Source organism: Mauremys reevesii, linkage group 12 (genome assembly GCF_016161935.1).
Source record: "Mauremys reevesii isolate NIE-2019 linkage group 12, ASM1616193v1, whole genome shotgun sequence".
Classification (NCBI taxonomy): Eukaryota; Metazoa; Chordata; order Testudines; family Geoemydidae; genus Mauremys; species Mauremys reevesii.
This window is the reverse complement of record NC_052634.1, coordinates 42,997,864-43,068,441: the sequence shown is the minus strand read 5'-3', so window position 1 is coordinate 43,068,441 and position 70,578 is coordinate 42,997,864. Positions and strand designations below refer to the sequence as shown.

General features: G+C 52.5%; 8 non-coding genes across 8 annotated transcripts; 4 read left to right on the top strand and 4 right to left on the bottom strand.

The window, feature by feature from the left end:
* Positions 1-18,342: 18,342 nt before the first annotated feature.
* TRNAC-GCA lies at positions 18,343-18,414 on the bottom strand. The gene has a single exon. It is a non-coding gene; the product is annotated as a tRNA-Cys (tRNA).
* A 2,536-nt stretch (positions 18,415-20,950) lies between these two features.
* On the top strand, positions 20,951-21,022 carry TRNAE-UUC. The gene has a single exon. It is a non-coding gene; the product is annotated as a tRNA-Glu (tRNA).
* Positions 21,023-25,120: 4,098 nt separating this feature from the next.
* Positions 25,121-25,193, top strand: TRNAV-AAC. Its single transcript has one exon. It is a non-coding gene; the product is annotated as a tRNA-Val (tRNA).
* Positions 25,194-27,118: 1,925 nt separating this feature from the next.
* Positions 27,119-27,190, bottom strand: TRNAG-UCC. Its single transcript has one exon. It is a non-coding gene; the product is annotated as a tRNA-Gly (tRNA).
* Positions 27,191-40,615: 13,425 nt separating this feature from the next.
* On the bottom strand, positions 40,616-40,688 carry TRNAK-UUU. Its single transcript has one exon. It is a non-coding gene; the product is annotated as a tRNA-Lys (tRNA).
* A 5,852-nt stretch (positions 40,689-46,540) lies between these two features.
* Positions 46,541-46,613, bottom strand: TRNAK-CUU. Its single transcript has one exon. It is a non-coding gene; the product is annotated as a tRNA-Lys (tRNA).
* A 6,091-nt stretch (positions 46,614-52,704) lies between these two features.
* TRNAQ-UUG lies at positions 52,705-52,776 on the top strand. The gene has a single exon. It is a non-coding gene; the product is annotated as a tRNA-Gln (tRNA).
* Positions 52,777-53,940: 1,164 nt separating this feature from the next.
* Positions 53,941-54,034, top strand: TRNAI-UAU. The gene is made up of 2 exons: positions 53,941-53,978; positions 53,999-54,034. It is a non-coding gene; the product is annotated as a tRNA-Ile (tRNA).
* Positions 54,035-70,578: the final 16,544 nt, after the last annotated feature.

The window sequence follows — 70,578 nt, the reverse complement described above, 5'->3', positions numbered from 1 at the left end:
CTCAGTCCCTCCTATGCTCACTGCTCCTCACTCCCAACCAGAGCCTGCTCATCTTCACCCTTCTCCTCTGTCCCAACCCACAGCCCCCTCCTATTCCCGCTGCTCCTCAATCCCAACCCACAGCTCCCTACTTCCCTCCAGCAGCAGGTGCTTCAGACCCCCTCAGGAAGATTTTCTTGCAAGGTTTCGTGTATGAGTCTGCATCTGGATTTTACAGTATGTTGGAAATAGGTTGGGTTGCTGGCCGAAATGATCACTGGTGGCTGGTGTTGGATTCCCAGTCTCCATGTTACAGGGGCAGGAGAAATAAAGGGTTGTTATCCTTGTTGTGTGAACCAAGGGCAGCACAACTGTGCTTGGCAGACCCTGATTGAGGGACTCACCCTCAGTTCAATAGCACTTGCTAGGCAGGGGACATGGGTTCCAAAGCTAAGTGGGTTGGGGCTATGTCCACACTGTAATGAAACACTCATGGCTTTCCTGTGCCAGTGCAGGCTCCCAGGCTAGGGCTGTGGGGTGGTAAATTTGCACTGTAGACATCTCAGCTCAAGCTCAATATTGGGCTCTGGGAGCCCTCAAGGTTGGAAGGGAGTTTAGCAAGCAAAAAAGATAAACTGGCAGTGGAGTATTACCCTGGACTCGATGGCATTTCTCCATTGGTCTGTCTGCTTAGGGGCAGGGACAATAACACGTCCTGCTGCATCTGTTATTTCAAAGGGTGGTTTAGGATTTTCATTCTCACACATGGTGCATGAAGCAGGACTCAACCCTCAGTGCAAACTAAATGAGCTGCCCACAGGTTCTGGCAGCCACAATGAGCATTTAGTGTGAGAGCCCAGACCTGCCCCTGTCCCAGAGGGAGGGGAGTTATCTGTGACAGGCTGGAACACTGACCTATCAGCTCTTAACTCTCAGTAATTCCGTTATCAGTGCCTGTGAGTGTAATTGAAACAGCCCTACTGGGCTGGACCAAAGGCCCATTTAGTTCTCTGACAGCTGCCAATACCAGGTGCTCCAAGAGGTACTCAACAAGGCACCACTTGGAGTTGAACCCAGGATCTCTTGTTTACAAGACAGGTGCTTTAGCCAGCTAAGCCATGGTGCCTGCTTGTGGCTCAGGGACACTCTCTGCCCACACCTGACTCCCTGCCATCCCCACTGGGGCCTGACAAGCTTTGCTTGTGTTTGGATTCTGCAAAGCAGAGGAGCAGGTGAGGTTTTCCTTGCAAGCTGTGTGTGAGTGAATCTTTGGCCAGGTCTGCACTACAAAGTTATTTCAGCAGAATTATCTTGCTCAGGTGTGTGAAAAACACACAACGCTCCCTCGGTCGGCAGCTTTTGGCTGGTGCACACACTGCAATGCCACGTCTGGCGACAAAATAAAACCACCTCGACAAGAGGCCTAGAGCTTTGTGCCAAATTGTCAGTGTAAATGCTGCTGGTCATTATATCACCATAACTGGTCTCCACCAGTATCCCACCATGAACTCGCCTGCCCTGCATTCCTACTACAGAGGCCGGACCTCTCTCCTTTCATAGCTCCAGAAAGTTCTGACAGCTGAGCTGCTATCTGCACTGGGATTAGGTTGATAGAACTGCATTGCCAGCCTAAGTAATGTAATTACACCAACCTAATTTCATAGTGTAGACCTGTCCAAAGAATCGCACACACACCTTGGGAGCAAAACTTCACCTGCTCCTCTGCTTTACAGAAGCCAAACACGAGCAACACTTGTAAGGGCCCAGTGGGGATTGGCAGAGAGTCAGGTGTGAGCAAACAGGCTGCTTTAAGCACCAGTAGTTACCATGGCTTGGCTGGTTAAAGCACCTGTTTTGTAAACAAGAGATCCTGGGTTCAACTCCCGGTGCTACCTTAAAGACTGGCTTTTGGAGCACCTGGTATTGGCTACTGTCAGAAGACAAGATTCAGAGCTAGATGAACCTATGGTTTAAATTACACTCGCAGGCACTGATAATAGAGTTACTGAAAGTTTGGGTGTTAAGAGCTGATAGGTCAGTGGTCCAGTACCCTCAATGTGGTTTTAGCTGGTAACACACCTGGAGGACAAAGACTCAACTGAACTGATTCAGAAGAGAATAATAACAATAATACTTTCAAACCAAAGTCCCCAAACAGATTAGTATTGGTTTTTCAGTTTGGGGAATTTTTTTTTCCCAGTCAGACCTTGCCAAGGGAAGCAGGGAGAAAATGTTGGAGTTGCCTCCTTCAGAACAGCTTGGCCTAGACACTAGCTCTGGTTCACTGCTCTGGCCTTGCTCGGGTTGAGGGTATTTTAATAATTTGGGCAGGTCCCAGGGTGTTTGGAGGAGATGATGAGGATGTTACCTTTTGAGATATAAATTAAGAAATACAGGACTAGAGAATTTTTCTTTTTTTAAGAAATCTGGGATTTAGACATTTTATTTAAAGCAAGAGAGTTCTGAGTTTCTGAGAAGGTTTTTGTTTGCAAGAAGCAACATCATACCAAACGGGGACATGGTTGTCTACAAAGGAGGAGTAATGACTAAATGCATCCAATGAGGATGCAATTTGTACCCATGCATGCAGAGCACAATGGACTAGCAGTCCATCGCCTTAACCACTCAGCCACCTCATCAGAACTATCAAGGAAAAGACAGGAGGAGAAATCTAATGTCAGCAGAGATAGGGACAATAAGGAGTTTTTAAATACTAAGCGGAAGCAGGGGCTGAATGAGCTCCCCCCTCACATCTAGTGAGGAGCTGGGGGAAAGACTTTAGGAACAAACTGTGTTTGCACAGACACACCTACTCTGCCTAGCTATGCAGCATGATGGGGCCGCTTTCCCAAAATGACCAGTTTTGGCTGGTGGCAGGTTACAAATCACTTTAGGATTGAGTGGAATGAAATGTTATTATCCTTCCTGCATGAGTGAAGGGCAGCAGAACATACCTAGTCTGTCCTGATGGAGGGGTAGGTGGGTGAGGAATAGCTTTCATTGGACTTCATAGAAGTGATTGAGAACGTCATCCTAAAACAGTGGTCCCCAAACATTTCACACTGTGCCCTCTTATCCAGTTGGGGGAGGGCAAAACCAGAGCTTGAGGGATTCAGCCCTGGGTGGTGGAGCTCAGACTTTTGGCTTCAGCCCCAGGCACCAACAAGTCTAATGCCAGCCTTGGTGACCCCATTAAAACAGGGTTATGACCCACTTTGGGGTCCTGACTCACATTTTCAGAACCCCTGCTCTATGCTGATGGGAGAGAGTTTTCATGTGGGTGCAGTTAATCCACTTCCCCAAGAGGTGGCAGCGATGTCAGTGGGAGAAGCTATATCGGTGGGTGTGCAAGCTGTGGTGTTCGCCACATTTAAGAAGTTTAATCAAACCCCATTTTTAAAACCACTTCTGGTCTGGGAATGGCAAAGGATCTCGAGGAAGCAGGGTCTGTCCTTCAAAGTCTTGGAGATCATGAGTCCATGGTCATGGGGGTATAGCTTAGTGGTACAGTGCTTGATGGTAGATCAAGTGATCCTTGATTCAAGCCCCAGTGTTCTCTTATAACCTTCTTTCTTTTTTTTTAAAAAAGGAAAACATTTTCATTTCCATTCTTCATTATGTTCAGGAGCTCCACTATACAGGGGTGCTTGATATGAATGTAAACACTCAACATTTCACTGTCCAAATGCACAAAAACCTAGCAAAGCTGTCCATCACCTGAAATCAGTTCCAATCCTCTAACTGTCTAGTTTATGTTTTCATCAATTAAACAAAGGTATCATACGAATGTACATTTGAAGATCCCTCTTCTCCAGGAGCTATGTTGTGCAGAAGAACAAGAGCCATATCCAGCTACAGTTCAGGAGTCTGATGACCAAAGAGCCAATAAATGTTCTGAGGGATGGAGAAAAATGCCTTCTAGTGAGCTCAACCTGTTTCGCTTATCAAAAGAAGATTGAAAGGTGACTTCATTGAAGTGTTGAAGGGCCTTCATGGAGAGAATAGATTGGGTATTAAAGGGCTCTTGAATCTAGCAGAGAAAGGCTTAACAAGACCCAGTGGCTGGAAGGTGAAAAGAGACAAATTCATATTACAACTAAGGCACAAATATTCAACAGCGAAGATGATTCACCACAGGAACAATCTACCAAGGAAAGTGGTGGATTCACCATCTCCTGATGTCATTTCATGAAGACTAGATGCCTTTCTGGAATGTGTTTGCCCCAAAAGTAGCTCTGGTGTCATACAGGAGGCCTGTGATATGCAGGGGGTCAGATTAGATGCTCTAATGGTCTCTTCTGGCCATAAAGTCGACTAATTTCTGAAAAACTGAGGGTAGCATTGGGAGCAGCGTCTGATGTTTTCCTGTCTAGCCGGCTTGCTTCCTAGAACGAACGCTCCTTGAGTGGGGTGATCCACAGGGAGTAGCTCAAACCTCCAAAGTGCCTGGCCAGTGGCAGGACATTAGCCCAGCAAGGGAGGGGTGTGGCAGTGACATCACAAAGGCCTTTTGCAGGACCTCAGTTTATTGGTCAAAGGTGGTGGGGAGGTGGTGACCTCACAGAGAGATGCTGACATCAGCCAGGCAGGAGAGGGGCGAGGGGCCAGGGAAACCTCAGAGACCCCTGTGGCTTTGCTGCAGCAAGTCTCCTTCTCCAGGTCTCTCTTTGAGGACTGGGGGAGTATTCGGGTTCACGGACGTGAGTGCCAGGAGGAACCTCTTTCGAGTTTTCTCCTTCCCTTTTCCTGATTTTACTAGAAAACAGCCGTCCCTGTTTAGAAGGTAAGAGCCTCCTCGAGGTTTGAAACCTGTTCAGTCTGATCCATCTGGTGACAGTTGAATTCTAGGCATGGAAAACACGAGCTTAAGGAGGCAGAATTTTATTCCGTACCTGGGATTTTGTCCCTTAAAATCACTGGGGACATTAGGGTTTGTTCTTTTTGTTTCACCTTTTCCTCCATCCATCCCTCCCTCCTTTCTCTTCGTCTCTTGCTTCTTTTGTCCTTTCTGCTGTTCCTCCCAAAACCAGGAGCAGTGTCGGGTGTGTTTGGGGCGGGGGCAGAAGAGGGGATGGGCGGCACTGAGGAGGAGCTTGGGGGTGTTGGGGCGGGGCAGAAGAGGGGATGGGCGGCATCGGGGAGGGGAGCCTGGGGGTTGGGCACGGGGCAGAGAGGGGATGGGTGGCACTGTGGGAGGGGAGCTCGGGGGTGTTTGGGGCGGGACTAGAGAGGGGATGGGCGGCACCGGGAGGGGAGCCTGGGGTGTTGGAGCAGGGGCAGAAGAGGGGATGGGCGGTATTGGGGAGCTCGGGGGTGTTTGGGGGCAGGGGCAGAGGGGATGGGCGGCACTGGGGAGGGGAGCTCGGGGGTTGGGGGCGGGGCAGAGAGGGGATGCGTGGCACTGGGGAGGGGAGCCTGGGGATGATGGGGGCGGGGCAGAAGAGGGGATGGGCGGCACTGGGGAGGGGAGCTTGGGGGTGTTTGGGGACGGGGCAGAGAGGGGAAAGGGAGGTCAGGGGGTGTTGGGGCGGGGCAGAGAGGGGATGGGCGGCACTGGGGGAGGAGCTCGGGGGTGTTTGGGGGTGGGAGCAGAAGAGGGGATGGGCGGCACTGGGGAGGGGGAGCTCGGGGGTGTTTGGGGTGGGGTCAGAGAGGGGATGGGTGGCACTGGGGAGGGGAGCTCAGGGGTGCTTGGGGTAGGGGCAGAGAGGGGATGGGCGGCACTGGAGGAGGGGAGCTCGGGGGTGTTTGGGGTGGGGGCAGAAGAGGGGATGGGCGGCACTGGGGAGGGGAGCTCGGGGGTGTTTGAGTGCGGGCGCAGAAGAGGGGATGGGCCGCATCGAGGAGCTCGGGGGTGTTGGGGCGGGGCAGAGAGGGGATGGGCGGCACTGGGGATTGGGAGCTCAGGGGTGTTTGGGGTAGGGGCAGAGAGGGGATGGGCGGCACTGGAGGAGGGGAGCTCGGGGGTGTTTGGGGTGGGGCAGAAGAGGGGATGGGCGGCACTGGGGAAGGGAGCTCGGGGGTGTTGGGGCAGGGGCAGAAGAGGGGATGGGCGGCATCGGGGAGTTCTGGGGGTGTTTGGGGGCGGGGGCAGAGGGGATAGGCGGCACTGGGGAGGGGGAGCCTGGGGGTTGGGGGCGGGGCAGAGAGGGGATGGGCGGCACTGGGGAGGGGGAGCCTGGGGATGATGGGGCGGGGGCAGAAGAGGGGATGGGCGGCACTGGGGGAGGAGCCTGGGGGTGTTTGGGGACGGGGCAGGGAGGGAAAGGGAGGTCAGGGGTGTTGGGGGCGGGGCAGAGAGGGGATGGGCGGCACTGGGGAGGGGAGCTCAGGGGTGTTTGGGGGAAGAAGAGGGGATGGGCGGCACTGGGGAGGGGAGCTCGGGGGTGTTTGGGGGTGGGGGCAGAAGAGGGGATGGGCGGCACTGGGGAGGGGAGCTGGGGATGGGCGGCACTGGGGAGGGGAGCTCTGGGGGTGTTTGGGGCAGGGGCAGAGAGGGGATGGTCAGCGCTGGGGAGGGGACCACGGGGTGGGGTTGGGGTGGGGACAGAGAGGGGATGGGCGGCACTGGGGAGGGGAGCCTGGGGGTGTTTGGGGCGGGGCAGAGAGGGGATGGGTGGCACCGGGGAGGAGCTCGGCGGGGTGTTGGGGCGGGGCAGAGAGGGGAGGGGCGGCACTGGGGGTGGGGAGCTCGGGGTTGGGGCGGGGCAGAGAGGGGATGGGTGGCACTGGGGAGGGGAGCTCTGGGGGTTGGGGCGGGGCAGGAGGGGAGGGGCGGCAGTGGGGAGGGGGAGCTCGGGGGTTGGGGCAGGTCAGAGAGGGGATGGGCAGCAGTGGGGAGGGGAGCTCGGGAGGGGTTGGGGCGGGGTAGAGAGGGGAGGGGCGGCTCTGGGGTGGGGAGCCTGGGGGTTTGGGGCGGGGCAGGGAGGGGATGGGCGGCAGTGGGGAGGGAGCCTGGGGGTTGGGGGCGGGGCAGTGAGGGGAGGGGCGGCAGTGGGGAGGAGCTCAGGGGTTGGGGGCGGGGCAGGAGGGGAGGGGCGGCAGTGGGGAGGAGCTCGGGGGTTGGGCTGCTCAGGAGCCGCCTCGCGAACGCTTCAAGGCCACGTGACGCCCTCTCGGAAACTCCGCCTCCCGAGACAGCCAATAGGAAGAGGAGGCAGAGCCCTGACCAATGGGAGCGCGAGAAGAAACCTTCCCCGCCCAGTTCCAATGTGAGGTTGGGGCTGCAGTGACCAGAGCCCCCAGCAGGGTGCAGCGGGGGCTGCAGTGACCAGAGCCCCAGCAGGGTGCATCGGGGGGGGGGGGCTGCAGTGACCAGAGCCCCCAGCAGTGTGCAGCGGGGCTGCAGTGACCAGAGCCCCAGCAGGGTGCATCGGGGCTGCAGTGACCAGAGCCCCCAGCAGGGTGCAGCGGGGGCTGCAGTGACAAGAGCCCCAGCAGGGTGCATCGGGGCTGCAGTGACCAGACCCCCAGCAGGGTGCATCGGGGGCTGCACTGACCAGAGCCCCCAGCAGGGTGCATCGGGGGGGGGCTGCAGTGACCAGAGCCCCAGCAGGGTGCATCGGGGCTGCAGTGACCAGAGCCCCAGCAGGGTGCATCGGGGCTGCAGTGACTAGACCCCCCAGGAGGGTGCATCGGGGGGGGGGGCTGCAGTGACCAGAGCCCCCAGCTGTGTGCATCGGGGCTGCAGTGACCAGAGCCCCAGCAGGGTGCAGCGGGGCTGCACTGACCAGAGCCCCAGCAGGGTGCAGCGGGGGCTGCAGTGACCAGACCCCAGCAGGGGCTGCCGGCCGTGGGGTTCCTGCAGTCTGGTGCCATTCACAGGAGACCCGCAATAGCCTGACCCCACCCCTGTCCGAGCTCCCGCCCTGCCCCCAGCCCACTGCCTCTTGAGCAGCCCCCTGCAGTGTCACCACTACCCCCGGCTGTGTCCCCGCAGCTTCCCAGCCCCCAGCTCCTCCGGTGGCCCCACACTTCCTCCTGCAGCCTGCCCCATTCCCCGAGTCCCAGCTTCACCCCCCGACATCTCTCCAACCCACCTCCCCCCATCGCAGCCTCTGCCCCCCAGTGCCCCGGCCCTGCTCCCCGGGGGGCTTGAGAGGCCCCCACCCCCCGGCCGCTCCACTCCCCACAATGGGCAGCTGCTGGCGCTGAGGAAGGGGGGTCTGGGCCAGGCCAGGTGCTGGGCCGATCCTGGTGAAAGAGAGACGAGCCGGCACGGCTGAGAGGCCCCTCCCTTGTCTGGGGGGGGGGGACAGGGGCTCCCACAATTTGGCCAGTGTCACCCTCCCCCATCCAGAGGAGACGTCCGCTCCCAGCAGGCCGTGCTCCATCTCCACCCCGCAGGGGGGAGCCCCCAGTCCAGCAGTGCCCCCCACCCCGCCCCCATCAGCAGCCAAGCCGGGAACCTGCCCCTTCTCCCCTGCGAGGGCTGCAGGACTCCCTGCCCCCGCAGCACCAGCCTCCCCCCATGTCCCCGGGGTGGGGTGGGGGAAGGGGGGATTCCTTCTTCCCATTGCCCAGATCCCACCCCCACCCCGGGCTGCCCAGACGGGAGCCAGGGGCTGCAGCAGTTGGCTGCTTCCCCAGGGCTCCCAAGGAGCCGCCAGGAGAAGGGACGAGATTCTCCACGGCGCTGCAGCCGTTCACACTGGGACCCGTCTCACACGGGGGAAACTGAGGCACCAGGGAGGGCGAGATGGGCTGCACCAGCTCAGATTGGGAGTCTGTGGGAGAGCCAGGAATAGAACCCAGGAGTCCTGGCTCCATGGGCAGCTTGGGACTCCTCCACTTGGGGAGGCTGGGCGGGCCCTGACTGTGGCCCTGCCCCAAGGCCTGCTGCCACTCAGCCTCCTCCTGCCAAAGCCCCGCCCACACGCCCCCTCCACCCCGCCCACACGCCCCTTCAGCCCCGCCCACACGCCCCCTCAGAACCCCTTTGTTCCACTCCCTGACCCCCTGCCCACCTCTCACGTCTCTTCCCCCGAGGCCCTGCCACTTGTGCCTCTTCGCCCCCACCCCAAGGCCCCCCCCACCTGCCTCTCTGCCGTTTGCACCCCCGGCCTCTCCCCCCACGGCCCCCAGTGGCCGGATGGAGCGTGGGAAAGGGCGAAGTGAGGATCGGGCCTTGCGGGGGAGAGGACGAGTGGGAGCAGGGCCTCTGGGTGGAGCACAGGCCAGGTGCCTCCCCGGGCCCCTTACACCCACCGCCCCTGCCTGGCTCCCGGCCTCCCCGGCTCTAACCACTAGACCCAGCGGCACTGGGACAATTTGTATAGTGGGAGGTGCTGAGAGCCAGTGAACAAACCTGTAAACCCTGCACAGGATGGAAACCACTTCAAGCCGGGGAGGGGCACCACGACTCGCCCCCACTCCCTTCCCAGAGCCAGCGGTGGGACCCGGATACCCTGGCTCCCAACCCCCACTCTAACCACTAGCCTGCACTGCCCTGCCACAGCTGGGGAGAAGAACCAGGAGTCCTGACTCCCAGCCCGGCCGTGGGTGGAGCAGGACGTACTGGCCATGGGCTCAGCTGGGAATCGCTTACCATCAGGCTGGATGGTATCCGAGTGCTGACCTCCAGCCCCACAGCTCTGCTGGTGCCCCTCACTCCCGACCCGCAGCCCCTTGGTTCCCCCCAGCACTGACGGTGCCCCTCACTCCCGACCCGCAGCCCCTGCTATCCTAGTCCTGACCTCCAGACCCACAGTTCTGCTGGTGCCCCTCACTCCCGACCTGCAGCCCCCTGGTCTCCCTCCTGCTCTGCTGCTGCCCCTCACTCCCGACCCGCAGCCCCTCCTATCCCAATCCTGACCTCCAGACTCACAGCTCTGCTGCTGCCCCTCACTCCCGACCCGCAGCCCCTGCTATCCTAGTCCTGACCTCCAGACTCACAGCTCTGCCGGTGCCCCTCACTCCCGACCTGCAGCCCCTGCTATCCCAGTCCTGACCTCCAGACCCACAGCTCTGCCGGTGCCCCTCACTCCCGACATGCAGCCCCTGCTTTCCCAGTCCAGACCTCCAAACTCACAGTACTGCTGCTGCCCCTCACACCCGACCCGCAGCCCCCTGGATTCCTCGCTGAGCTCCCCAGTCACTGTGCTACCGGTGCCCCTCACTCCCGACCCGCAGCCCCTCCTATCCCAATCCTGATCTGCACACCCACAGCTCTGCTGGTGCCCCTCACACCCGACCTGCAGCCCCCTGGATTCCTCGCTGAGCTCCCCAGTCACTGTGCTACCGGTTCCCCTCACTCCCGACCCGCAGCCCCTCCTATCCCAATCCTGATCTCCACACCCACAGCTCTGCTGGTGCCCCTCACACCCGACCCGCAGCCCCCTGGATTCCTCGCTGAGCTCCCCAGTTACTGTGCTGCCGGTGCCCCTCACTCCCGACCCGCAGCCCCTTAGGCGTACACCAGCTCTAACGGTGCCCCTCACTCCCGACCCACTGCCTCTGCTTTCCCAGTCCTGACCTCCAGACTCACAGCTCTGCTGGTGCCCCTCACTCCTGACCCACAGACCCCTGGGTTCCCTTCAGCTCTACCGGTGCCCCTCACTCCCGTCCCGCAGCCCCATGGGTTCCCCCCAGCTCTAGTGGTGCCCCTCACTCCTGACCCGCAGCCCCTGCTATCCCAGGCCTGATCTCCACACCCACAGCTCTGCTGGTGCCCCTCACTCCCGACCCGCATCCCCCTGGATTCCCCGCTGAGCTACCCAGTTACTGCGCTGCCGGTGCCCCTCACTCCCGACCCGCAGCCCCTACTATCCCAGACCTGACCTCCAGCCTCACAGCTCTGCTGGTGCCCCTCACTCCCGACCCGCAGCCCCCTAGTCTCCCTCCAGCTCTGCCAGTGCCCCTCATTCCCGACCCACAGCCCCTACTATCCCAGTCCTGACTCCAGACTCACAGTTCTGCTGCTGCCCCCTACTCCCGACCCGGAGCCCCTTAGGCGTCCACCAGCTCTGACGGTGCCCCTCACTCCCGACCCGCAGCCCCCTGGTCTCCCTCCTGCTCTGCTGCTGCCCCTCACTCCCGACCCGCAGCCCCTCCTATCCCAATCCTGATCTCCAGATCCACAGCTCTGCTGGTGCCCCTCACTCCCGACTTGCAGCGACTGGGCTTCCCGCAGAGCTCCCCAGTCACTGTGCTGCCGGTGCCCCTCACTCCTGACCCACAGACCCCTGGGCTTCCTTCAGCTCTACCGGTGCCCCTCACTCCCGACCCGCTGCCCCCTGGGTTCCCCCCAGCTCTAGTGGTGCCCCTCACTCCTGACCCGCAGCCCCTGCTATCCCAGTCCTGACCTCCAGACTCACAGTTCTGCTGCTGCCCCTCACTCCCGACCCGCAGCCCCTCCTATCCCAATCCTGATCTCCACACCAAGAGCTCTGCTGGTGCCCCTCACTCCCGACCCGCAGCCCCTACTATCCCAGACCTGACCTCCACACCAAGAGCTCTGCTGGTGCCCCTCACTCCCGACCCGCAGCCCCCTGGATTTCCCGCTGAGCTCCCGAGTTACTGCGCTGCCAGTGCCCCTCATTCCCGACCCGCAGCCCCTTAGGCGTCAACCAGCTCTGACGGTGCCCCTCACTCCCGACCCGCAGCCCCTGCTATCCCAGTCCTGACCTCCAGACTCTCAGCTCTGCTGGTGCCCCTCACTCCTGACCCGCAGCCCCCTGCGCTCCCTCCAGCTCTGACGGTGCCCCTCACTCCCGACCCACAGCCCCCTCGATTCCTCGCTGAGCTCCCCAGTTACTGCGCTGCTGGTGCCCCTCACTCCCGACCCGCAGCCCCTTAGGCGTCAACCAGCTCTCACGGTGCCCCTCACTCCCGACCCGCAGCCCCTGCTATCCCAGTCCTGACCTCCAGACTCTCAGCTCTGCTGGTGCCCCTCACTCCCGACCCGCATGGGTCACCCCAGGAGCAGGTTAAAGCTGCAGGGTGACAGTGGGGTTGCTGCCCCTGTGAACAGCTGCTGTAGCACCGCCTGGGCAGGACAGGGAGGGCCAGTTATACCCCCCCAGCCTGTATCGGGGAATGGGAGCGCTCACACCCTGGGGACTCACCCACCAGAGATCTACGGGGGGGAGAGTGGCACCCACACACCCAGGATCTTGTAGGGGGGACAAGGGCATCCACACTCCGGGATCCTCTGCAGAGGGACGGACACCCACACACCCAGGATTCTGTATGGGGGGCAGAGGTACCCGGACACCTGGGCGGGGGAAGGGGGCACCGAAACATCCGGGATCTTACTTGGGAGGACAGCGGCACCTGCAGCTCGACATGAGACAGGGGCGGGGGGAGCAGAAGCATTTCCCAGTTCCAGGCTGTCCCCGTCTGGCCAAGGCACAGAGCTCACAAGCAGAGTTTAAAGCTCCAGCTGCCAGACAGCAAAATAAGCCGGGCCCCATGGCTGGTGCCTGTGATCCCAGCGCCTGGGGAGGCTGAGGCTGGTGAATCGCTTGCGCTCAGGAGTTCTGGGCTGCAGGGGACTGTGCCGATCAGGTGTCCACACTAAGTTCAGCATCAATATGGTGACCCCGGGGGAGCTTGGGGTCCCCAGGTTCCCTAAGGAGGGGTGAACCGGCCCAGGTCGGAAACAGAGCAGGTCAAAACTCCCGTGCCGATCAGTAGTGGGGTTGTGCCTTTGAGTAGCCCCTGCAGCGTAGCCTGGGAAAGACAGTGAGACACGGTCTCTTTTAAGACACCCCCCCCGCAGAGCCTGGAGGGGGGATGGGAGCACCCACACGCTGGCGATTCTGACTTGGGGGGAGGGACGCCCCCTGCAACACGGGTCTTGAAAAGCGGAACAGTGACACCCACAGAGCCTGGATGGGAGCAGGGGAACCATACACGGGAGCTAGTTCATGGGGTGGGGGACACACCCATATGCTCCGTTGCACCATTCTTAATGAGAAGAACGGGGGCATCCGCACAACACGGATCCTTAATGGGCGGGGGGACACCCACAAACTCCACTATTAACCAGGAGGGACAGGGGCACCAGACACCCCCAGTAGCGTGGAGAACACCCACATCCACCGGATCCCTCATGGGGGGTAAAACAGAGGGGATTGTAATGGGGCCCAGCGCACCCACGCACCAGGGATTGTTAAGGGTTGAAGGAACAGGGACACCCACACACACTGAGATCACATCATTGGAGGAACGCAAACCCTCCACAGAAGGACCTGGTCTGTTCCATGATGGCAGCCCAGCCTGGGTGAGTCAAAGTCTCTTTTTATACAGGCACGCCCCAGAGCGCCTGACTAGGGGGAGAGAGACACCACCAACCCGAGATCCTTAATGGTCTAGGGTGCACCCACACACCAGGGATTCTTATGGGTGGGAGGAATGGAGACAGCCAGACACACTGAGATCACTTCCTCCCAGGAGCCTGGGCCAGACAGGGAGACACAGTCCCCCTTTACAGATCTGCCACACAACCTTCCTCCCACTCCCTCCACACAATGTTCTTATTTGGAGGTGAAGCCAGGGAAACCACATGGAGGATTCTTATCTGGGGAACTGGGGGGACCCACTTACCACCAGAGATTCTTAAGGGCAGGAGGAACAGGGACTCCCACATCTGTGGCATGGGGGTGGGTCGCCTGCTGGGATCATCGGGGCATATTTCACCTCGTCAGCTCCCTGCCATTGCCTTGGGGGCCCCTTGTTCGCTGCCTCTGGTACCCAGTTTAGCCTCCTTCCTGAGGGCTGAAACGCTTTGATCTATCTAAGGTCTGTGGGATCAATACGTGTCATGGTGTAATTCTGTGTTATTTGGGGGTCAGACTAGCTGAGCTAATGGCCCCTTCTGCCCTTAAACGCCATGAAAACATTTCCCTGGTTTCTCCTTGCGCCTGACAGACACCACGGTGAGGGGCCCAATGGAAGATCCTGGACACAGAGCTCTGGCTCTTACGTTACTTGGGGACGTCAGCGCTTTCCTGGCAAAGCTGCTGCTAAAGCGCTGGATTTGGGGAACGGTTCGGCTCCGGTTCAGAGATCTGCCTGCGGGGTGTGAACCTGCCACGAGGAGCGGGAAATGCAACCAGCAACGGGAGGCGTTGGCTGAGCTCCAGGCTGCCCCCGTGTGGCCAAAGCTTAGAACTGAGCAGCGGAGTTTAAAGCTGGCACTGGGAGGGAGCTGAACACGCGGGGCACGAAGGCTCCTGCGTGTGACGCTTGTTGGGTGGGCAGCTGAGCGTAGCTGATTGCCGGGGTTCAGGGCTACACCCCGGGGTGCTGAGCAGGTGTCTGTGCTCAGGTTGGCCTCGCTATGCTGGTTTCTGGGAAGTTTGGGGCCACCAGTTCCCCCTAGGGAGAGGGGAGCCAGCCCAGGAAAGGAGGCCGGCAAAACTCTGGTACCAATTGGCAGTGGGACTGCCCCTGTGAAGAGCCGCTGTAGCCCCGCCAGGGAGAGCCAGTCTCTCTTTATGCAGCCCCCCCCCCGACCCCATTCCTCAGGACGAGGGTTGTGCTCAAAGATCTGTGCCGCGTGTTTTCACCTCCGTGTGACGCGCACAGTGCAAATAACCCTCAGCGCATCAGCTCAGTGCCAGGCTCCACTTCCACCCGCTCAGAACGCAGAGCTCCCAGGCTGAGCCTGAAATTGGAAGCGGGAGACGCTGTTAGCAGCTGGGCCCTGTGGCTGGTGCCTGTGATCCTAGCTCCTGGGGAGGCTGAGGCCAGCGGGTCACGTGAGCTCAGGAGTTCTGGGCTGCAGGGGGCTGTGCCGATCGGGTGTCCGCACAAAGTTTGGCATCAATATGGTGATCCCGGGGAAGCTTGGGGTCCCCAGGTTGTCTAAGGAGGGGTGAACCGGCCCAGGTCAGAAACAGAGCAGGTCAAAACTCCTGTGCTGATCAGTAGTGGGATCGTGCCTGTGAATAGCCCCCACAGCATAGCCTGGGCAAGACAGTGAGACACAGTCTCTTTTTATACAGACACCCCCGCAGAGCCTGGAGTGGGGGATGGGAGCACCCACACGCTGGGGATTCTGACCTGGGGGGAGGGACGCCCCCCCTGCAACACGGATCTTGAAAAGGGGAACAGAGACACCCACAAATCCCAGATGGGGGCAGGCAGGGGAAACCACACACGGGAGCTAGTTCATGGGGTGGGGGACAGAGACACCCACCAGAGATCCTGGATGGGAGCACCCACATGATGGGGATCTTGAACTGGGAGGAGGGAAGCACCATGTACCAGAGGTTCTGAAGGGGGAACAGGGACACCCACATACCAGGTGTCTTGCAGCAAGAGCTGCGGTCTTCATTTACACAGGGCAGTGATGGGGAATTAACCACGTCCCTTGCGGAGCTTGTTCCACTAGATGATTAGCTTCATTGAAGTACCCAGACCTTTTTAACATTAAGAAGTGAAATGAAATGGCCACATGATGGCAACAGAACCTAAGAAACGTGTTAGTCTCTAAGGTGCCACACATACTCCTGTTCTTTTTGAGGATACAGACTAACACGGCTGCTCCTCTGAAACCGAAGAGATGAGAAGCCATGTTCTTGTTCAATGTGCATTGAAGCTGAAAAGGGAGATGTTTCCTCTTTGATTCCTAAGCCCCCAACTCTAATCCACTAAACACCCCTTTCCTCCCACAGCCAGGACTAAAACCCAGGAGTCATAACTAGTGGCCCCCCTTAACCTTCTCTCTGTGAGGAAGAAGAAGCTCTGAGACCCCTGGGCTGTCCCCTTGCCACCCTGCCTGGGCTGCACTTGAAACCCAATGGGGTTTCCTTGGGCAGTTCTGAATCTTGCTTCCAGGAAGGGTGTAATTTTAGGAGCAGGTTCCAAATAGTGCAATTAACCAGCCAGAAGGGGCAGCAGGTATCGGTGTAGGAGCCATTGAAATAATCACAGCAAAGTAGTTCAGGGAAACTGTTATTAATGAAGTGTGAGTGAAAGGTGAGAATCTGATGGTGTCAGTGTCACACTAGAGGGCGCTGAGATGGTTTTAAATTTGTCATCCAAACCCAGCCACCACCTAGCACATGGTTTAACCTCTTTTCTTACCATTGCTCCTTATCAGAGAAGGGGAGAGAGCAAACGAGCAATAGAAACAGAGACCTAGTGACTGAAGCAAACATTTATTTGCTCCTTGCTTGGCTCTGTCAGTTATTTGGGTACAAACTCACCCCCCACCCACTGTCTGGGCTGGGCTCAGTGGGCAGGAAGAGCTCAGCTGTCAGTGGGACTTGGGGAGCTCGGGACATTGCTGGGAGCTGCTTGAACGTTTAGGTGAAAACCACCTAAACACAGACACAAGGTCTAAGCTGCAGTAACTCATCTTGCATCTGCGGCTGTTGAAGCTACAAGGCAGAGGACTAAGTACAACAGAATAAAACAAATGTGTCTGAAAAGAGGGGAGTTGAGTTCAATCCCTTGTCACCATCAATGTGCAAACCAGGAACCTGTTGCTTTGCATTCCTGATGTGTCACCCTCATGTGGCTATTCTCATAGACTTTAAGGGCAGAAGGGACCATTATGATCATCTAGTCGGACCTCCTGCACAACACAGGCCACAGAATCTCACCCACCCACTTCTATAACAACCCCCTAACCTATGTCTGAGTAACCTATTCTGTCTCAGTCCCTTTAATTAAAAAATTGTGTTTTTTTCATAGAAAATATATTTTCCTTGTAGAGACACAGGGGCAGATTAATCTACAAAGGGACGGTGATTCCAAGGCAGTTCTGGAGGAGAAGGGAACGTTTTCAGCATCACTAAATTATTTTGTTGTGCCTCACAGAGAGAGAGAGAGAAAAAATAAACGTATTAATTTGAGCTACCGACACAGTTCACAGCATGAAATACATAATTTTGTGTTCAATGAGTTGTGTTCATTTACATAATATGAAAAATATGTATGAGGCAATGCATGAAAACCTCACTGCATTGAACAACCGACTTGATCTAGTCAATGTACTACAGAATATTTAAAGAAGTTAAGAAAGATGTGCTTATAAATTAACATGTTGTGCCATTTACACACGCACAAGACACAGAAGAAACTGAAATATTTGAGCTACTAAAATTTCCATTTTCTCACAGCATTTTAGGTCTCAAGGTTGTTTTAATTTGCTTATTTTTTTGGAACTAGAAATAGAGAAAGAGTACACTGAAGTCCGTGGAATTACCGCAGAGAGGGATTAGTCTCATTATTTGTCACAAACAAAACCTTTGTTAACAGAAAGTTAACTTTGACTGTGACTATCTCTTACCTTCCAGAACATCGAGTTCAGTAAAACTCAAACTCTGGAAAAACCGGGAATACAGAGTGATGGTACATGCCCAGATAACCTTAACTCTGCCCTCTAGAAGAGAATCCGTGATAGCATATGAGAACAAGGAAAGGTTTCGGGACAAATTACAGCTATTTCCCAAGAGTTTGTTTCTTCTGTAATTAATTGATCCTGGCCCCATCCATTGATCCTGGCCTGGTGTCTGGCTGTGGAATTTACTGTTTTTGTCTCAGCATATTTGTAAAGCAGTTTCTTCTTTAAAAGCTCCTTTATTCTAGGTTATACAAACAGGTCACTTCCCAGCTATTTCAAGGAGATGGAATTTTCCTGACCCACAGGGAACTTAAACTAACATGCTCAAGATCATACATTCCTTAGGAGAAAACTAAGGGGAAAAACCAAAACCCACCAAACCGTTGCTGTTTCTACCCAAATGATCAATGAGACCAGAAAGGGAGACTGTGCAATTAACTGGCTGGTACTACACTGACTCTGCAGTTACTTGGATGCAGACACACCCAGCTCTACAGTTGGTAAACGTACAGAGACTCTGCTGCTGCTCATGAACTAGCAGCACATGATCTCTGAACAGCTGCCATTCGAATGCATCTGAAAGTCACAAGGAACAACGATCTGTGTTAAAGGAAGGTTGCCATTTATTAGAGCCCCAATTGATGCCGTGTGCACAAACAGAGGATTGAATGTGTAACAGGGAGTTTGGTAAATCTTGGTTATTTTATTTTTGTAACAGGCTCCTGTCCACCCCAGTAGAGTTTTCAGTCCCAATGGCAACTTACTTACCAGATGTAATACAGACTAGTCCATGCCTCCCACGTGGATGTGGTTCTTGTTCTTCTGCACATTGTAGCCCATGGAGGCCAAGGACCTGCAAATGTGTCTTCATGGGCCTTTGTTTAATTGATGAAAACAAACCTAGACACTTAGAGGATTGGAACTGATTTCAGCTGGGGGACTTGTTTGCTAGGTTTTTATGCATTTGCACAGGAAAACATTGAGTGTGTCCATTCATTACAGGGATCACTATATAGTGGAGCTCCTGAAAATAGAATAATAATTACTGAAGTAACATGTTTGTAAGGGGGCACTTGGATTTGAACCAAGGACCACTTGATCTGCAGTCAAACACTCTACCACTGAGCTCTACCCCCATGACTTTTGCATTGGCAAGTCAGTGATCTTAAGGATTTTGAAGGACGGGCTCTGCCTCAGCTAGCTCCTTTTCTATTCCCAGACCACAGGGGTTTTAAAAATGGGGTTTGATTAAACTTTATATACACATGGAGACACCACAGCTTGCACACCCACCAGCATAGCTTCCCCCAGTGACATAGCTACCACCTCTCGGGGAGATGGATTAACTGCACGGATGGGACAGCTCTCTCCCCTCCACTTAGAGCAGCTTCATTATTTATGAATAGGTGGGAAATAACCTCCTGAATGGACAGGAACCAATGTATCAGATATTGCTGTGTCTGCATTCAATATGGGTAACTGGTCATATTGGGCTGGATTAGTAGGAGCATTGCCAGCAGATGGAGGGAAGTGATTATTCCCCTCTATTCAGCACTGGTGAGGCCACATCTGGAGCATTGCGTTCAGTTCCCCCCACCCACACTCTCTGCCCCTCCCCTGAGACCCACCCTGTCCATCCAAACAGCGTCTGATGTTTTCCTGTCTAGCCGGCTTGCTTCCTAGAACGAACGCTCCTTGAGTGGGGTGATCCACAGGGAGTAGCTCAAACCTCCACAGTGCCTGGGCAGGGGCAGGACATTAGCCCAGCAAGGGAGGGGTGTGGCAGTGACATCACAAAGGCCTTTTGCAGGACCTCAGACCATTGGTCAAAGGTGGTGGGGAGGTGGTGACCTCACAGAGAGATGCTGACATCAGCCAGGCAGGACAGGGGCGAGGGGCCAGGGAAACCTCAGAGACCCCTGTGGCTTTGCTTCAGCAAGTCTCCTTCTCCAGGTCTCTCTTTGAGGACTGAGAGAGTATTCGGGTTCACGGACGTGAGCGCCAGGAGGAACCTCTTTCGAGTTTTCTCCTTCCCTTTTCCTGATTTTACTAGAAAACAGACGTCCCTGTTTAGAAGGTAAGAGCCTCCTCAAGGGAAGGGATGTCCTGGGCGTGTCACAGTTCGGATTCCAGTGGCCCCCTTACACTGTAAGGAAACTCCCACCATCTGCTCTGTGTTCGCAGTGCGGGAGAGAGCAGCATCCACGGCAGTGATTTGCTCCTGGCTGCCGGAGCAGAGCAGCAGGCTCAGCTGTCAGAACTTCCCAGAGCGATGAAAGGGGAGGGGCCCAGCCTCTGTAGCAGGAATGCAGGGCAGGCGAGTTCACGGCGGGCATTGTGGGATACTGGCAGAGGCCAGTTATGGTGATATAATGAACAGCAGCATCTACACTGACACTCTGTCACTTTAAGTTTGCTGCAAAAAGCTCTAGACCTCTCATCGAAGTCATTTTATTTTGTCAGCAAAACAGGGCAGTTTTGTCGCCAGACGTGGCATTGCAGTGTGTACACCAGCCACAAGCTGCCGACCGAGGGAGCGTTGTGTGTTTTTCACACACCAGAGCAATATCGTTCTGCTGAAACAACTTTGTAGTGCAGACCTGGCCAAAGATTCACTCACACACAGCTTGCAAGGAAAACATCACCTGCTCCTCTGTTTTGCGGAATCCAAACACAAGCAAAGCTTGTCAGGCCCTGGTGGCGATGGCAGGGAGTCAGGTGTGGGCAGACAGAGTGCTTTAGCCACCCAAAGGCACCACGGCTTAGCTGGTTAAAACATCTGCTTTGTAAACAGGAGATTCTGGGTTCAACTCCCAGTGGTGCCTTGTTGGCTGGATGTTGGGGTACCTGTTATTGGCTACTGTCAGAAGAGAAGTTTCATAGCTAGATGGGCCTTTGGTCTAGCCCAGGGTGGTTTTTCTTATGGTTTAAATAACACTCACAGGCACTGATAATAGAGTTACTGAAAGTTTGGGAATTAGGAGCAGGTAGGTCAGTGGTCCAGTCCCCTCACAGATGACCCCCCTCCCCTCTCTGGGACAGGGGCAGGTCTGAGCTCTCCCCCAAATGCTCATTGTGGCTGCCAGAATCTGTGGGCAGCTTGTTTAGTTTACAGCAAAGGTTGAGTCCTGCTTTGTGCACCGTGTGTGAGACTGAAAATCCTAAACCTCCCTTTGAAATATCGAATGCAGCAGGACGTGTTATTGTCCCTGCCCCAAAGCAGACAGACCAATGGAGAAATGCTGTCGAGTCCAAGGTAATACTCCACAGCCATTTTACTTTTTTGCTTGCTAAACTCCTTCTTATCTGCCCGGCCCAGGCTGTCCTCTGCAACACCCCTCCCTTGGTCTCTATGCTAGAGCTCTTATCAGCTCAGTGTCCTTCCCACAAGAGTTGGCTGCTGAGAGGGTTGCAATGGGGTAAATGAAGGCAAAGGAGGATTGTTCCTCATGGGTTTTCTTTGTGTGGCTCTGTGATCCTGCTGGAGGAAGCATCATTTGTGCTTGTTTCAGTAGCTTGAGTTGGGCTCAGGTTGTGACCCTGAATACAGGGATTCCTGCACTCTCTGCTCTTAGCCCCTCAGGGAATGGACAATGGAGCAACTTCAGAAATTGGATAGAAAGTAGCCTAAGAAAGTGTAACATAAGTGAGAAGAAAAACAGCATCTACCCCTCCCTGGTGGTCTAGTGGTTAGGATTTGGCACTTTCACTGCCAAGGCCTGGGTTCAATTCCCAGTCAGGGAAAAGTGACTTTAAACTAGAACTGCTTTTGTTATTCTTCACTTACAACATAAACGAATCTGTGGTGTTTTCCTGATTCCCCCCCATCTTCCCAGTGTCTCCATGGCAGGGCTGGCTCCAGGCACCAGCACAGCAAGCAGGTCCCTGGGGCGGTCAATGGAAAGGGGAGGCTTCAGCAGCAATTCGTCCCTTTCGGAGGGAAGGTCTTTTGGCCAAAAGCAGCAGAGGTAGAGCTGCCATTGATTGCAGCTTTTTTATTTTTTTTTCCACTTGGGGTGGCAAAAACACTGGAACTGGCCCTGCTCCATGGAAGACAATTTGTTAAATCCCAGATGAGTGGAGTTAAATCAGTTCTCAGCCTGAGTTCTTAGGTCTTAATCCTGAGGATATTGTCCCACCATGGGGCCATTTCCCTCCTCTCTTTCATACAGAAGCACAATTTTCTTTGCACAGACACAGGAACAGCAAGATCTTTCTCTGTCCCTTGTGCAAAGCAGGGGGCCAAATTCCAGGGAAACAATGGACAAGCAGGGGGCCTTGGGCACATCCAGCCCTGGCCGTGAGATGTTCCCTCCCCTCTTTCTTTATGCCTCTGTTGTTATTTCATGGATAGTCTGGGATGGGGGAAAAGCTGAGTTCACTCCAGGTGGAGGGGAAAAAGGACCCTGAAAATCTCAGGCCCCAACCCCTGCTACCAGGATCACTGAGGTGCTGGGGATTTGAGTAGGAAAGGGACTGTGTGAATTGTCAAGGTGCGAAATGAATAACAATCTACAACTAGATCCACCTCATTAATCACTGACACAGGCTAATCCTGCTGCAGATAGAAGGGCTCTTCCAAGGCTCTATCTTGCTTTCTCCAATGCCATGAAAGCCTGTCTTTTGCCCGCTAGCTGTTGTGACTTGAGCACAAGAGGGGACGTTTGATCCAGAAGCCTGGCCATGCCTGGAGTCCTGTAGGTAGGGATGCGAGCTCCATTTCCTCTGAGTCCTGAAGCTGGGCTGCAGCCTGGCCTGGGAGGCAGCCCTATTGGTTGACCTACTGGCCCAAAGTCACTTGGGCAGTGTTGGTGTTCCCCAGGGATGCTGAAGGGCCTAAGGGAGGGAGGCTCAATACTCCCCCCATCAGTCAGGGCAGAAGAGGAGGGCTGCAAGAGTGGGCAGGTTGATGGCTGGGCCTTCTAGCGTTCGGTTGGAGTTGAGGTGGGGAACGCGAACCAGGAGAAATGGTTGCTGGCCTGTGAGGAGTGGCTCAGCCGGTGGCGTAAGTGGACCTTGTCATTACCTACAAGGTTGTGATGCTCAAGACCCATCTGTGGGGAATTTCCTCAGCCAGGTATTTCCCTCTGCTCCACGAGTGCTGCTGAGACCGAACACGATGGCCTTCCACTTCTTGTGGGGCCATAGGACGTCCCTACCTAGTCAGGAGAAGTGCGGCTTTTCTGCCATATTAGAAGAGGGGTTGGGCCTGGTGGGCTTTGAAGCCTTGTACGGCTCTACTGTTTTGTGTTTCAATTTTCAGTGGTGGCTGAGCTGGAGGGCAGGTCAGGCCCGAGGGGAATGGTGGGGCAACCGCAAAGAACGCAACTGACTCTTCCGATATGGCCATACTTTTTTTACCCCCCTAGGTGCAGCACCGGATATGGGATGGCGAATAGTGGGGGAAGGGGGATGCCCTCCCCCTCTAGTGTTCTTCTACCCACACCTTACACCCTACATGATTTTCAGTGGGTGGCTAGGTGGAAGGTGCTTGCAGGATGGCTTCATCCGCAACAGTGGCCACCCTCACAGCAGCGGCAGCCACAGCAGCGAGGCCCCCCCACATTTGGCTCAGTCTGAACAGAGGTCAATGTACCACTGGGTGAGACAGGCCAATTTTAGGGAGCTTCCTCTGATGGTGAGCAACTGTCCCCAGAACTTACTGACAGGAGCTTTAAAGTATTTGCAAATGTGCACGGCCGGCATGTGCAGAGCAAAGGCTGCCCGGGAGCACTGTGTCAGGCTCTGCAACCGCTTGAGACAATGGACCATCTTCAGCCACCAGGCGACCCAGGATCTAACGCAGGAATGGGATGAGGAAGCAAGTCAAGCTGAGCAAGGCAGGCAAAAATTCATCTCGCCTTCGTGGGCGCTCACAATGATACCCTTTTTGTGTGCCAGAGCTGACAGAAACCTCCCAGACAGAGAAGCAGCAGGCCAAAAAAGCCCTCTACACCAACATTCCACACAAAGATGGACTACAAGCCGTCAGGAACAGTATCCCCGATAATGTCACGGCAAACCTGGTGGCTGAACTTTGTGACTTTGTCCTCACTCATAACAGATTTGGGGACAATGTATACCTTCAAGTCAGTGGCAGTGCTATGGGTACCCTCATGGCACCACAGTATGCCAACATTTTTATGGCTGACTTAGAACAATGCTTCCTCAGCTCTCATCCCCTAATGCCCCTACTCTACTTGCACTACACTGATGACATCTTCATCATCTGGACCCATAGAAAAGAAAACCCTTGAGGAATTCCACCATGAGTTCAACAATTTCCATCCCACCATCAACCTCAGCCTGGACCAGTCCACACAAGAAATCCACTTCCTGGACACTACAGTGCTAATAAGCGATGGTCACATAAACACCACCCTATACCGTAAACCTACTGACCATTATACTTACCTACATGCCTCTAGCTTTCACCAGAGCACACCACACAATCCATTGTCTATAGCCAAGCTCTAAGATACAACTGCATTTGCTCCAACCCCTCAGACAGAGACAACACCTACAAGATCTCTATCAGCTGTTCTTACAACTACAATACCCACCTGCTGAAGTGAAAAAACAGATTGTCAGAGCCAGAAGAGTACCCAGAAATCACCTACTACAGGACAGGCCCAACAAAGAAAGTAACAGAACCCCACTAGCCGTCACCTTCAGCCCCCAACTGAAACCTCTCCAGTGCATCATCAGGGATCTACAACCTATCCCTCACTCTCACAGATCTTGGGAGACAGGCCAGTCCTTGCTTACAGACAGCCCCCCAACCTGAAGCAAATACTTACCAGCAACCACACAACAAAAAACACTAACCCAGGAACCTATCCTTGCAACAAAGCCCGTTGCCAACTCTGTCCACATATCTATTCAGTGGACACCATCATAGGACCTAATCACATCAGCCACACTATCAGAGGCTCATTCACCTGCACATCTACCAATGTGAGATATGCTATTATGTGCCAGTAATGCCCCTGCCATGTACATTGGCCAAACCAGACAGTCTATACGTAAAAGAATAAATGGACATAAATCACATGTCAAGAATTATAACATTCAAAAACCAGTTGGAGAACACTTCAGTTTCTCTTGTCACTCATTTACAGACCTAAAAGTCGCAATATTACAACAAATAATCTTCAAAACCCGACTCCCACGAGAGACTGCTGAAGTGGAATTAATTTGCAAAGTGGACACCATTAAATTAGGCTTGAATAAAGACTGGGAGTGGATGGGTCATTACACAAAGTCAAACTATTTCCCCATGTTTATTTGTCCCCCTACTGTTACTCACACCTTCCTGTCAACTGTTGCAAATGGGCCATCCCAATAATCACTACAAAAGGTTATTTTCTCCTGCTGATAATAGCTTGCCTTAACTGCTCACTCTTGTTATAGTGTGTATGGCAACACCCATTTTCTCATGTTCTCTGTGTATATATCTTCCTGCTGCATTTTCCACTGCATGCATCTGATGAAGTGGGTTTTAGCCCACAAAAGCTTATGCTCAAATAAATTTGTAAGTCTCTAAGGTGCCACAAGTACTCCTCTTTCTTTTTGCAGATAAATGAATGGAGGTTAAATCCATGAATGGCTATTAGCCAGGATGGGTAAGGAATGGTGTCCCTAGTTTCTGTTTGTCAGAGGGTGGAGATGGATGGCAGAAGAGAGATCATTTGGTCATTACCTGTTAGGTTCAGTCCCTCTGGGGCACCAGGCATTGGCCACTGTTGGCAGATAGGATGCGGGGTTGGATGGACCTTTGGTCTGACCCAGTATGGCCATTCTTATGTTCTTCTGAAGGGAGAGGCAGTTACCTATGACAGAGTTTCTGTAGTGTAGTGGTTATCACGTTTGCCTAACACGCAAAAGGTCCCTGGTTCAAAACCAGGCAGAAACATGCTGGCTTGTTTTTCCCAGCTCCTACTGGCCTGTCCCTGCTGTTGTAGGAGCAGCAGTGATTTCTATGCTCAAAAGGTCTCTTATACTTCCCCTGCTCCCACTTTTGTCTCCTCTCCCTCTCTGAATGCCTGTGAAGTGGGTTTCCCCCTCCCGCTCCCTCCTGGAATGCTGGTGGGATGAATGGGCTGGTTGAAGAGCAGAAGAGCTCCCAGGTAGACAAGGTGTCTGGGACGCTAATTAGGCAGCGCTCACACACCCAGAGCATGGACACTGCCCAAGGTGGAGTGTGACCAACCAGATGCAGCCAAGTCATCTCTAGTCGCAGGCCATGAGGTGCAGGCCCTTAAAAGGGGAAGGGACCCTGTGCTCAGGAGAGCACTCACAAGCTTGTACCTCCAGTGAATGCCCTTTGCCCGGACCGCCTGGCCAGCGGTTCTCTGCGTTGTATTTCATTGTGCCTCAGGGAGACTTACCTTCATCGCACCGTCCATAGCTGCGCTGTGGGACACTTACCTTGCCGAATCCTGACATCTCCAGTGCTGTGCCTCTCCAGGGAGCATGAGTATGCGAGTGTGAGTGTGACACCCCCCACTTCTTCTTTTGAGCTTAGCTGTCAGTATAATAAATGTGCTGCTTTCTGCCAAACTCTGGTGGGTCATTAGTCCTCCCTATGCTTACTAGCTGGCCCAATTTTGGGTAACACCTACGATAAACTCAACCCCTGCAGGGCAGAGGGTGGTGAAATGAGCTGAGAAAAAGCCTTGGCATCAGCAGGGGAAAGCTAGAGGATCTGGGCCAGGCACCTTTTGAAGCCTTGTGGCTTGGTCTCCTCTGCACTTGGAGGTTGGCCTATGGTGGCCGGCTCTTCCTGCTGCCTCCTTTGTGTGACTTGCCAAAGGAGGGAGTGAGGCAGGAATGGGGCAAAAGAGGAAAGTCGAGCTGAGGAAGGCAGGGCAGAAGCTAAGCGCCTCAGTGCGGCTAAGTGGGGTTAGTAGAGCACCACCATTCATTCTGCAAAGCCTGGGGAGGTGCGGTTGGCTACTGGGAGGCAGAATCTTGTGCCTTCCTCTTGGCTTCCCAGGGGTGGCTACTTGCAGCCCAGGAGAAGAAAGACGGTTCTGGGTGAAAGGAAGACAAGCAAAGCTCTGTGAGGAAATTTGGGTGTGGGGTGCTGGCTCTGCGCTGGGGGAGGGGGTTGGGGTGCAGGAGAGGTGGTGCTTACCCCGGGCAGTGCAGCTCCCAAAGTGACCGGTACACACAACCCTCTGGCAGCAGCTCCTAGCTGGGCCGTGCCAGGGGGTCTCTGTGCACCGCTGCCTGCAGGCACCGCCCCCAGAGCTCCCATTGGCTGCAGTTCCTGGCCAATGGCCGCTGCAGAGTTGGTACTCAGGGCAGGGGCAATGAATGGAGACACTCCCCCTGCCCCGGCGATGGGGACATGCCGGCCACTTCTGGGAGCGGCACGGAGGGACGGAGGCAGAGTGGGCAGGGAGCCACCTCAGTGCTGCTGGCACATCTCTGCACACCCATTGGGGGAGGGGAGCAGAGGGCCTCCATGTGCTGCCTGGGGTAGGGGCAGTGCACAGAGCTGCCTCCCCTCCCGGGTCTATTACAGGAGTGGGTGGGTGGGGTCTTTTGGCCTGCAAGGTGCAGCAGGTCGGACTAGATGATCACACTGGCCCCTTCTGACCTTAAAGGCTCTGAGTCTAAAAGGGAGAGGGAATTAAAGGAAGTTTTTTAAAAAAATAAACCAAACATTGTAATACCAGGATAACTCCAACAGTTCATTGTATAGTCCCGCCCCTTTCTTCCTCCATTGTGTGTTGAATGGCCTGCAGGACATTGATTCTTTCATTCCATTGCTAAACTGATACAATGTGACTGAAATTAAACCAATTCCCAGGGGAGAAAACATCATATCTCTGCATTGGCTGGGAATTGAACCCAGATTAACTACTTGGAAGGCAGCTATGCTCACCACTATACCACCAGTGCATCTGGCAAAAATGCTCCTTATGCTTGCCTAATGAGGCTAGAGTAGCATTGAGGAGATTTTCTGCCTGTTAAAATGTACTGGATTCTCATCACTAAAAAAAAAACACCTCCATCTTCACTTGGGTTTGAACCATCAGCCTTTCAATTAGCCAATCAAAGTTGTTAATCACAGGGTATGTCTACACTATGGGATTATTCCAATTTTACAGAAACCAGTTTTTGGAAACAGATTGTATAAAGTCGAGTGCACGCGGCCCCACTAAGCACATTAATTCGGCGGTGTGCATCCATGTACTAAGGCTAGCGTCAATTTCTGGACCGTTGCACTGTGGGTAGCTATCCCATAGCTATCCCATAGTTTCTGCAGTCTCTCCCGCCCATTGGAATTCTGGATTGAGATCCCAACGCCTGATGGGGCAAAAACAGTGTCGTGGGTGATGCTGGGTAAATGTCGTCAGTCAATCCTCCCTCTGTGAAAGCAATGGCAGACAATCATTTTGCTCCCTTTTCCCTGGATTGCCCAGGCACACGCCATAGCATGGCAACCATGGAGCCCGTTCAGCCTTTTTTCACTATCACCATATGTCTACTGGATGGTGCTGACAGACGCGGTACTGCAGCGCTACACAGCAGCATCCCCTTGCCTTTTGCAAGTTGGGAATGGTTGGGTCATTACACTAATTGAATCTATTTCCCTATGTTAAGTTCTCCTCACACCTTCTATGGGCCATCTTAATTATCACTTCAAAAGTTTTTTTTCCTCCTGCTAATGATAGCTCATCTCAATTGATTAGACTTTTCCTGTTGTTATGCATACTTCCAGCTTTTCATGTTCTCTGTATGTATAAATATCTCCTGTCTGTATGTTCCATTCTATGCATCCGAAGAAGTGAGCTGTAGCTCACGAAAGCTCATGCTAAAATAAATTTGTTAGTCTTTAAGGTGCCACAAGTACTCCTGTTCTTTTAGCAAAGATGGTTACCAGCCATACTGTCCCGTCTGTTGCTTTGCAACTTGACAATGACAATTGCCAGTTATACTGTACCGTTTGCTGCTGTCATGGGTGCTCCTGGCTGGCCTTGGTGAGGTCGGCCGGGTGCGCATGGACAAAAATGGGAATGACTCCCCAGGTCATTCCCTTCCTTAAGTTTTGTCTAAATGGAGAGTCAGTCCTGTCTGGACTATCAGGCAAGCCTACTAAAGAACCAGAGAGGCAAATGGCCGCTCCAGGTCAGAGCCCCAGACACCCCACAGAAATGATGAGCTGCATGTCATTCTAGGAGGTGCCCTGCAACAACCCCACCCATTGCTTCCCTCCTCACCCACCCTTCCTGCGCTACTGTGGCAGTTATCCCCCCATTTCTGTGATGAAGTAACAAAGAATGCATGAATTTGAAACAACACTGACTTTATTGCCTCTGCAAGTAGAGCTCAAAGGCGGGAGGGGAGGGCAGCCTCCAGCTGCTATGATATTGCAGGCAGGACTGAATCTCCATTAGACAAAGCTTAAAGAAGAGAATGACCTGGGAGTCATTCCCATTTTTGCCCAGGCGCCCCTGGGCGACCTCACCGAGGCCAGCCAGGAGCACTCACGGGATGACGATGACTGATACCAGTCCTACTGTACCGTCTGCCGTCTGGAAGGGAAGGGAAGGGGATGCTGCTGAGTAGCGCTGCAGCACCGCATCTGACAGCAGCATCCAGTAGACATACGGTGACATTGAAAAAAGGCGAGAAATGATTTTTTATCCTTTGCTTTCACGGGAGGGGGGAGGGGGAGAACGACATATACCCTGAACCACCCGCAACAATGTTTTTGACCCTTCAGGCTTTGGGAACTCAGCCAAGAATTCAAATGGTTTTCGGAGAGTGGGAACTGTGAGATAGCTACAGACGTCAGTCGCCCCTCCCTCCGTGAGTGTCCATTTCATTCTTTGGCTTTCTGCTACGCTTGTCTCAGCTCCTTAAGTTTCAGCACTGTGTTGAGTCCCTGCTGTGGCCTCTGTCTATCATGGCCTTGGAGATTTTTTCAAATGTTTTGGCATTTCGTCTTTTGGAATGGAGTTCTGATAGAACAGAGTCATCTCCCCGTACAGAGATCAGCTTCAGTATCTCCCCTATGGTCCATGCTGGAGCTCTTTTTGGATTCTGGGACTGCATGGTCACCTGTGCTGATCAGAGCTCCACGCTGGGCAAACAGGAAATGAAATTCAAAAGTTCATGAGGCTTTTCCTGTCAACCTGGCCAGTGCATCCGAGTTCAGATTGCTGTCCAGAGCGGTCACAATGGTGCACTATGGGATAGCGCCCGGAGGCCAATACCGTTGAATTGCGGCCACACTAACCCCAATCCGACATGGCAATACCGATTTCAGCGCTACTCCCCTCGTCGGGGAGGAGTACAGATACCGGTATTAAGAGCCCTTTATATCGATATAAAGGGCTTTGTTGTGTGGACGGGTGCAGGGTTAATGTGATTTAATGCTGCTCAATTCAATATAAACTCATAGTGTTGAGCACAGGGCCGGCTTTAGGCCGATTTGCCTGATTCCCCCATATTGGGCCCCGCGCCTGAGAGGGCCCCGCGCCGGCAGCGTCTCCCGGAAGCAGCAGCTGTTGTTGCTAGGCAACGAGAGACCCTGGCCGGCTGAGGCAGAGGCAGCCGCGTGGGTGTTGCAGGTCAGGAGGGGGAAAGTGGAAGGGGGGAGAAGGCACATGTGCTTTGCAGCCTTCCTTCCCCTCCCCCACCCCCAGCACTCACCTGGAGGAGACGCCAAGGGAGCTTCCGGCCCGGTGGGAGACAGGAATCTCTGCCGTGACCTCACTCACCTGAGCAGCTGCTGGGGCTTCCAGCCGTGAGTGTCTGACCCTGTGATCCCCGCAGGGTTGTAATATTGGGCTGGTGTTGTGGTTTTCGTGGTGTTGCTGTTTGAGGGTGAGTTGGTGCCTGCCTGTGTCTGGTTCCAAACTAAAGTCGGGATCATGTAACCCAGGAAAAAAGCCCCGAGCCGGTACTTAGTGCTGTGAACTCCAGGTGAGAGAGAGAGGGAGGTTTGGAGGAGGAAACCAAATACATCAAGAGGGGAGAATGCGAACGGTCTGCAACATGGCAGGCTGAGACTTATCTCTCCCCCCCCTTTCCAGGGAAGAGGGGAAACTGAGGCACGGCATGATCTGATTCCCCTCTCCAAATTATTTTGCAAAGAAAGAGGACGGGGGGCTCCTATCCAGACCAGTTCCCTCCCATCAACTCTGCTTTCCCTGCTTCAAGACCTCTGTAGGGGCTGAATATTTCCATTAAACTATGGCTCCTTCGTTTGCCCTACAACAATAAATTAGACCAGCTTTCGGGGGGGGGGGTGCTATTCCCCTCCCCCAAAGCTCTGGGGATATTAAGGTTTTTTTGAGGGGGGCATGATAATATTCCAGATCAATCAAATGCCCAGCTCAGCTTTCTAGCCATCCAGCAGCTCTAGGGCAGGGAAGGAAGGTGCTCTTGGTGCAGAGTGGTTGCAAAACAGGGGTGAATTTAGCGGGGGGGGGGTCCGGTTGAAATCCCGCCTCATGCAGCCATACAGAATCATTGGCAGTGCTGGGAGAGGCCAGGAGTGGAAGCAGGTGGCCTGGGGGTGGGGGGACATTTGCCCTCAGTCCTGGGCTCTGGGATGGACTAGGCTGGGTGGTGGGTTCAGTCTAGTCTTCCAGCCTGTTGCTCTCACTGGGGTTTGTGGTTTTCATCTGGCTCCACCGAAAAGAGCAAACAAGCCCAGTAGAAAAGCGGGGTGAGAGAGGCGGGAAAGGGTGTGTAATGGGTTAAAGTGACCCATCAACGAAAGAGTAAAACCAGAGTTTGACTGGGTTTCCCCCCAGCCACCACTCCTGCAAACACTGGGCAAGGGGCAGCCCCATTCCCCACCGAGACTATGGTGAGGGGCAGCCCGGGAGGAAGGAAGCCACATGTGATGGCAGTCCCCTCCCCTCCCAGCACCCACCACCCCCTCTCCGGCCCCCAAACTCTGTCCCAGAGCCTGCACCCACCCCTCCACACTCCCATCCAGAGCCTGCACCCCTCCACCCTTCCTGCACTCCACCCCGTGCCCCAGCCCGGAGCCTGTACCCAGCACCCAAACTCCGTCCCACTCAGCCTGGGCAAAGCTCTCCTCGGTCTGGCTCACAGTCCCTCTCCAAGGGTTGCAGGTGTCTGGAGGTGCTGCCTTCCACACCTTCCTAATTCACACCTCATTCATTCAACAGGGCAACTGATTACAAAGTGGGGGGAAGATCTTATTCTACTCCAAGCAAAAAGACATTTTTCTTTTACCTTAATTACACTACCTTAGGGGCCCGCTATAACATATTACCAAGGTTCAATACAAAGTCATATAAAAGTTATACAAAAATGCATAATGCAGAGATTTATCTACAACTGCATTGATTGACTTCTGTGTGCAGTAATATAGTGACCCCTGGGTCTTTGAATGAGGCGTTATACTTGGAGGGAAGGGTGAGGGGGTGAGTGGGCAAAGAGGCGAGCAGTGAGCCAGCAGGAGTTCTAGGGGCGGGCATGGGGGTGTCTGGCAGGGGAGGGAGAAGGTGAAAGGAGGCGAGTGGTGGGGGGGACTGACTAGGAGGGACACAGCAAGCCAGCAGGGGGCTAGGGGGTGAAGAAGGATGTGATGGTGGGGCTGAGCAGGGAGGGGGCAGGTCCTATTTTACTGCTGTGATCTGGTCACCCCATGTGTGCCGTTTCTTCCTCCCTCTGCCCCCGAACCTTGTTTCGATGGGGCGGAGCTGGGGAAGGAGGGTTTGTTTCCACGGAGCTGGGCGGCGCTGGGGGGGGCGGGGAAGGATGGGGACAATTTTATATTAATAAGGAAATATTTTATAAATTTTAATAAAATAGTGAAGAAAATCAGTTGTACAACTATCAAAACAAATTATTTTCCTAATATGAAAGTGCAAATCAGCTAATTAATATATGATGCAATGTATGTAATAGATAATTTTGTTATTATTTATATAGTCATGGAAAGTAAATAATACATGGAAGAAATGAAAGGTTTTTTTTGTTTCAGTCGTCCCTGTCATGGCCCCATCGAAACTGTTCGAATTGGGCCCCGCACTTCCTGAAGCCGGCCCTGACAATGAGGCTAATCATCTAGTGGAACAAGCTCTGCAAGGGACGTGGTTAATTCCCCATCACTGCCGGATGTAAATGAAGACTGCAGCTCTTGCTGCAAGACACCTGGTGTGTGGGTGTCCCTGTTCCCCCTTCAGAACCTCTGGTACATGGTGCTTCCCTGCTCAAGATCCCCATCATGTGGGTGCTCCCATCCAGGATCTCTGGTGGGTGTCTCTGTCCCCCACCCCATGAACTAGCTCCAGTGTGTGGTTTCCCCTGCCTGCCTCAATCCGGGATCTGTGGGTGTCTCTGTTCCCCTTTTCAAGATCCGTGTTGCTTGGGTGCGTCCCTTCCCCCAAGTCAGAATCCCCAGCGTGTGGGTGCTCCCATCCCCCCTGCAGGCTCTGCGGGGGGTGTCTGTATATAAAGAGACTGTGTCTCACTGTCTTGCCCAGGCTACACTGCAGGGGCTATTCACAGGTGCAATCCCACTACTGATCAGCACAGGAGTTTTGACCTGCTCCGTTTCTGACCTGGGCCTGTTCACCTCTCCTTAGGCAACCTGGGGACCCCAAGCTTCCCTGGGAATCACCATATTGGTGCTGAACTTAGTGTGGACACCCGATTGGCACAGCCCCCTGCAGCCCAGAACTCCTGAGCTCAAGCGATCCACCAGCCTCAGCCTCCCCAGGCGCTGGGATCACAGGCACCAGCCACAGGGCCTGGCTGGTCACAGGGTCTCCCGCTTCCAATTTCAGGCTCAGCCTGGGAGCTCTGTGCTCTGAGCAGGTGGAAGTGTAGCCTGGAACTGAGCTGATGCGCTGAGGGTTATTTGCACTGTGCGCTTCACATGGAGGTGAAAACACGGGGCACAGATCTTTGAGCACAACCCTCGTCCTGAGGAATGGGGGGGGCTGCATAAAGAGAGACTGGCTCTCCCACTGCCAATTGGTAACAGAGTTTTGAAAGCCTGCTTTTATTGGGCGGGCTCCCCTCTCCCTAGGGGGAACTGGTGGCCCCAAACTTCCCAGAAACCAGCATAGCAAGGCCAACCTGAGCACAGACACCTGCTCAGCACCCCGGGGTGCAGCCCTGAACTCCCGCAATCAGCTACACTCAGCTGCCCACCCAACAAGCATTACATGCAGGGGCCTTCGTGCCCCACGTGTTCAGGTCCCTCCCAGTGCCAGCTTTAAACTCCGCTGCTCAGTTCTAAGCTTTGGCCACACGGGGGCAGCCTGGAGCTCAGCCAACGCCTCCCGTTGCTGGTTGCGTTTCCCGCTCCTCGTGGCAGGTTCACACCCCGCAGGCAGATCTCTGAACCGGAGCTGAACAGTTCCCCAAATCCAGCGCTTTAGCAGCAGCTTTGCTAGGAAAGCGCTGACGTCCCCAAGTAACGTAAGAGCCAGAGCGCTGTGTCCACGATCTTCTATCGGGCCCCTCACCGTGGTGTCTGTCAGGCGCAAGGAGAAACCAGGGAAATGTTTTCATGGCGTTTAAGGGCAGAAGGGGCCATTAGCTCAGCTAGTCTGACCCCCAAATAACACAGAATTACACCATGACACATATTGATCCCACAGACCTTAGATAGATCAAAGCGTCTCAGCCCTCAGGAAGGAGGCTAAACTGGGTACCAGAGGCAGCGAACAAGGGGCCCCCAAGGCAATGGCAGGGAACTGACGAGGTGAAATATGCCCCGATGATCCCAGCAGGCGACCCACCCCCATGCTGCAGAGGTGGGAGTCCCTGTTCCTCCTGCCCTTAAGAATCTCTGGTGGTAAGTGGGTCCCCCCAGTTCCCCAGATAAGAATCCTCCATGTGGTTTCCCTGGCTTCACCTCCAAATAAGAACATTGTGTGGAGGGAGTGGGAGGAAGGTTGTCTGGCAGATATGTGTAAGCGGGGGAATGGTACCGCTACTGTGGGGAACTTTCCTGGCTTCTGTGCTATCCCGGCGAAGTGGGCTAGCAAAAGGATCTGAGTCCTCGCTCCCACTTCCTTTACCCAGAGGCCTCCTGCCCTTGAGGACTCTCCTGTTTGGCAGAGTTCTCGTAGCCCCAACAAGACTGGGCCCAGGATTCCTGGGGGGCTCAACCCCCAACCTTGCTGTGGCCACCTAGGACAGGGGCTAAGGTATCCCCACTCAGGGTACCCTCTCTGCACTGGGCACCTCCCTGACCCACTGATTATTCCAGACAATTTAAAGCAAATACAAGTTGTTTACTTAACAATCAATTTGAAGAAAAGAATAAGAATAAATGGGAACGGTTACAGGGAAACACATCACCCTGCTCTGTGGCAGGGAACATTACAAACAATGTCTCTGGACATCAAGGCACTTTGCAGTCTGTTCCTTGTAGGCCCCAGGCCTCCTTCTCAGGCCCTGGCTGTGCTGCAGGGATGCTGTGGGTGGGACACTTGCAATGGTGGTGACCACACACCTCCGGGCTTTGGGTGGTGGGATCCTTCTTCCCAGTGCCAGCCCCCCGGCAGGTTAAGGTCCCCCTCCCAGCCTGGCCTGCATGGACCCTTGGCTGGGAGTGTCTTTTTGTGCTGGGCCCTTTGCCCAAGGTCCCCCCTTGGCTGGCCCCAGTTGCTCACCACACTCTGGCTCTCTGGCTCCAGCTCCGCTCCCAGCACAGGATCTGCTCTCTGCGCTGTGCCTGTGGCTCTCAGGCTGCAGCTCTGCACCCAGCACAGGATCTGCTCTCTCTGGGATGTGCCTCTGGCTCTCTGGCTGCAGCTCCGCTCCCCAGCACAGGGTCTGCTCTCTCTGCGCTGTGCCTCTGGCTCCAGGTCCGCTCCCAGCACAGGATCTGCTCTCTCTGGGATGTGCCTCTGGCTCTCTGGCTGCAGCTCCGCTCCCAGCACAGGAACTGCTCTCTGGGATGTGCCTGTGGCTCTCTGGCTGCAGCTCCGCTCCCCAGCACGGGGTCTGCTCTCTCTGCGCTGTGGCTCTGGCTCTCTGGCTCCAGCTCCGCTCCCAGCACAGGGTCTGCTCTCTCTGCGCTGTGCCTCTGGCCCCTCTGGATCTGGCCCGGCTCTGCTCTCCAGCTCAGCTTGGGCCCCGGCTTTCTCCTTAACTCGGCCCCACTCTGTCTGACTCCAGCACATTCCTGCTCACACGGAGGACGGGACCCACCCTGGCCTTCTGTCTTCCTGATTAGCCGGCCTGCCCTGTCAATCAGGCTGACCTGGAGCATTGGCCTCTTGCCATTGTTCCTGGGGACTGTCAGTCTCAGGGTCCTGATTTGCCATCGATCCCTCCCCTTTTAGTGCTGGGAGCTAGCAACCAAAACACCCCCACTGAATGTTAGTAAGGGGGCAACAGTCCCCTTACATATGTAAAGGGGGACTGTATCTCCCTGTCTGGCCCAGGCTCCTTGGAGGAAGTGATCTCAGTGTGTCTGGCTGTCTCCATTCCTCCCACCCATAAGAATCCCTGGTGTGTGGGTGCACCCTAGACCAGTAAGGATCTCTGGTGGGTGGGTGTCTCTCTCCCCCTAGTCAGGATCTCTGGGGCATGGCTGTATAAAAAGAGACTTTGACTCACTCAGGCTGGGCTGCCATCATGGAACAGACCAGGTCTTTCTGTGGAGGGTTTGCATTCCTCCAAGGACGTGATCTCAGTGTGTGTGGGTGTCCCTGTCCCTTCAACCCTTAACAATCCCTGGTGCGTGGGTGCGCTGGGCCCCATTACAATCCCCTCTGTCTTACCCCCCATGAGGGATCCGGTGGATGTGGGGGTTCTCCATGCTACTGGGGGTGTCTGGTGCCCCTGTCCCTCCTGGTTAATGGAGTGTGTGGGTGTTCCCCAGCTCGTTAAGGATCCGTGTTATGCAGATGCCCCCGTTCTTCTCATTAAGAATGGTGCAATGGAGCATATGGGTGTGTCCCCCACCCCATGAACTAGCTCCCGTGTGTGGTTCCCCTGCCCCCATCCAGGCTCTGTGGTGTGTGGGTGTCTCTGTTCCTCTTTTCAAGATCCGTGTTGCTTGGGTGCGTCCCTAACCCGCAAGTCAGATTCCCCAGCGTGTGGGTGCTCCCATCCCCCACTCCAGGCTCTGCGGGGTAGGGGTGTCTAAAAAGAGACTGTGTCTCACCCAGGCTACACTGCAGGGGCTATTCACAGGTGCAATCCCACTACTGATCAGCACAGCAGTTTTGACCTGCTCTGTTTCTGACCTGGGCTGGTTCACCCCTCCTGAGGCAACCTGGAGACCCCAAGCTTCCCCGGGATCACCATATTGATGCTGAACTTAGTGCAGACACCTGATCGGCACAGCCTCCCGCAGCCCAGAACTCCTGAGCTCAAGCGATCCACCAGCCTCAGCCTCCCCAGGAGCTGGGATCACAGGCACCAGCCACAGAGCCCAGCTTGCTCTGCAGTTTGGCAGCTGGAGCTTTAAACTCTGCTTGTGAGCTCTGTGCCTGGGCCAGACAGGGACAGCCTGGAACTGGGAAATGCTCCTGCTTCCCCCGCCCCCATCTCATGTCGAGCTGCAGGCGCCGCTGTCCTGCCAGGTAAGATCCCGGATGTTTCGGTGCCCCCTTTCCCCGCCCAGGTGTCCGGGTACCTCTCCCCCCCCATACAGAATCCTGGATGTGTGGGTGTCCGTCCCTCTGCAGAGGATCCCGGAGTGTGGATGCCCTTGTCCCCCCCTACAACATCCTGGGTGTGTGGGTGCCACTCTCCCCCCCGTAGATCTCTGGTGGGTGGGTCCCCAGGGTGTGAGTGCTCCCATCCCCCGATACAGGCTGGGGGGGGGGGTATAACTGGCTCTCTCTGTCCTGCCCAGGCGGTGCTACAGCAGCTGTTCACAGGGGCAGCAACCCCACTGTCACCCTGCAGCTTTAACCTGCTCCAGGGGTGACCTGCTTCACCCTCCTTCGGGAGCCCGGGGATCCCGAACTTCCCAGAATCACCTGATTGATGCCGAGCTTAGCACAGACACCGGCTCAGCATGGCAGGGAGCTGCCCTGAGCCCTGACAATCAGCTTCCCTCCCCTCCTGCTGCACAGCGAGGATCCCACGCGAGAGGCTTTGGGCCCAGTTTGTTCAGGAGCGTCCCAGGCTCCAGCTGTAAACTCTGCTGGTCAGTTCTAGTCTTTGGCCACACGGGGGCGGCACTAACGGTCCCATCTAAACGCTGTTTGCGTTCGGCCCTTCGGATCGCAGATTGTAACCCGTGGGCAGATCTCTGAGTGCAGCCAGATCCCTCCCCAAAGTGAACATTGAAGCAGCAGCTCCCATTGGAAAGATCAGGATTTTTGCCTTTAAAAACAAGGGATATGTCTCCAGCGAGAGACTGAAGAAACTCAATTGATTTCATTGACTCCATGAATGTTCCTCTGTGTCCCCCTAGGAGTCATGCTGCACATTTTGGGAACCACTGAACCCTACTCGTTAATCAGGGGCTAGCGATGCCAAAGCCCAGGGAAAGGGAGAACAAGTGCGGGGCCCCCAGCACTGGAGCCATGTGAAGGGGCTGCAGGAGAGGGGCAATTGCTGGTGGTCCAGGGAGTTAAGGGCAAAGGGGGCACAGGAGGGGGCAGGAGTTAGGGGTGAAGGAGGTGCAAGGGTTGGGAGTGCAGGAGCTAGCGGTGAAGGGGGAGTGGGGATCGTCCAGGGGCAGTGGGGAAGTGCCAAAGTACAAGCTTTGCCCAGGGCACCATTTTCCCTAATGCTGGTCTGAGCAAACAATTGGAAATGACCCTTCAGTGAGACCAGAACCATAGTGTAGAAAAGCCCCTTTGTTAAGTGGTGGTGGCTGAGGGCTTAGGGAGATGGGTTAGAAAGCAACAGGCATTTGTCTGTGGAGGTTTGATTCTTGCCTGCTAGGCAAAGCTGGTGTGTGGTGTCTCCATGGCTGTACTTTCAGTGTCTGATCTGCCACAGGGACCCAAGTCTAGACATACTCAGAGGCTCTATGCCAGGGTTTCTCAAACTTCCTTTCACTACAACCCCTTTTTGCCAAAAAAAACCAAAAAACTTACTACATGACCCTAGAAAGACGCACCAAGCCCCTCTACACTGAGCACAGGCAGAGGAGACAAAGCCTGAGCCCTGCCCCAGTTAGGGGAGGGCAAAACCAGAGCTTGAGGGATTCAGCCCTGGGTGGTGGGGCTCAGACTTTTGGTTTCAGCCCCAGGCACCAACAAGTCTAATGCCAGCCCTGGCGACCCCATTAAAACAGGGTTATGACCCACTTTGGGGTCCTGACACAGTTTGAGAACCACTCCTCTATGCTGAGGGGAGAGAGTTTTCCTGGGGGTGTAGTTAATCCACTTCCCAAGAGGTGGCAGCTATGTCACTGGGAGAAGCTATATCGGTGGGTGTGCAAGCTGTGGTGTTTACCACATTTAAGAAGTTTAATCAAACCCCATTTTTAAAACCTCATGTGGTCTGGGAATGGCAAAGGACCTCGATGAAGCAGGGTCTGTCCTTCAAAGTGCTGGACATCACAGTTCCATAGTCCTGTTGTCATGGGGATATTGCTCAGTGTTAAAGTGCTTGACTGCAGTTTAAGTAGTCCTCAGTTCAAACCCGCGTGTTCTCTTATAACCCTCTTTCTTTTTTTTTAAAAAAGGAAAACATTTTCATTTCCATTCTCCATTATGTTCAGGGGCTCCTCTATACAGGAGTGCTTGATATCAATGTAAACACTCAACATTTCACTGTCCAAATGCATAAAAACCTAGCAAAGCTGTCCATCAGCTGAAATCGGTTTCAATCCTCAAAGTGTCAAATTATGTTTTCATCAGTTAAACAAAGTTATCATATGAATGTACATTTGCAGATACCTCTTCTCCAGGAGCTGTGTTGTGCAGAAGAACAAGAACCACATCCAGCTGCAGTTCAGGAGTCTGATGACCAAAGAGCCACGAAGTGTTCTGAGGGCTGGAGAAAAATGCCTTCCTGGTGTTGGGAGGGGAACAGGAGAAAGGACAAAAGAAGCAAGAGACAAAGAGAAAGGAGGGAGGGATGGATGGAGGAAAAGGTGAAACCAAAAGGACAAACCCCAGGTGCGCAATAAAATTCTGCCTCCTTAAGCTCGTGTTTTCCATGCCTAGAATTCAATGGTCACCAGATGGATCAGACTGAACAGGTTTCAAACCTCGAGGAGGCTCTTACCTTCTAAACAGGGACTTCTGTTTACTAGTAAAATCACTAAAAGGGAAGGAGAAAACTCGAAAGAGGTTCCTCCTGGCGCTCACGTGCCTGAACCCGAATACTCTCTCAGTCCTCAAAGAGAGACCTGGAGAAGGAGACTTGCTGAAGCAAAGCCACAGGGGTCTCTGAGGTTTCCCTGGCCCCTCGCCCCTGTCCTGCCTGGTTGATGTCACCATCTCTCTGTGAGGTCACCACCTCCCCACCACCTTGGACCAATAGTCTGAGGTCCTGCAAAAAGCCTTTGTGATGTCACTGCCACACCCCTTCCTTGCTGTGCTAATGTCCTGCCCCTGGCCAGGCACTTCGGAGGTTTGAGCTACTCCCTGTGGATCACCCCACTCAAGGAGCGTTCGTTCTAGGCAGCAAGCCGGCTAGACAGGAAAACATCAGACGCTGCTCCCAATGCTACACTCCGTTTTTCAGAAATTAGTCGACTTTATGGCCAGAAGAGACAACTAGAGCATCTTATTTGACCCCCTGCATATCACAGGCCTCCTGTATGACACAATAGCTACTTTTGTGGCAAACACATTCCAGAAAGGCATCTAGTCTTCATTAAATGATATCAAGAGATGGAGAATCCACCACTTTCCCTAGAAGACATTTTTCTCCAGCCCTCGGAACATTTGGTGGCTCTTTGCTATTGAACGAGCTCAACCTGTTTAGCTTATCAAAAGAAGATTGAAAGGTGATTTCACTGAAGTGTTGAAGGGCCTTAATGGAGAGAAAAGATTGGGTATGAAAGGGCTCTTTAATCGAGCAGAGAAAGGCATAACAAGACCCAATGGCTGGAAGGTGAAAAGAGACAAATTCATATTACTACTAAGGCACAAATATTCAACAGCGAGGATGATTCACGACAGAAACAAGCTCCCAAGGAAAGTGGTGGATTCTAATTCTAATTCCTTATGAATATTCTGTGTGTTTGTGCCTGCAGGGGAGGAACATGCCATATGCCCAGAGGACTTTATTCCTCCAGCCTGCAAGGACAGAGGGGATGTCAAGGAGTTGCTCCTTCAATCCCCCCCACAGAAAGGCCCTTCTTAGGAAAGGCAAAATCCTGGAGAGAAAGAGTAACACTGAACAAGACTCCAGAAAGACAGATTTTTATACTCTCAGTGAGAAGTTTTTCACCTGACCAGGGACTTGAACCCTGGACCCTCAGATTAAAAGTCTGATGCTCTGCCAACTGAGCTAGCCAGGCTCACACATGAAAAGTACAAGTTGGTGCACAGGTGAAGCTAGTCAAGAAAAAGTGAGACACCCACAATAGGGGAAACCTGCTGCTCTCTCTCTTCCCAGCCCTGGCCTGGCTGGGTATTAGTGCTGGTTAAAAAGACGGGAAAATATCGGCATCTACCAGCCATTCATAGCTGTACAAGACTCAGGCACAATACAGAGGTGCCCATCTGCAAGTGCCAAATGGTTGGATTGGCTAACGCAGCCTGTAGACGTCCAGGGCACTCTGGGATACACAGCCAAGTGTCCATCACCATCGTTATTTCAAAGGGATAATGATAATGGTAGCAAGGTTCACAACTGACTCAGCAGTTGCATACAAAGTTGCATGTTTGGCAGTTACGTTGGCTCAGGTTGGCCACCCCAGTCTAGATGTAGAAGTTACAACATTTAAACTTGAAAGAGGGGCCAATTTCCCACCTTTACATCCAAACACGATGAAGGTAGCAGATAGAGCCAGAGCAGGTTGTCTATGGGACCAAGTATATGCAGAGTATCCTCGACAGAGGTTTGTTCAACCTGTTCTTAAAAACCTCTGAGGACAGAGACACCACAGACGCCTTTGGGAGCCTATTCCAGAGCCTAACTGCACTCAGAGTCTGACATTGGTGAAGTAGGAGGCTGAGAAAAACAACACTGGCTGTCAGAAAAAAACAGCCCTCCCTGGTGCTTTAAGCAGTGGTTTCTGGTGTTTTAACAGCCATGGCCTGGGTTCAATTCCCCTAAAAACCAGCAGGTTTTTCAATGAAAATCTCCATTCATTTCGCATTTGAAATGGAAAGGAAAAGAGGGCTTCTTGTCCTTATTAACAAGGCAAAGAATGACTTTTTTCTCAGTAAATATTTTTAAAAGGCACTGACTCGACCTGAAGATCTCATTTCATTTGTATTTACAATGGAATGATTCTCTCTATTCATTCATTCATGCCCGTCACCCCAACCAGGGTATGGGCCGCCAACAACAGATCTCCATAGTCTTCTATCCTGGGCCATTCGCTCTAGCTGGTTCCAGGTATAGCCCATTTTTTTGCTATCAACCTGAAGGTCGCGTCGCCAGGTATTTCTTGGGCGGCCTCTTTTCCGCTTGCCTTGGGGGTTCCACTGCAGTGCCTGTCTGGTGATGTTGGTTGGCTGCTTGCGTAGTGTATGTCCTATCCAGCCCCACCTTCTCCTTCTAATTTCTTCCTCTGCTGGGAGTTGATGGGTCCTCTCCAAGAGGTGGATGTTACTGATGGTGTCTGGCCAGCGGATCTGGAGAATCCTTCTGAGGCAGCTATTAATGAAGGTCTGGATCTTCCTGGTGGTTGTTTTGGTTGTCCTCCAGGTTTCAGCTCCATACAGTAAGACTGATTTCACGTTGGAGTTGAACAGTCGAATCTTTATTGCCAAAGACAGCTCTCTGGAGCTCCAGATGTTCTTGAGCTGTAAGAAGGCTGCTCTTGCCTTACCAATCCTTACTTTGATGTCTGCGTCTGTGCCACCCTGCTGGTCGATGATGCTACCTAGGTAGGTGAAGGACTGCACTTCTTCCAGGGAGCTTCCATTCAGTGTGACTGGGTCGTTGCTGATGGAATTGATCCTAAGGATCTTGGTCTTGTCCTTGTGGATGTTGAGGCCAACCTGTGATGACGTGGCTGCCACTACGTTGGTCTTCTCTTGCATCTGCTGTTTACTGTGCGAAAGGAGTGCAAGGTCGTCGGCAAAGTCCAGGTCATCAAGCTGGGTCCACAATGACCATTGGATTCCATTCCTACGCTTGTAAGTGGATGTCTTCATAATCCAATCGATGACGAGAAGAAAGAGAAGTGGTGACAACAAGCATCCTTGTCTGACTCGGTTCGCACCTGGAAGCTGTTTGTGAGCTGCCCTCCATGGATCACTCTACAGTGTATGCCGTCGTATGAATTCTTGATCAGGTTGACCACCTTTGCTGGGATGCCATAGTGCCGAAGGAGCTTCCAGAGGGTCTCTCGATCCACGCTATCGAATGCTTTCTCATAGTCAACAAAGTTGATGTACAACGAGGAGTTCCACTCCATAGACTGCTCGACTATGATGCGGAGCGTTGCTATCTGGTCCGTGCATGATCTGTTCTGCCGGAAACCTGCCTGTTCATCTCGTAGCTGTGGATCGACGGCATCCTTCATTCTCTCTAAGAGGACTCGGTTGAAGACCTTCCTGGCACCGACAGGAGTGTGATTCCTCTATAGTTGGCACAGTTGCTGAGGTCTCCTTTCTTGGGGATTTTGATGAGATATCCCTCTTTCCAGTCAGCCGGAATCACTTCTTCTTCCCATATTTTCTCAAAGAGGGGTACAGCATTTCCACTGAGGCATCCAGGTCTGCTTTCAGGGCCTCTGCTGGGATATCGTCAGGTCCAGCCGCCTTCCTGTTCTTCATCATGGTGATGGCTTTTCTGATCTCGTCTCTGGTTGGTTTATCGCAATTGATTGGGAGGTCCTCGTTGGCTGGGTCAATGTCTGGTGGATTTGGTGGTGCTGGTCTGTTCAGGAGTTCTCAAAGTGCTCCGCCCATCTGTTCATCTGTAGTTCTATTCCTGTTATAGACTTTCCCTGCTTGTCTTTAACGGGACGTTCTGGCTTGCTGAACTTTCCAGACAGTCGCTTGGTAGTATCGTACAGCTGTTTCATGTTACCGCTGTATGCTGCCTGCTCTGCTTCTGCTGCCAGTCCATCCACATAATCTCTCTTGTCCTTCCTAATATTCCTCTTCACTGCTCTGTGGGCTTCAGCATACTCTTTTGAGCTTTGGCCTTTGCTGCTCTAGTCCTGCTGTTGTTGACTGCTGCCTTCTTCTTCTTTCTGTCTTCTATCTTTGTCAAGGACTCTGCTGTGATCCACTCTTTCTGCTGGTGTTTCTTAATTCCAAGCACTTCCTGGCATGCTGACCTAAGTGTGTCTCTCACTTTCTGCCATCTGTTGAGTACACTGTCTTCCTCTTCCTCAGACCGATCCTGTAGTACTGAAAACTTATTCTTCAGCGTCAATCCAAAATCTTCCTTGGTCTTATGGTCCTTCGGAAGGTTGACGTTGTACTTCGCTCTTCTGTCTGACGCGTCTATCCAGTTCTTCTTCAGCTTCAGCTTCAATCTGGCCACCACTAAGTGATGGTCGGACGCCACGTCTGCTCCTCTTCTAACTCTAACGTCCTGCAAGGATCTTCTGAACTTTTTGCTAATGCAGACATGGTCGATCTGGTTTTCTGTCATGCCTGCTGGCGATACCCAGGTACTCTTGTGGATCCGCTTGTGAGGAAAGATGCTGCCTCCTATGACCAGATTGTTAAGTGCACACAGATCCACAAATCTCTCTCCATTCTCACTCATCTCTCCCAGAGCATGGGTCCCCATGACTTGTTCGTATCCTGTGTTATCAGGTCCAATTTTGGCATTAAAGTCTCCCATAAGGATGGTAATGTCTTTGTCTGGGAGAGTCTCTAATATTTTCTGGAGTCTGTTGTAAAAGTAGTCTTTGTCCTCCTCTTCACTGTCATTGGTTGGAGCGTAGCACTGAACAACATTCATCTTAATCCTCTTCATTTTAGTTCTGAAGGATGCTGTGATGATCCTGGGACCATGTGCCTCCCAACCAATCAGTGCTCTCTGTGCCTGCTTGGACAACATGAAGCCTACTCCCTGTGTGTGGTGTGCGTCACTCTCCTCATGTCCTGAATACAGCAACAGCTCTCCTGTCAACAGTCGTCTCTGTCCAGCTTGCGTCCATCTTGTCTCGCTAATGCCTAGTAGGGTCAGGTTGTTGCTCCTCATCTCTGCTGCAACCTGCGCCGTCTTTCCTGACTCGTACATGGTCCTCACGTTCCATGTGCCGATGGTAATCCTCCTGGCTGCAAGAAGGGTGATCGGCTTAGTGGCTTCCTCGCGGCTTTCACCACCCAGTGTCATGCATCTTCGAGTTGAAGACCCTTCTTTTTCCAGGCTAAAAGTCTGTGTTAACTCTATTGTTGGCGTTTCTGTAGCAAGCTGATTTTTACAGGGTGGAGTTGCTAGCCCCACGCCCAACCCTCCTCCTTTACCCTGACTTGGGACAGGCAGATGGCCCCAAAGGACCTCTCTGGTGGAGTTGATTCTCTCTAGGATAGACAGAAATTCTTCAGCTAGACTCAGATTCCACAGGAATAGGAGAAGCGATTGTGTCTAACACCTGCCTTTTTCCGGACAACAGTGATGTCCAAGTTTTCCATGGACATTTCCCTTCCAGCCCCTCAGGCCCCATCCAACAATACAAGAAACTGAAATGCACAGAAAGTTTCTCACCATAGGATTCAGTGACCAGGCCGGGGGGAAAGTTTTGCCATTTGAAGATGTTTGAATTCCCTCCAACTTCTCTCATACAAATGCTAAATAGTTGGTGGTGTAATGTTACAGGAGAGGTTGAAATTAGGCTATTTTGTCAGATAGAAGACAGTGATTGTGTCAGGAGTGGGATGTGAATGGAGCCTAGAGCAACAAATGACAGTGTTAGGGGGCTTATTCCGTCACCCTCTTACTTCCCTGGTCCTTCTCGCATGACCAGAGAGCAGCAATACCCAAAGTCCAAAGGCGCAAACAATTCGATGTTTATTGGGGTGAACGTCCAGCAAGCAATGATTCCAGTTTCCTTCCTTAGTGTTCCCTTCCCAGCTCTGACACCACAAAGCCTTGCCTGTGTCCCTGTTTCTGTTCCCATTTCCCCCTGTAGTAAAACATGATCCCAATTCCCCCATCCCCAGTCCCTGTTCCCATTTCCCCCCCACCTTCCTGACTGACTGCAGACTATATAGTAAAACCTGAGTTCTGCTTAGCTATGCCTTAACCAATCATTTTACTGAAATGTAACTAACCAATCCTAATGTACTGTAACGTGATTATCTAACCAATTATATTCCACCACCTTCACTGGTTACACCCAACAAAATTAATTATACAGCAGACAGAAACAATCACAGACCCAGACAGAGACCATGCAAATAAACATACAAAACAATACAGAAGGGAGGATTTCACAACTACATCTATACAGACATAAGGGTTTTCCAGCTGTGTCTATTGATAAGTGAGTTCTTGCCAGACAGGATGATGCTACCAAACTAAGTTTCCCTTTCTCTGGAGGTGATGGAATATCAGGGCAGGATTGTATTCCTCACAGCCCAATAGCACCTTATTTCAATGTGACTAGTTGGGAATGTGGGGATGTGACCAGACACTTCCCAGCTCATGGCTGCCTTTGCTGCTTAGCCGAAGAACCAGGCCTCAGACTGTCACAGTGAGAGAAGGCCATTACACAGACAGACAGTGATTTTTTATTCTTTCTTTTATATCTTTATAACTAGCTAAGTGATAAAAATACACCTAAACTCTTAAAGTACAGGCCTTTGCAGACTGGCCTGAATCTCTGTATCCTAACAGTCCTTGAGGTCAGGCAGCCTCGGGGTAAGGGGGTGGGGACTCAGATCCTTCCACTGGCCAATTCCACCGGGGTCGTGTATAAACCAGGCAAGTTCCCCACAATAGCCAGACCAGATGTCCCCTTTACACTTGTGCTCTGTCCTCACTGCTTCTCTCTCTTCCTTCCCCCTGTCTCTGCTGCTCCCCCTCTGGGCTTTCTCAGCACCTGGCCCCACAGCACTTCCTGGCAGCCAGAGACTGTGTTCTAGGCCTGCTCCTGCAGATGTGGCCTCTCTCCTGCTTGCTAAGGAAAGGAAAGGAACCTTCCCAGGAAATGGCCACAGCTTCTGGGAATCCCTGTGTGGCTGGGAACAGAGTTTGGCTCCTGGCACACAAGGCAACTTAAAAGCTGAGCACCCAGACAGGGGCTTGAACCCTGGACCCTCAGATTAAGAGCCTGATGCTCTACCAACTGAGCTACCTGGGCTTGTTAGGAAACATCTTCACCATTCACCACAAGAGTGATTATCCCAGTGTGCAGGCAAGAGTGAGCAGGCAGGCAAAAGAGAGGCAAAAAAAGTCCCAGGAACCCCTCCTCTTTTTCTGCACAGCCACTGCCTGTCAGCAGGATTCCTCCTCCTCAGGGAGACTAAATCTCTGTGCCTAGACAGCTGGTCCATCCGCTGCACCTCAATCCCCCATGCCCGAGCCTCCCTGCCAAAGCCCTGCACCTGGCTCCATACAATTAAGTCTCACTTGTCGCTGGGAACTTAACTTCTTGTGCCCAGAGTGTCTCGGCCCCCTCAGCAGATGACCTGAGAAACATCAGCAGCCGCCCTGCATGCCGGTCTGTTGGTGGCCTTCAGTGGGGTTCAGCACAGCAGGGAGCAGGCTGGCCCTGTGGCTGTCTGCTGGCCACACATAGGCATGGTCCTCTCCTCCTCTTGCCCTGGCCTCTGTGGCTTTTAAGCCTTCCCTTGGAGCTGTCAGCAGCAGCCGCCTCTGCTCTAGGTGCCCAGAGGAGGACAGGTGCTGGGCGCCCACCTGCCCAGCCCTGCTTCCTTCAAGCACAGTGGCAAGTGCCAGACTTGTGGGCACCAGGTGAAGCCGTGAGAATCCCAACCCTCAGGTGTCAGTTCTAGAGCCCTGACCCATCCAGCAGGAGGGGAAAAAAATGCTCTTGCAGAGCTGGAGACAGGGAAGTGGAGCAGTGTGAGCTCCAGGGCTTTATCACAAAGTCCCACTGAGATTTGAACTCAGATTGCAGGATTCAGAGTCCTGAGTGCTGCCCATTACACCATGGCACCAGCTCATGCTGCCTTCTCTGGCCATCAGTGACCCTCATGGGGCCGGCTCATGTAAGGGACTGTTGGCCCCTTACTAAAGCTTAGTGGGGTTTTGGTTGGCTAGTTCCCAGTCCCAGTAGAAGGGGAAAGGGCCAATGGGAAATCAGGACCCTGAGACTGACAGTCCCCTGGGCAATGGGAAGAGGCCAAAGCTCCAAGTTAGCCACACTGACAGGCCAGGCAGTGTAATGAGGGAGTCACCAGGCCAGGGGGTCCCATCCTCCGTGGGAGCTGGAACTGCCTGGGGCAGAGCTAAGGAGAGAGCAGGAGCCCGAGAAGAGCCGGGGAGCAGAGCTGCGCAGGTGTAGTGCCAGAAACTGCTCCCTGTAGGATTTTGCTACCTGCAGCAGTTACTGAGACCTGAGGTTGTTCTTATTTGCTGACTTGTCCTAATTGGCTAAAACTTGACAGTGGTTTCTCTAGCAAAGGCCAGTCCCTGGCCCCTTGGTCCAGACATCCTAAAAGCATAAAGGCTTCGTCCTCCCAACGACCCTGCCTGGTGTCCATCTGTATCTATTACCTCTTAATACCGAATTGTAAAAAAATAGAGTGAGGTCATTTAAGCATCATTTATTTTGCAGCTTCATTTACTGCGCTAACAATGTAGCATCCTGACACCGATACTTCTGCCCACGTGCCCTGTGGGTTGGATTCATTTTAGTGGGACGTGGGACATGTGGAGGATAATTTAAACTCTTAATTTCCTTCGGGTTTCCCTTTAATATACTTCTCTGCTGGTGCGATTTCTGACCATTGCACGTCTATTGTATTTATTACAATAGCACAAGTAAGTCACATAAGTGACATAGTCTAAGGGCTTGGCTACACTTGCAAGTTAGAGCCCATTAAAGCAGCCCCGGGTGCCCTAACTCCTGAGGTGTCCACACTCGCAAGGCACATGGAGCACCTGGGCTGTGCAGCTGGAGCGCTCCTGGTAATCCACCTCCATGGGAAGCATAAAGCTTGCTGAGCCCTGCTGAAATACCCGGGCATCAGTGTGGACGACGTGTTGCATCACTGCACTGTGTTTGGCCTCGGGAAATGTCCCATAAACCCCTGAAGTCAAGTGCCCACTCTGGTCATTGTTTTGAAATCGGCTGCAGGCATGCGGATATCCCCTTTCAAAGCTCCGTTTCTGACAGCCGGCTGCTTATCTGCTCTGGGACAAAGCAACCATTAGTGTGGAATGCTGCTGCTGTTGTGAGTGTGTATGAGGGGAGGTAGGGGTCTGCTGCTGTTCGAACACACAAGACAGCATGCTGACACACTCTCAGCCCCCCAAACACACTGTCACTCCCCCCCACGTACACACAACACACTCCCTGTCACACTCCACCCCCGTCCCCCATTTGAAAAGCACGTTGCAGTCACTTGCACACTGGGCTAGTTACCACAGTGCACTGCTCTCTGTGGCATTGCCAGAGCTGCTAATGTGGCCACTCCAGTGCGCTTGCAGCTGTCAGTGTGAACACACGGCAGCGGTTTCCCTGCTGTGGTTTAACTCCCAGCGCTCTACATCTGCAAGTGTAGCCAAGCCCTAAATTTCCCAAACCAACCGAACTCAGTAACTGCCCTCCACCACCACATGCAGGGAGTAAGGGCACCGTGGAGCACATGCCGCACTTACTGGCACAGCCTTGTGCATGCTGGGGTGGCCACCTCCCCATTGATGAGACCTGGTCCCACCATCTCCGAGGAGCTCCAGTCTGCCCTGCTGCCATCCCTGTCTGTGTTGTCTTCTCTAGCAGTTGACTGGAAGGTGAGCATTGGCCGCATGCCATGTAGCCGTGTTGTCTCGAAGGGTGAAAGCAGGAGGAATGGTGCCTTCATAGCCCACCCAATATTCCATAACATAGTTAAGGAAAAAAATTTCTCAATGAATTCTCAGTAAAAGATCAGAAGCAGCCAGTGTCCGCATCAGTCTACGAGCATTGGTATTTTCTTGAAATTTGTCAGACCAACCTATCTAACACCTAACACACATTTGAAGTTCTTCTTTTCACACTGCTGCTCATTCTCAGGTTCTGCTTTGTCTCCAGACAGATCCATTCTCTTTCAGGATAGCCTTGCTCTTTCTGTCTGTTTCACTCACTGAGGTGTCGGAGTAAACACTCCCCTTCCTTCTATTCTCAGACAAACACTAGTATTAAGTGTTTGCTACTGATGGGTCTAGAAAGGATTTGTCAAGTGGAAGATGCTGTTTCGGGGGGATTGCTCCCAAGAACCAGTACTTTGGGTTCAAACGTCTCCCAGCTTCCTTGGGGAAAATAACACCAAGGCTTTGTTGCAATATACAAGAAGGAAGGAGTTTTTCCACCCCAGATGGGACTTGAACCCACAATTTCTGGCTTAGGAAGCCAATGCCTTATCCATTAGGCCACTGGGGGCCTGAAGAGCAGCAAAAAGAGGGATGGAAATTCCCTCTCATGATTGCACATTCCTCACATTCATTCAGAAGCCAAATACCCATTTAATGGCCTTACAGAAACGTCTGCATCCCCTGGCAGCGAGGCAACTGGGCAGGTCGCTGACAGAGCTGAGCACCACCTTTCTGTCAGCCATCTTTAGAGAAGAACCCCACCCTAGAGTCACCCCTCCCTCCTTCAGCACCTCCACGGCTGTGGCTCTGAGCGGCAGTAGGATGATTAGGGGGCGAATCCGGGGCTGGAAGGGGGGTAAGGTCGGCCTGTAAGGAGTGACCAGGTGGGGCAGACCCAGGGGGAGGCTGTGGGCTGCTGGTCGGTTGTTGGGATCCGAGCTCTAGATCAAAGCTGCACAGTGACCTGACACCCAGGGCTATAAGGCCGACATAGTGACCCCCTTACGGGCCTCGGTGACCCCCAAACCCTTGTTACTAAGGGCATTGAGGAGTCTCTGTCCCTTAATAACTTCTGGGAGCTCCCCAGCAGGCTGCAGGCGTCAGCCGCCTCCTGCCGCACAGGTTAGACTCTTGGCGCTGAGCCAGCCACCCCCTCGCTTGCAGGCCCAGTGTAAGAAGCAGGAGGCCTGGTGCTGGCAGAAGAGGGTTTTGATTGATCGATCTCTGTGTGATGGGCACAGGACGCTTCCACTCAGTAGCATGGCTGGGGGGGAGCAGGGGGAGCAGCTAAGGGCGCCGGGTTCCTCCGGTGGGGGTGTGGAGCAGCCGTTCGTTTTCCTGTTCGCACTCCTCTGCGGTGTGAAAATCGGGGAGGGGAGGCAGAAGCCCCACTTCCCTCCCAAAATGACGCCCAGTGGGGGAAGCCAGGACAACAGGGTGGGGCGGCAAGTGGTGGCCAGACTCTCACCGCCAGGGTCTAGTCTAGCTCAGGGTCCAGCTCAACTTCCTCCCCGTGCCACTGGCCCCCAGTCCCCTTCCACCACCAGGTCGACCCCGGCACTAGGGAAGGAACAGGGTGAGGCAGCAAGTCAAGCTGAGCAAGGCAGGCAAAAGCGAGTCTTGTCTTCATGGGCCGCTCCCAATGACGTCCTTTTTGTGTGCAACTGCTGCAAAAATATCTCGGGCCGAGAAGCAACAGGCCAAAATACTGCCACACAGCTGCCAAAGTAGCTCAGTTGGGAGAGCGTTAGACTGAAGATCTAAAGGTTCCTCATTCAATCCCAGGCTTTGGCAGGCCCTGTCATCCCTCTTTGCACAGTGGTGGCTTGTTTTCTGGGAGCACAGTGGTCCCTGCACCCAAGGTGAGTCCCTGAGCTTGGGCTCTGCAGTAGGAAAAGATATTGTGGGCTGCTGGCCTGACATTTAACAATGAGGGACAGGAGCTGTCTCTCCTAAGTGAGTTATTGGTGGACCCAATATGGCAGGAAGAGAGTGCTAGAGGGGGTGCTGGGCAGTGACGGGCAGGTATAGAGGATGAAAACTCTTCTGTGCAGCTGAGGGAGGGCAGTACCAGGGAAGGGGCATGTGTGAAAGTGGCCCTGTGGAAGGGAGTTGGGGGCCCAGGAGGACGCACTTGATGATCAGTGTCTTGGAGCAGCTGGGCTTGGCCATGGTGGGTGTTCAGGAAATGCACATTAACAACTCTAGGGTAGCTTGATGGGCAGAGGGTGATTGGAGGAAGGGCCCATCTCTCTGGTCCTCCAGGCCAGGGAAGAATGATGGGGTTGGAGTCTTGTTCTTCACATTCGCGGTGCGAGTACAGAAGGTGGTGGAGCTCGGACCAGGTGGCTTTGTGCTCCATGGCACTGGTTATGGCTATATTAGTGTGTATGGTCCCCAGTTAAGGTGTAAAAGGAAAGTTCTATGAAGGAACTGGCTCCCTTCTTCTAGACCGCACGGTGTTTGGTGTTGGGGGGGATTTCAATTGTTGCACCGGCCTGAGGACTGCTGGTCCTGTTTTCCCGACCATCAGAGGAAACTCTTCTACGATGAGCACTACCTGGTGCAGGTCTGTAGCAAGGTCGGCTTAGAGGACGTGTTTCTGCACAGTGAACCAGTGGAGGGTGGGCAGTAGCCTCCTATTCCTCTGACCTGAGCTCACACCAGCCACAGAGGGGATACACCTTTCTGCGGGGACAGGCCAGGAGTCGCATTGACCGGATTTCCGTGAAGAAGAGCACGTCAACAGCCCAGGGCAGGGTGGTGCCAATGGACTGTTCAGATCACACAGCTCTCACCGTGTGCTCAAGGTGGGCAATTCCCTGACCCAGGGCAGAGGATATTGGAAGCTGAACATCCAGAGCTTGCAAGATAAAGGAGCAGGGGGACGAGGCCTGGCGGTGCTGGCAGAACGGGAAAGCATGAGAGGGTCCTACAGCAACCAGGGGGATTGGTGGGAGTCGGTGAGGGAGGAGTTGGCGGCTTTGTTCCGGCGGCTGGGGAAACATCACAACATTAAAGAAACCAACAGTGCCAAGTCCTGCAGTGTCACCTGTGGGATTTCCACAAAACCATCCAGGCAGGGGAGCCAGTCAGCGTGTGACTGTACGATCGGATCAAGCAACAGCTGCCCGAGTTCCAGGAGATGAGGCTGCAGCTGGCTGATATGAGCGGGAGCACTGAGGGAAGGGAGGAGCAGACTCCCCTGACATTTTTGCAGCCTGCAGGGAATGGAGACAAAGCAGGGGGATGCAGGGACTCAGGGCAGGACCCGTGGATCCGGTAGTGCAGGACCACGGTCACTGAAGGAGGAGAGAGAGTCCTGTGAGAGGAAGCTGATGGTGGGAAGCAATAAGTTGAGTGCAAACCAGCCAGCCGAGAGTCACAGGGGTCTAGAAAATGAAACAGCAGCAGGTCCCATGGTGTAATGGGCAGCACTCAAGACTTTGAATCCTGGAATCTGAGTTCAAATCTCAGTGGGACCTCAAGGGGATACATTGCTTTGCTACAAAGCACTGGAGCTCAATGTGTTTGGCTACCTTCTCTCAGGTACAGAGTGAGGTTTTTCCCTCCTGCTGGGTGACTGATCTCCACTGGAGATAAGTCTTTGGGCTGGCGGCTATAGGTTGGGGTCCTAGAACTTAACAGTCTGGCTAGAGATTCCTGTGGATTGATCATATGGTTGCTTCTTGCTGCTTCACCTGATGCCCACAACTTTGGTCCCTGTAGCTGCCACACTCTTCCTCTTGTCCACATGGCATTTAGAGGAAGGAGGGCCAGGGCCAGGCTTCACAGTCAGGGCTAGGCAGGAGGGAGGCAGAGTCCCAGGCTGGAGCCCAGCACCTCTCCTCCTCTGCCAAAGTAGCTCAGTTGGGAGAGTGTTAGACTGAAGATCCCAGGTTTTGGCAGGCCCTTTCATCCCTCTTTGTACAGTGATAACTTGTGTTCTGGGAGCACAGTGGTGCCTGTACCCCAAGGTGAGTCCTTGGGCTTTGCAATAGGGAGGAAAAAAAAAACCTGTGGGCTTCTGCCCCTAGTTGCCTGGCCTGACCTTTAACAATGAGGGACAGGAGCTGTCTCTCCTACATGAGTTGTTGGTGGACCCAATATGACAGGAAGAGAGTGAGGCAGGGTGACCTTCAGGAATGGTGCCAGAGGGGGTGCTGGGCAGTGACAGGCAGGAATAGGGGATGAAAACTCCTCTGTGCAGCTGAGTGAGGGTGGAGCCCTCCCATGTTTAAAAGCCCTGGGGTGTTGTCCCGCCCTGTTCAGGCACCCCTGGGGCCCTGCACTTCACACAGCTCTCCCTGATTTCAGCTGTTAGTGAGGGAGCCTCACTGCTAGCGCAGACTGGGCAGTTTCTTCCATGAGAGACACTGTCCCAAAGCAGGACTAATGCTTAGAGCCGGTTATCAGTGATTTCAGATCTGTTGGGCTGCAGCAAGACTCTCCATTGAGTCTTAACCAGCTCTGTTATTACACAGGGAAGAACAAAAGGGTGAAATGGGGCCTGGAACCCTTAAGAAGAATCCACCCCACCAAGTACAACACTTGTCGCTACCTGCTCCCAGCCCCACTGAGAATGTTTTGGGGTCACTCCTTCCCTGTATCAAGCTAGGGGGGGTCTCAGAGAACACTAATTAACAGGTGCTCCAGTGGCGCAATTGGTTAGCGCACAGTACTTATAGGGCAGTGCTGATAGGAGCTATGCTGAGGTTGTGAGTTCAAGCCTCACCTGGAGCACTGGTTTTCATTAGCCAAGTGGGGTCACCCCCTCATTTGGCCTGTGGAATGTAGAATTCCAGCCCTGGGGACCCTCAGGAGGGCTAATAAAATGCCCCTTCACTTATTACCTCCTCTCCAGGTCAGAATCTACCATCCTTTCTCCCCCCCAGCCCCTGTGCCAGGATCCCTCAAGCAGAGCCTGGAGTCCTGCCCCTGGCGTCTGTACTATTGACAAAGACTAAGTGACAGGGACAAAACACTCAAATCCCGCCTGGTGCGGGGAGCCAGGTTTGCTCTTCAAATTCTGTCGTTGGTACATTTCCAGGTCTGGGAATGTCCCACAACAGCATTTAATGGGAAGCTGCCTGCAGAACAGTTACACTGCACAGAGCTCCTGTGGACGAGGGGTGGGAATTAGTAACATTTTGAGGATCGTTTGGGAAACGAGCCTTTGCTGACAAGGTTTGTCTCTGTTCATATTTCACCTTCAGGTGTTATGTTGAGGGATCTTTAGTGTATTTTCGTGAGGCTGTTTCTTTGTTAGCATGTGCAGTAAATTGGAGAGTTCTCCACTGTTGACAGAACTGCACTTGAACTTTCTCCGTGTCATCATGGAGGGGTGGGGAAAAAGCAAAGCTGAAGTGACAAATGAGGACTTTAGGAAATGGTCATTTGTCTTAAATTCTCCAATAAATCTGAGCTACGTCCTATCGAACTGAACTAATATCCAATTGGGTGAGCAAACAGCCTTCAGGAAAGAGAGAAACCCACATCACAGAGAGACAGAATACATGACAATGAAAATATCAAGAGACATTCCAGAGCAGGTTACATCTGATTATTTAGAATCAGGACAAGAGATTCTCCCATCACATTCTCCTCTGGTCCATTCAAAGCAGCTTCACTCAGCACTCTCTCAATAGTCAGTTATGTTATTTACAAAATTGTAAGTATCCCAGCATCCCATAATGGGGGTGTAGTGAGGCGGCCTGGTTCCCGGCCGCTCCTGAGAGGGAGGAGCCAGAACAGCTGCCACAGTGGGCGGAGCCACGGCCGCCTGTCCCCATCCCCCGGAAGTCAAGGGGCAGGACAGGAAGTATAAAAGCCCCGGCCCAGCGCTCAGTTGCAGCCCGGCGGCCGGGGAGGACAGATGCTCCTGACCGAGCTCCTGCTGGACCGAGCCCGCCCCGAGCCCGGTATCCTGAAATGGACTGGCTGAGCCTTCCCCGAGCCCGGTATCCTGAAGTGGACTGGCCGAGCCTTCCCCGAGCCCGGTACCCCGAGGAGCTACCCGAGCGTAACCCCGACCCGAGTCCTGAGGAGCAGCCCGAGCTAGCCGGCTCTCAGCACGGCGAGGAGCCCATGGTGTGGGACCCAGCGCCGGACACCAGTACTGAGCAGGTACCCACGGAGGGGGAAATGGAAAGTAGCCCGGGGGTAGCTGACCCCAGTCTGGCTACAGTAGACTGTGAGCCGATGTCGGTGTGTTGCGGTCAGGACCCCACCGACACAGCAGCAGACTAACTGCCGCTGTTAGGGCCCCGAGCTGGGACACAGTGGAGTGGGTGGGCCTGTGTCCCCCCTGCCACCCCACTCATGGGTGGCAGTCTCCCCCTCACCCCAGCGCTCAGACAGAAGTCTGGACTTACCGGCTGGTTGCTCAGCTCCTGCCAAGGACCTGAGCCCTGAACTATTGCTGTTGCTCAGCTCCTGCCAAGGACCAGAGCCCTGAACTATTGGTGTAGCTCAGCTCCTGCCAAGGACCTGAGCCCTGAACTATTGGTGTAGCTCAGCTCCTGCCCAAGGATCTGAGCCTAGAACTGCTGATTTGCTGCCCCGCACTGATTGAGGGCCTGGGCTTAAATTACTGACTGTGTGTGCTCAGCCCCTGCCTGAGGGTCTGAGCCTAGAACTGCTGTTTGCTGCCCCGCCCCGACTGAGGGGCTGGGCTTCGTTGACTGTTTGTTTTTCCTCAGCCCTGCCTGAGGGTCTGAGCCCTTGGACCTTTGGAGACTGAACTGGGGATTTAGGCCGTGTAGTGAGGCAGCCTGGTTCCCGGCCGCTCCTGAGAGGGCCGAGCCCCCTACACCGGACGCTTACAGGGGGACAAAATAGTCCTCTTGCCAGAAGTGGCTTTACCAATAGATGAAACCTGGAATTTAAACGCCAAATAATCACACTATGTTTGGGATCCATTTAAATTCCCCTTCCAGGTCTTTGACACTTTCAGCTCCAGTCATAGCGACTCTGATATAGGAGGAAAGAAATCAAAACACCATCTCCAAGCACAGACAGCTGAGAACTCTTCCTCATATGACATTTTGAGAAGTGGAGGGATAGAATGTGATGAAAATAAACCCTGCACAGAGAAGCCAAAATGTAACAGTTGTGGAGTGGTGAGGAAGGAGGGAATCTCTGAACCACCCCTTCTCCTTCCAGTGTCACAGAGGCTGAAATGACACTTTTTTCTCCTGCTCCTCTTTATTTAACTATAATATGAAAAATTCCCAATGTAACTGCTCTTCAGCACAACCCAGAGCAACGTGAGAACAACTGGCAAAGATACAATCTGTATCACTGGCGACTCTAACAATAACTTTGCAATAGGAGGAATGGTATAAATGTGACGCTCCCTGGTTCCTCATAGGAAGGGCACACTCCAGTTACTTGTGGGATAATTGAGTTGATAGAAAGGACAAATGGACCCACCTCAAAATAAGGCAAACTACAAAAGGCATAAATGGGCCACTCATCTGGCCAAGCTGAGGGATAACGGTGCTGCAAACAGTTCAAACAGATTTAAAAAGTTATTATGTGGGAATCAGGAAAAGTATTAAAGAAAAAAAATTGATAGCCCTAGAGGTTTTTATGGTGTTCATTGCCCTTGCAGATTCTCTGATGGCTAATATGGGCTGAGTGCCAAGAGGAGGTTTTCCCACATTCTCTGCATTCATAGGGCCTTTCCCCTGGTGTGGATTCTCTGATGTTGAGAAAGGGCTGAGCTGCTAGGGAAGCATTTTCCACACTCACTGCATTCATAGGGCCTCTCCCCTGTGTGGATCCTCTGATGTCTAGAAAGGTCTGAGCTGCGTTTGAAGGTTTTCCCACACTCACTGCATATGTAGGGCCTCTCCCCCGTGTGGATTCTCTGATGTTTAGAAAGGTCTGAGCTGCGTTTGAAGGTTTTCCCACACTCACTGCATACGTAGGGCCTGTCCCCTGTGTGGATTCTCTGATGTTTAGAAAGGTCTGATCTGCAATTGAAGGTTTTCCCACACTCACGGCATTCGTAGGGCCTGTTCCCTGTATGGATTCTCTGATGAACAGAAAGGGCTGATCTTTGAGTGAAGCTTTTCCCACACTCATGGCATTCGTAGGGCCTCTTCGCTGTGTGGATTCTCTGATGAACAGAAAGGGCTGATCTGTGAGTGAAGCTTTTCCCACACTCACGGCATTCGTAGGGCCTGTCCCCTGTGTGGATTCTCTGATGGGCAAGAAGGGCTGATTTTTGAGTGAAGCTTTTCCCACATTCTCTGCATTCATAGGGCCTTTCCCCTGTGTGGATTCTCTGATGTTCAGAAAGGTCTGATCGGCGATTGAAGGTTTTCCCACACTCACGGCATTCATAGGGCCTGTCCCCTGTGTGGATTCTCTGATGAACAGAAAGGGCTGATCTGTGAGTGAAGCTTTTCCCACACTCACGGCATTCATAGGGCCTTTCCCCCGTGTGGATTCTCTGATGAACAGAAAGGGTTGATCTTTGAGTGAAGGTTTTCCCACACTCACGGCATTTGTAGGGCCTGTCCCCTGTGTGGATTCTCTGATGAACAGAAAGGGCTGATCTGTGAGTGAAGCTTTTCCCACACTCACGGCATTCGTAGGGCCTGTCCCCTGTGTGGATTCTCTGATGATCAAGAAGGGCTGAGTAGTCACATAAGTTTTTTCCACACTCTGTGCATGTATTTTTTCTCTTTCCAATGATGATTTCCTGCTTTGTTGCGGTTTCCTTGAGGTCCTTCTGAGTTCCCTGAGAGGAAATACGTTTACCCATTTTCACCCCCAGCTGGTTTCCTTGTTCTCTTTCTGGTCTGTGCTGAATCTCACAGGATTTTTCCTCCTCATGACTCCTGGACACATGGCTTTTTGATCTTTGCAATAATGCTCTGTGTTTATCTGCTTGCTGAACATTTTTCTGCTGAGAATTTTGCTCCTCTTTCTCACATGCCATTGCATCACCTGCTGTGATAGAGACAGAAACCTCAAACAGGGATGAAAAGTGAAAAGCCAAAACAAACTAAGTGCTGGAGGGAGGACAAATAAAAATCACAAACTGAACTCCCCCATACTCTTCCCCAAAACAGGAGAGAGGAGGGGATCAATCTGGCTTTCAAATGCCATCCAAATACGCAGGGGGAAGGGAGGAAGCTACTGCCTGGTGTCTGCTAGAATCTACGGGAAGCCATGAGCTATAGTTACCCTGAGGATATGACCCCTGCCAGCAACAATAATGAACTGAGAGACCTCTCAAGGGCTTTGTAGGGCATCCCAGATGTTTCCTTCAGGCACTTGCACACTCAGAGTTGGTTTAATGTTTCCTCACCTCTGCAGGGAGATCTCGGGGTCTGTTTTCCTTCTGAACCCTGCAGGTCTGAGACCCATGACTCTTCCCCTTGTTCCAGCTGGGAGATCACATCAGGTTTGGAAAACGGAAACCCTGCTCAGATGAAAGAAAACAAAGGAGTTCCGTTGATTTCATAAAACTTTCTCATAAAAAACATTCTATTAATTTAACTTTAATACTTAGTGTGACCCGGTGTGCCTGGGCTAGTCCTCACTGAAAATGCCAAGACCATGGTAGGCTGAAAAAGGGAGAGCAGAGGCTCCCCAAACTGGTGGTTAACACAGAAGTTAAACTCACCGACCAGTCACAAACTGTGCTTCTGATCCCCCACACTGGCTATCGAGAAACTGAAAAAAGAAATCACACGGCCCCCTTTATTGCATCCCAGTTCTCTGGCTCCCAATCAGCACCTAGGTCCAGCACAGTGAGAGGTTATTTAAAAACCCGGCTCACATAAACAAAGTGTTCTTCTGACCCCAGAGTCAGCCACATTACCAGGTCAGTATAGGTTTGGATCTTACTCAAAATACTACGATGCCAGCCAATCACTGACATCTAAACTAAAGGTTTATAAGCAAGAAAGCATCTGAACTAAACGTTTATTATGAAAGAAAGAAAGAAAAAGGGAGTTGTTAAATGGGAAAACAGTCAGACACATTCAGAAATCTATACATCTGGTTCTTAGCAGTATTGGTGAGTTTCTGGCTTGAAAGGCTCTCTGGTAAACGTCCACATTATTCAGTCCTTTGTTCAAGCCTTCAGTTTGTAGAGAAGTTGCTCCAGAGGTAGGAAAAGGGATTGAAGACAAAATGGAGATGATGCAGCTGCCCTTTATATTCCTTTTGCCAAGTGGCTTCTAATTCCTGTGTCCCAAACACAAGCTTCACAGCACATGGCATGGAAAAGCCTTGGAGTTCTCAGTACACAGTGTGATACAGCGTGGCCAGAGGGTAGCAGGAGAGGGTTAGAAGGGAGCCTTATTCCCTGTAGAGGGAAGAAAGTTTGCTATAGATTAACTAGAGCACCTGAAGCCAATTAGAGCACCTGCAGTCAGTCACCTGATAAAGACCCTTGCTCCAATCAGACAGGGAAGGTGTTGGAGCAGAGAACAGTTTGGAGGGAAGCAGAGGAAAGTTTGGAGAAGTGCTGCAGTGGGCTAAGAAGTCCAAGACCCTAGGTAAGGGGCACCTGGCTTGTAGAGAGGGAGGGCAGGAAGCCCCCACAAGCTGAAGGGTAGGAGCGGGAAGTAGCCCAGGGGAAGGAACCATCAGTTCATGTGGTTCACCACTATCCTCAGGGCCCCTGGGCTGGGACCTGGAGTAGAGGGCGGGCCCATGTCCCTCCCTCTCCACTCCCCTCCTCTAGGACACTAGTGGGGCAGTTAATATTCCAATTCAGGGGCAAGAAATGGTGCCCTGAACCCTGCCCCTCCCCAAAGAAGAGAAAGCACAAGACCGATCATAATAGTGACGGCAATTTGCCACAACAGGCATAACCCTGCATGTCTTGCTGACTCAATAGGTGTATCCCCTTAATCCTTTCCATGGGTTCATTGTATGGCTGATGACCCTGGCTGGGCCATCGAACAGGCTGGGCAGCGCTGATGCCAATATGTCTGGGGGTGTCACTCAGAAACACTACACAAGTCTGGAAAACAGATATACCCTACATATCTGTAACTCACAATACAAAGATAGAAACAAGATTATCATACTTGGAAACTCATAACATTTTCACTGACTCCTTACATGGTATATATAGCACGATTCATTGCAATTTCATCATATTGGTATTGTGATACAGCATGGCCAGAGGGCAGCAGGAGAGTGTTAGCAGGGAGCCTTATTCCCTGCAAGGGGAGGAAGGTTTGGAACAGGACTAGAGGACCTGAAGCCAATTAGAGCACCAGCAGTCAGTCAGGTGATAAAAAACCCTGCTTCAGTCAGACAGTGTGGGAGTTGGAGCAGGAAGGTTTGGTTGGAGCAGAGAGCAGTTTTGAAGAGAGACAAAAGGAAAGTTTGAAGGAGTGCTGCAGTGGGCTGAGAAATCCAAAAACCCTAGGTAAGGGGCACCTGGCTTGTGTAGAAGGAGGGCAAGAAGCCCCTCCACAAGCTGAAGGACAGGAGAGGGAAGTGGCCCAGGGGAAGGAACCGCCAGTTCAAGTGGTTCACCACTAACCTCAGGGCCCCTGGGCTGGGACCTGGAGAAGAGGGCGGGCCCAAGTCCCTCCCTCTCCAATCCCCTCCTCAAGGACACTAGTGGGGTAACTAAAATACCGATTCAGAGGCAAGCAATGGCGCCCTGCACCTTCCCCAACGAAGAGAGAGCGCGAGAACCAGCATAACAGTACCGGCAATTTGCCACACGTGGTGTCAGGAGTGGGATCTGTGCGCTGGGGACTTAGACCAGGGTTAGGCAAAACGTTCCCCTCCTTAAGATGGACAACGTGATCAAGGCCCTTATACAAGCCACCGCGGCCCAGCAGGAGGCTACCCGGGTCCAAGCAATCGCGCAACAGGAGGCGACTAGAATGCAGCAGGAGACCAATCATCTGTTGATGAGTCAGGCTGCTCAAGACCAAGCCCTGCTGAAAGACCTGGTGAACCAGATGAAGGCCCTTATGGAGCAGAATCGCAACTGTGAAGGGACCCGGACCATACGGGCTAGCCATTGCCTACAGAAAATGACACGGGAGGATGATGTGGAGGCATACCTCCTGGCTTTTGAAAGAGCAGCCCTGCGGGAGGCCTGGCCCCGAGATCAATGGTCTGGTATCCTTTCCCCATTCCTGTGTGGGGAAGCCCAGAAGGTCAACTACGATATGGCTGCAGAGGCTTCAGCAGATTACTCCCAGCTGAAGGCAGAGATCCTGGCCAGGTTCGGAGTAACGACATTGCGAGCCCAGAGGTTCCATGAGTGGCGGTATACGGAGGACAAGACACCCCGATCACACTTGTTTGACCTGATACACCTGACCCAGAAATGGCTGCGCCCTGAGGCCCTTAGCTCTGAGAAGATGATGGAGGTCCTGGTATTGGACCGGTATATGAGGGGGCTACCACCAGGTCTCAGGTCTTGGGTTGGCCAGAATGATCCCTCTACCTATGATGAGTTGGTCTCCCTCGTGGAAAGACAGCTGGCAGCCCGTGAACTGTTCTAGATCCCAGGCAGGGAGACACGGCAATCCAGGAAGCCAACCCCAAACCCAAGGCCCCGGGCTGTTGAGAACTATAGGAGAACTGTAACTGGGAGGAAAGACACCGAGGAATGGCTCGAGGCCAGGAAGGGACCTGGGGGGTTGGGAAAAGAGGTGGGGGGCCGGCCAAATAGCCCCAGGCAGAGGGTGACAACCGGAGTAAGGGGGCGGTGTTATGAGTGTTGGGAATTGGGGCATATAGCAGCCCAATGCCCCAACAAGGAAGAACCTACGCAGCGTAATCTGGGGGATTACGGGGAGCAATGTGGCCTAATCGGCCTGGTAGGGGTCACAATGACCTCACATGGATATACCAGACAAGTAAAAATGAATGGTATAAAGACCATAGCATTAATAGATTGCGGGAGTGCTGTCACGCTGGTCTCAGGGAAGTTGGTGGGAACAGACCAACTAACCCGGGCCAAAACCACAGGGGTAACGTGCATACATGGCACTGTGAATTTTTACCCTACAATTCCGGTACGGATTGAGATCCAGGGGAATACTACCAGGGTTTCTGCAGGGGTGGTCCCCAAGCTCCCCTACCCTGTTTTAATTGGTAGAGACTTCCCCGGGTTTGAGAGCTTACTTACCCCAATAGAGCCAGGGGAGGGTAGCAACCCCCAGGCTGAGACAGAGGCAACTACAGATAGCCTCACCCCAATGTTTGCCGAATTTGCTCCAGAGTTATTCTCAGCCCCTGGGAAACCCCGAAAGTCTAGGCGAGAACAAAGGGCAGATAAAAGATTAGGGACCAGGATTCTAGCAGAGAATCAAAAAACTTCCCTTGTGGGTAGGCGAACCCGCTCAGGAGACCAGGAGATAATTCAGGCCAAGGAAGACTCGGAGGCGGTTCCTAGCCCAAGTGGGAGCACCCCAGGGGGAAGAGTAGAAATAGGCCCCCTAGAATTAGGTCAGTTCGGTACTGCACGTGAGACTTTTGGGCAGGACCAGGCCGATGATCCGTTATATGCAAACATGAGGGAGGAGGTAGCGGAAGTAAATGGTGTGCCTGTGGAAGGAAACATCAAAGGCCCAAGGCCATATTATGTGCTCAAACGCAATCTTTTGTCTACTTTGCCGTCTCCGACTCAAAGAATACTTTCAGGACAACACTGAACAGCACACTGATACACAGTTACCCTCCCACCAACAGCACAAGAAGAAGAACTCCACATGGACTCCTCTTGAGGGTCGAAATGACAGTCTGGACCTATACATTGAATGCTTTCGCCGACGTGCACAGGCAGAAATTGTGGAAAAACAACATCGCTTGCCTCATAACCTAAGTCGTGCAGAACGCAATACCATCCACAGCCTCAGAAACCATCCTGACATTATAATCAAAGAGGCTGATAAATGAGGTGCTGTAGTCATCATGAACAGGTCTGACTACCAAAAGGAGGCCGCCAGACAACTCTCCAATACCAAATTCTACAGGCCACTTACCTCAGATCCCACTGAGGAATACACTACCCGGGTCGGCGGGTAGCAATCGACTTCTCGGAGTTCGATATATCGCGTCTCATCTAGACGCGATATAGCGAACTCCAAACGCGCTCCCGTCGACTCCGGAACTCCGCCACCGCCGTTCGACGGGGGAGCCGCGGACTTCGATCCCGCGGCGTCAGGACGGGTAAGTACTTCAAACTAAGGTACTTCGAGTTCAGCTACGCAAGCGTAGCTGAACTTGTGTACCTTAGTTCGAACTCTCCCCCCACCCCCCCACAGTGTAGACCAGGCCTAAGAAACTGCATCATCTACTCAGGACACTCCCTACACTAACACCAGAACAAATCAACATACCCTTAGAGCCCCGACCAGGGTTATTCTATCTACTACCCAAGATCCACAAACCTGGAAATCCTGGACGCCCCATCATCTCGGGCATTGGCACTCTCACTGAAGGACTGTCTGGATATGTGGACTCTCTACTCAGACCCTATGCCACCAGCACTCCCAGCTACCTCCGTGACACCACTGATTTCCTGAGAAAACTACATTGGTGACCTTCCAGAAAACACCATCCTAGCCACCATGGATGTAGAGGCTCTCTACACAAACATCCCACACACAGATGGAATACAAGCTGTCAGGAACACTATCCCTGATGATGCTGAGCTCTGTGCCTTTATCCTCACACACAACTATTTCGAATTTGATGACAATATATATCTCCAGATCAGGAGCACCGCTATGGGCACCCGCATGGCTCCACAATATGCCAATATTTTTATGGCTGATCTGGAACAACACTTCCTCAGCTCCCGTCCACTCACGCCCCTTCTCTACTTACGCTACATTGATGACATCTTCATCATCTGGACCCATGGGAAGGAGACTCTGGAAAAATTCCACCACGATTTCAACAGCTTCCACCCCACCATCAACCTCAGCCTGGACCAATCTACACGGAAGGTCCACTTCCTAGACACCACGGTGCAAATAAGTGATGGTCACATTAACACCACCCTATACCGAAAACCTACCGACCGCTATACCTACCTTCATGCCTGCAGCTTCCATCCCGGGCACACCACAAGATACATTGTCTACAGCCAAGCACTGAGGTACAACCGCATCTGCTCTAACCCTTCAGACAGAGACCAACACCTACAAAATCTCCACCAAGCATTCTCAAAACTACAGTACCCGCACGAGGAAATAAACAGATCAACAGAGCCAGACGTGTACCCAGAAGCCTCCTACTGCAAGACAAACCCAAGAAAGAAACCAACAGGACTCCACTGGCCATCACATACAGTCCCCAGCTAAAACCCCTCCAACGCATCATCAGGGATCTACAACCCATCCTGGACAATGATCCCAAACTTTCACAGGCCTTGGGTGGCAGGCTAGTCCTCGCCCACAGACAACCTGAAGCATATTCTCACCAGTAACTGCACACCGCACCATAGTAACTCTAGCTCAGGAACCAATCCATGCAACAAACCTCGATGCCAACTCTGCCCACATATCTACACCAGCGACACCATCACAGGACCTAACCAGATCAGCCACACCATCACCGGTTCATTCACCTGCACGTCCACCAATGTAATATACGCCATCATATGCCAGCAATGTCCCTCTGCTATGTACATTGGCCAAACTGGACAGTCTCTAAGGATAAATGGACACAAATCAGATATTAGGAATGGCAATACACAAAAACCTGTAGGAGAACACTTCAACCTCCCTTGCCACACAATAGCAGATCTTAAGGTGGCCATCCTGCAGCAAAAAAACTTCAGGACCAGACTTCAAAGAGAAACTGCTGAGCTTCAGTTCATCTGCAAATTTGACACCATCATCTGAGGATTAAACAAAGACTGTGAATGGCTTGCCAACTACAGAACCAGTTTCTCCTCTCTTGGTTTTCACACCTCAACTGCTAGAACAGGGCCTCATCCTCCCTGATTGATCTAATCTCGTTATCTCTAGCTTGCTTCTTGCTTGCATATATATACCTGCCCCAGGAAATTTCCACTACTTGCATCCGACGAAGTGGGTATTCACCCACGAAAGCTCATGCTGCAAAACGTCAGTCAATCTATAAGGTGCCACAGGATTCTTTGCTGCTTTAACAGATCCAGACTAACATGGCTACCCCTCTGATACTCTCTCCATTTTGACAATTTAACATTTATTCCTGGTTTGTTTCCTCTCTTTTAACCAGATCCTTCTTAATCCATGACAGCGTACTTTGCTTAAGAGCCTTGGATGAGAGACCTTGTCAAAGGCTTTCGGACATCCAAGAACACTAGATTCATTGGCTCACCCTTGTCCACATGCTGGCTGACTCCCTCAAAGAATTCTAGTAGATTGGCGAGGAATGATTTTCCTTTACAAAAGCCATGTTGACTCTTCCCCAACAAATCATGTTCATCTATGAGTCTGATAATTCTGTTTACTAGAGTTTCAACCAATTTGCCCGATATGGAAGTTAGGCTTACTGGCCTGTAATTGCTGGGATCACTTCTGGAGCCTTTTTAAAAAAATTGGCATTGCATTAGCTATCTTCCAGTCATCTGGTACAGAAGCTGATTTCAGTGATAGCTTACATACCACAGTCAGCAGCTCTGCAATTTCACATTTGACTTCCTTCAGAACTCTTGGGTGAATCCCATCTGATCCTGTGGACTTACTGTAGTTTAATTTATAATTTTTTCCAAAACCTCTTCTAATGACACCTCAATCTGGGACAGTTCCTCACATTTATCACCTAAAAAGAATGGCTCAGGTCTGGGAATCTCCCTCACAATCTCTGCAGGGAAGACTGACGCAAAGAATTAATTTAGTTTCTCCACAATGGCCTTATCATCCTTGAGTGCTGTTATAATACCTCAATCGGCCAGTGGTCCCCCTGTCTGTTTAGCAAGCGTCCTGCTTCTGGCATGCTTCAAAATTTTGTTGTTGTTACTTTTTGAGTCTTCGGCTAGCTGCTCTGCAAATTCTTTTTTGGCCTGCCGGGTTATATTTTTACCCGTGGCTGTGACGTTCTCTGATTAAACTATGACCATATAGGTCATTGTTGCAACCACTGTTGTTAGAGCTTTGCAACCAATCTTCTACAAAATGGGGCACGGAAGATGTCTTTGGAAAGGCTATGGTTTGCTGAAGATGATTATGCTCTTAGCATGCATGTAGTTATGAATATTGGCTCTACCTGTATTTCAAACGTTTGCTCCTGGGGTAACTCCCACATGGTAGTTAGCCAGCACATCCTGGAGGGACTATGCAAATTGCGTGGCCCATTAAAGGAGGGAGGGACAGCTCAGTGGTTTGCGCATTGGCCTGCTAAATCCAGGGTTGTGAGCTGACTCCTTGAGGGGGGCCATTTAGGGATTTGGGGCAAAAATCTATCTGGGGATTAGTCCTGCCTTGAGCACCCTATTCTTAATAGACTTTCCTGCCAGGACTAAGTGAAGTCAGGCATTGCCACGTGACTCCAAACTCCATCTTGGACCTGTAATTTTCCACTAGCTGTGCAGAGGGCTTTGTTTGAAGCCATGGGTTTCCCTCCACGTGGCAGAAGCTATAAAAGGCCTTGGAAACACCTCCACCGTGTCTCTATCCTGCTCCACTCTGTTCCTACTCAAACCTCTGGACTATGGACTTATACTGATGGGACTCAGGGACTGAGGACCGTCCAGTTATCTAGAAGCAGCCAGAGACTTATCAAGCCAGAAGTTTATTCCATCACTGCTACAAGTCTGAACCAAGAACATAAGAACGGCCGTATCAGATCAGACCAAAGGTCCACCCAGTCCAGTATCCTGTCTACCGACAGTGGCCAATGCCAGGTGCCCCAGAGGGAGTGAACCTAAAGGCAATGATCAAGTGATCTCTCTCCTGCCATCCATCTCCATCCTCTGACGAACAGAGGCTAGGGACATCATTCCTTACCCATCCTGGCTAATAGCCATTCATGGACTTAACCTCCATGTTATGTATCCAGTTCTCTTTTAAACGCTGTTAGTCCTAGCCTTCACAACCTCCTCAGGTAAGGAGTTCCACAAGTTGACTGTGCGCTGCATGAAGAAGAACTTCCTTTTATTTGTTTTAAACCTGCTGCCCATTAATTTCATTTGGTGACCCCTAGTTCTTGTATTACAAGAATAAGTAAATAACTTTTCCTTATCCACTTTCTCAACATCACTCATGATTTTATAGACCTCTATCATATCCCCCCTTAGTCCCCTCTTTTCCAAGCTGAAGAGACCTAGCCTCTTTAATCTCTCCTCATATGGGACCCTCTCCAAACCCCTAATCATTTTAGTAGCCCTTTTCTGAACCTTTTCTAGTACCAGTATATCTTTTCTGAGATGAGGAGACCACATCTGTATGCAGTATTCGAGATATGGGCGTACCATGGATTTATATAAGGGCAATAAGATATTCTCTATCTTATTCTCTATCCCTTTTTAATGATCCTTAACTCTCTTCTTTCTTTCTATAAATAAACCTTTAGATTTTAGATCCTAAAGGATTAGCAGCAGTGTGATTTTTGGGTAAGATCTGATTTGACCCGTGTGTGGGGCTAGTCCTTTGGGATCAGAAGAACCTCTTATTTGATGAAATTGGTTTTAAAGAACCACTCATTTCTAGTCTAGTGTTTTTGTTGGTGACACAAGGGACTGGAATTCCCAAGGAAACTACTGTTCTGCCTTCTTGTTACCCAGTGTGGTGAAACGAAAGTTTACTTCTGTTGCTGGTCTGGTATCTCTCAGGGGAAAATAACCTCCTGTTTTGGGGTATCTCTGGCCTATTTCTCAGCAGTTTGTCCTGAATTTGGGTATTGTCAGTTGTGACCCACAAAGGCACGGTTCCCGTGGCTTTCCACAGTTTCTGTTCCTTTCTATTTTCCTCAGTAGGATTTTACTTCCTTTTTTGCCTCTAACAGCTTCTTTTACTTCGTAGGTTAGACACGGCGGCACTTTCTTGGTCGCCTTACTAGGTTTGTTTGTTTTTTAAATTTAGGACACATTTAATTCGGGCTTCCACTGTCGTGTTTTTAAGTTTCCATGCAGTTTGCATTTCTCTTTTGAGACCGTACCTTTTAATTTCTGGTAAACCAACATCCTCATGTGGGTGCCGGTCCCCTTTCTGAAATTAAATGCTACTATGGTGGAGTTCTTTGGTGTTTTCCCCCTTCCACAGGGATGTTGAATTTAATTATATTATGGGCGCTATTACCAAGTGGTCCAGCTACATTCACCTCTTGGACCAGATCCTTGGCTCCACTTAGGACTAAATCAAGGATTGCCTCTTCTCTGGTGGGTTCCAGGACTAGCTGCTTCAAGAAACAGTCATTTATGGTGTCCAGAAACTTTCTCTCTGCATCCCGGCCTGAGGTGACATGGACCCACTCAACATGGGGATAGCTGAAATGTCCCATTACTGAGATTATTTTTACAGCCTCTCTAATCTCCCTGAGCATTTCATGGTCACTATCACCATCCTGGTCAACCAAAGAAGGGCTGGAAAGATGGACATAACTCAGGGACTGAATTTCCCCAAAATTCTTTCCCACGGGGTAGGGGGGATCAATTCTGCCTGTAAATCCCATCGAAGCACTCAGGGGAAGGGAGGTGAAGGAGGAAGCTACTGCCAGGTGTCGCACAGGATAGGTAGGAAGTCACGAGCGACATCTGCCCGGAGGATACATACCTGCTGGGGACAATCCTGAACTCGGAGAACTCCCAATGACTCTGTCGGGCATTTCAGCTGTTTCCTTCAGCCACGGACAGATTTCGAATTGGCTGAATGATTCCTCCCTTGGGCAGGTACCGCTCAGGATCTCGCTTTCCTCTGAATCATGGAGATCTGGGACCCACGGGTCTCTGTCTTGTTGAGGCTGAGAGACCTCATCAGGTGGGAAAACTGGAAACTCTGCATGGGGAAAGGATATCAGGTGAGCTCAAGGGGATTGCTCACAAATGTATTATTATTTTAACCCAAGGCCATTTTAACCTAGCAATATGCTGAGGCTAGCGCCAAGGAGGCTCAAACGTGTAGGCCGTTCTGCTTAAAGAGGGATTAAACAAACCCCATCTCTGCTGGGAAAACACTCTGCCAGACAATCATCCTCACAGGGGAGTCCTTAAAACACTGAGACTGTAGCTCCATGGCCTAGCAGGTGAAGATGGCAGCCAGCAGGGAAACCACCTGCTTCTTTCCGAGAAAGAGAGGACAAGCGAAAAACAGAGTCACACAGAAGGTGGGAAGAGTTGGTGGGGTTCAGGGATGTGATGCGTGTGATGCATTTTTCCTGCATTCTGCAGGAGCTCCTCTGGGGCGTTGTGCCCATCGAAACCACAATTTCTGGGCTAAGAGCAACATTTTACAGTGCTCTAATATCCACTGGCAGATGACGACTTGGTCTGTACTTTCGAACCTGGCAGCACACTTCACTTGGTCACACGCTTACAAGGTGCGAAGACTCACACCCTGAACCAAAAAAAAAAAAAAAAGATAGTCTAGGCTCAGGGAATTCACTTAGGGTTGCCAATGGCTGCCGTGTGTCCTTCCAGAACGTGGACAGTGACTAATTGTAGAGCTCTGAAAACCAGGAAATGAAGTGTGAAAGTTCATACCATCCTGGCAACATCACCTTCACTCTGCCCTCTAACCCCTGACCATGGTGCAGTAAGGATGGTGCAATGGTTACTGTGCTACCGAGGAACCGGGATTCGCCTTCTCTTGGGAGTCTTCAAGTCAAGACTGGATGCCTTTGTGGGTGATGATTTAGTCTAACGCAAGGTGTTCGACTCAATACAAAAGGTACAGCAGAAAACGCTACGGTCGGTGTTATGCAGAAGGTCAGAGTAGACAACCGTACTCCCTTTGGCCATAAAATCTACAAATTTATAACAGATGAGGAAGGACTAAGAGAACTTGCCACTGTTTGTGTTGTGTTCAGAGATGGGAATCCCAGCATTTATCCGCACGCCCTCCAGCGGCGTGCCCAGGTCCAGCTGTAACTGGATGATGGAGGGAGTCGTTGGAGCAGCTTGGCAGAGCTGTGACTGATATAAAGGGAGAGGCGTGGGATCCTTGAAGGAGCAAAGATGCCTCATTTCATTCCTGAGTGTTGCAGGTTGCAACACTAAAGGCGCACAAGGGTGTGTTCTTGCCGTGCGTGTTGTCAGCACCCTGGGGGAAACACGTGCTGGCCCTCGAGAACGGTAATAGACGCAATGACTCAGAAGGAATCATTTGCAGGACGCTGGTGTGACGCAG